This window comes from Myotis myotis, unplaced genomic scaffold (genome assembly GCF_014108235.1).
Source record: "Myotis myotis isolate mMyoMyo1 unplaced genomic scaffold, mMyoMyo1.p scaffold_m19_p_17, whole genome shotgun sequence".
Lineage (NCBI taxonomy): Eukaryota > Metazoa > Chordata > Mammalia > Chiroptera > Vespertilionidae > Myotis > Myotis myotis.
This window is the reverse complement of record NW_023416321.1, coordinates 11,445,427-11,515,198: the sequence shown is the minus strand read 5'-3', so window position 1 is coordinate 11,515,198 and position 69,772 is coordinate 11,445,427. Positions and strand designations below refer to the sequence as shown.

The window sequence follows — 69,772 nt, the reverse complement described above, 5'->3', positions numbered from 1 at the left end:
TGTGCCGCTCCCAGTCCCTGACCTGAGTTGCCTCGCCCACTCCTTTCCCAAGGTATCTCCAGCCCACGTCCCAGGGCGCCTCCTCCAGGCAGGCGGCGGGAGTTCTGAAGCAAGAGGAGGCAGCCCTCTCTGCTCCTTGTCAGCATGCCCGTCCCTCTCACAGCCTGGATTGGCACCTTGTCCTGGGCTCTCCTGGGGGACAGCCTCTTGCTCCCAGCTGTCACACAGCCCAAACCCCATCAGCCTCTCCCTTGCAGCTAACGTTTTGTTCTAGCAGCCACGGACTCAGTGTTCCCCGAGGTCTGTCCATACCTTGCTAGCTGGCTCCCTGCCACTCGTGTGGGGCCCACACAGTTCAGTTCTGCTGTTACCAAGGTAGCCCCTTTCCAGCCCTGCCCCCCTGCAGAGGTACGTGTCTCCTGAGAAAGATCTGAGTAGCCCCGTGCCCGCACCCCTGCATCCCAAAGGGCTCTTCCTTTTTAGAATCAAAACTCCTGATGTCTGGCCCCTCCCCCAGGCACCAGACATTGAGGTCCCATCCCTGCCTCACGTGTGCCCACGCCCTGCCCGTGGACACCTTCCCTCCACACGGTCCGGGAGACCACAGCGCATCTCGGTTCCCCTGATGGGCTCTGGGACCACGCAACCTGGGTCCTGATGCTGGCTCTTCCCAGCTATAGCTGAGGGACCTTGGGCCAATCCCAGGACCTCTTAGAGCCTGGGGTTCCTACCTGTAAGGTGGGGAGAAGAGCCACATCTACCACCTCAGTTTGAGGAAAGTGCTTGCTCAGCATATGGCCTGGCTCCTGCCAACAACTGGGAGCCATAGAGACTCCTCTTCCAATGTCACCTCCTGGGCTGAGGGCTGGGCAGGCCTGAGCTGCGCCTTTATTGACATTCCTTCCGTATTCACTTAAACCCTGTACTCTGCCCTTGAACTTCTGCAGTTTACAGGTGTTCTCCTGAACACCAAAAGGCTCTGCTTCTCACAGCCAAGATGGGACAGCCTGACCGCAAGCCAAGGATGCCTGTGGGTGGGCTTCTTGGGACCACTGGGCCATGGTACCCATGTCCTGCCCATGTTCTCATGGCAGGGATGTGGACAGGCACGGTAGGACAGAGCTGGCTGGTCCTGTCATCTGCAGAAACAGGTGGAGACCCCCCAGGAACACATCCATGCAGCTCAGTTGGGAACAGCCTCCCCTTGACCCAGGCGTGGGTTTTGGGTAAGAGAGCAGGTGGTTGCAGCCTCGGTGGGGACTTGATGGAGACCACCTGAACACGTCCCACCGTGGGCTCCTCACAGGTGCTGCTGCCTCCGTCTGAAACCTCTCCCAGACATATGTGTGCGTGTGTGTGCACGTGCCCACCCAGAGCCTGGGCTTAACAAAATGACGACTCTGGCCTTCCACTTTTACCTTAAAAGCCGGTGTAGGCTCTGACCTGCTTTCCCTTGACCTGTCCCAGGGTGTTAATACTCTCCCGACCCCTTAGGAAGGTGGTGAGCACCGTGAGGAAGACGGCAGGCTGAGGGTACCAGGCCTACCCGCTCTACCCACCTGTATAGCTCCTTCAGTTCCCATCAAGGTCGTCAGCCTCCTGTTCCTTCTTCTCGCAATTCCTCCCACACGGGCCCTCGCAAGTCACCAGCTCTTCTTATAAAACAGTGGTTCTCAACTTTGGCTGCACATTAGAATCACCTGGGAATCTTTTTTAAAAATCCTGATTTCTGGGCCTCATCCTCCAGAAATTCTGTTTCTTTGTTATGGGGTGGGGTCACAACATTAGTAACAAAGAAACAGAATTCCCGGAGGATGAGGCCCAGAAATCAGGATTTTGAAAAGATTCCCAGGTGATTCTAATGTGCAGCCAAGGTTGAGAACCACTGTTATAAAACCTCAGGAACTTTCTATGCACAAAGCAACAGAGAGGCCGCCAAAGGAAGACAGACGGATCTGACTACACCAGCATGTAAAACCTGTGAAGTTGAAAGAAACAATAAACAAAGTTAGAGGCAAACTAGAACCCAGGGAAAGTATTTGCCACGAATATGAGGGATAACAGGTAGCATGTTCAGCAAATATTTACTGAGGCCATGCCGTTCTCTGGGGACTGGGGAAGGGAGCCGAAGGCTGCAGAAGCAGTTGATCAGGTCGTCTCGTGTGCACATGCGCACCACGGAAACGCGAGGCGAATGTGTCTGTTTCCATCAAGGTCGCCAGAAGAACCCCAGCGGGGAACAGAGCTTGGAACACGCGAGGAGGCAAAGCAAGGAGGTGAGGGTGGGGGCGTCAGCAGCAGCCAGAGCACCAGGGACCACAGACCTAAGAGCCTGGAGGAGCCACGGATGGATTTTAAGTAGGGGCAGGGACAACAGGGTTAAATTTGCCTTTTGCCGAGCTCACCCTGGCTGGCAAATGGGTGAGTGGCTGAGAGGAGGGTAAGGAGAGATGTGAGGAGACCTGATAGGTCTATTGTATGAGGTCAGGCGAGAGACGGCAATGGTGTAGAGCAGGGAGCGACCCTGTCTGCTGGTGACCGCACCTGGTCAACAGGTTGACGGTGATGCTGTGAGAGACACTGAGCCAGAATCATCCATCTAAGCCACTCCAAGATCCTGACCCTCAGAAACAGTGTGAAATAACAAAGATTTGTTTCTTAAAACTGTCGAGTCTGGGGATAATTGGTAATGCAGCCGTAGATAGCTGATATACCCATGACTACTGTTTGGCTCAATTTTTTTCATTAGCAAATATTCATTGAGCAACTGTTATTTCAAAAAAGAGATCGTCCATAGAATCTTAAGTAAAAAGCAAAGGCCACAAGAGGGTATGGAGAAGACAACCTGATTTTTGTGTAAAAACATGCACATAGAAAATGTTTAGAAAGATATTTAGACACCACAATGTCTATTGCTTTCTGCTCTACACTTTCCTGAATTGCTTTTCAGTAAGCAATGTAGGAGCATTCTTTTTTAAAAAATACATTTTTATTGATTTCAGAGAGGAAGGGAGAGATAGAGAAACATCATCCATGAGAGAGGCTGCCTCCTGCACGCCCCCTAGTGGGGATTGAGCCTGTGACCCAGGCATGTGCCCTTGCCCAGAATCAAACCTGGGACCCTTCAGTCTGCAGACTGGTGCTCTATCCTCTGAGCCAAACCGGCCAGGGCACATGTAGAAGCTTTCTACGCAGTGTCGCAGTGTCGTGGTTTGCATTTGGGGAAGTACTGGGAAAGCACTTTAATGAGCCCTCCTAGGAAAGTTGGAAGCTGGAGGGCAGTGTGTTTAAAATCAGTGTTTCACAAGCTCAGACACACATACCCATTGCCTGGGGATCTGTTAAACTGCGGGGCCCCATTCAGCAGGTTTTGGGGGGCAGGGGGCCTGAGATTCTGCATTTTCCCAACAAGCTCCCAGGTGACACTGAGGCTGCTGGTCCAAGGCCTGCACGCTGAGTAGCTCCAATGCAACCCTGGGTTTAGAGCTCAGGGCTCAGGGTTCAAATCCTGCCGCTGTCCCTAAGGTATAGTTCAGCTTTGGGGAAAGTGCATACTACTTGGTCTTGGTTTCCTCTTCTTTTTTTTTTTTAAATCCTTGCCTGGGGAGGAAAGAGAGAGAGAAACATCGATGTGAGAGAGACACAAAAATTGCTGCCTCCCGCACTCGCCCAGAAGACTGGGGCTGGGGAACCTGGAACCGAGGTACGTGCCCTTGGTCTGGAATCGCACCCTTGACCCTTCAGGCTCTAATCACTGAGCAAAACTGGCCAAGACTTGGTTTCCTCTTTTGTAGAAGGAGGTGAGATCAGATCTGTCGTGGTCAGAACTCCCTCTTCTGACACTGAGCCCTCTCGGCGGGGGGGTGGTGGTGGTGGGGGTGGGAGTGTGGGGGGCTGAAATGGGCAAGCCACACCTCCTGCCTCTTCAGGGGAGGCGCACTGCTGGCCTCTGGGGAGTAGGGAGTAGCCCCGGGTCTCTTAGTCAGCCGGGGCAGGCTGAGTCCCTGCGTCCACCCATCCATGGTCTCTGGCCCCTCCGCGTCCCTGCAGACCCTCTTCTCTCCAGACGATGGCAGCAGAGGACAAGGAGTCCCAGAGGGTGGCCTCCTGCCAACTGAGGGTGTCAAGTGGGCATTTGTAAATGTTTTCGTATGTCCTTTCAAATGGTGACAAGACGAACTGTGCCAGTTCAAATTCACACGGTTTTATTTGCTTACGATTTAGGCTCCAACTCCCCCCGCCTCCCCCTACCCCCAAGATTTTCTACAAAGTGAAAGAATTTGGGATTAAAAACAGAAAGAACTATGCGGAGATCTTACTGGTACCTGAGCTGAACCACAAGTCTTTTACTTTAATAAAATAAAATAAAAAATATATATATTTAAAATATGTTTCTTGATTTCAAGCACTCTTGAAATTAAACTCATGATTCTCATGGCTTATTCTTAGCATTCCAAGGGCCCCCCAATGCTTTCTCCTGCAACTGAGACTCTGAAAAGCTACCCTGGGGATTCTAGATGTTTCCCAGGTAAAGGAGAGTCAAGGAATGGGCCCACCCAGGTGTGAGTAATAGATACATGGAGACTAGATTTGATGTCAGAACGCTGTGGATGTGCTAAGGTACAGATCTCGGAGTCTGTGCCATTAGCAGAACACATGTCCTGCTAATTTTGGGTCTGGGTCATAGAGTAACCATACACCTGGGTCAGGCTCATGTTTTGGAGATGGGGGCACTTTTTTTGCTATTTGAAAACTTTTGTAAGATTTCTGAATTGCATTTTTTTTTTTTTTTTTTTTTTTTGGTCCAGAATCAGGCAGGCAATTACTCTTCAGTTTAGAAAAAGCATCATGAAGAAGGTGTCTGTTTGTGGAAAGCAAGACCTCAGAGGCATGGAAAGTGATAGATAAAAGGAATTAAGATGCTCTTCAGAGTGGGCTGTAGACTGGAGTTTGGGGTTCCTTGGGGAACACAAGGAGAGGAAGAGGAACCCAGCTGCAGGCCGGGCCCAGGCAAACACCAGGTGAGGTAGGGGTATTGAGGCAGAAGGCTGCAGTCCTGTGGTGAGGGATGATTGCCACACACCGTGTATGTGTGAGATGGAACCCTCTGGACAGGTTCTGCAGAAGGTGGGGCTTGGGACTACTTAGAAGTTGCCAGTACCGTTGGACTGTGGGAGGCCCTGAAGGTACCAGAGGAGAATGAGCTGGGCGATGTCAGCAATTATAATTTCTTTTGGGTCCCTCAGGTTCCTGGATGGTTGCCAAGGGATTCTGCCTGTCCTGGGTAAAGATATGCCGTGTCTTGCCCGGCTGGCGTGGCTCAGTGGTTGTGTGTCAACCTATGAACCAGGAGGTCACGGTTCGATTCCCGGTCAGGGCACATGCCTGGGTTGCAGGCTTGATCCCCAGTCGGGGGTGTGCAGGAGGCAGCTGATCAATGATTCTCTCTCATCATTGATGTTTCTATCTCTCTCTCTCTCCCTTCCTCTCTGAAATCAATATAATTATATATTTTAAAAAGATACGCCATGTCCTGGGGCTCAGCAAACCCCTTGACCCCCGTCTACTTCTTCCTGAAAGTTGTCACAATTGCCTCACGGAGCCGTAAAACCTGCTTTTACTGAGGCGGGTCACTGGGATCTAACCGTCATTCTGGAGACAAGTTCTCGCTTGGCCACAGATACCATCTTGCCACACATTTCCAGTTCAGGCTGTTGAGTCATCTTATTCAGCAGTAACCGCTCCTTTACCCTCATATGTCACGTGACGCAGGAGGAACCCAAACTCCTGCAGACCTGCCAGGGCCCACCTCCCCTCTCTGTTATGCCAAACCTCCTGGCAAAGTCAGAAACACACAACTTCGTCACCCGTGCCTGGGAGGAAGGATGCAGGGAGGAGGACTGTGTCCGGGGTCGGGGGAGAGGCCAGGAGGGGATAGTCAGGCAGCACCCTTCACTGCACAATATGCAGGATGGGCACCTGGGCTCCCCTTCAAACCATCTGGTTTGATATTGAAGGTCAGGGTGTGGCCTCAGGAGGCTGGGGACCCAGAGGCAGCTGACACCTGGGTGGGTCTCTGATCTCCCTTTCGCCTTGGATAGGAGGCTATGTATAGCCTCCTTTAATCCGAATTCTTCATGAGAGTTTCGCAAAGAGGGGACGACCTCCTTTGACCCTGTCTTCCTTGTGTGAGAGATCAGCCACAGAGCGTGGTGTCCTTTTCGTGTTCACCTCTCACAAGCCTGACTTAGTTCTCCTCACTCTCCATTTCCTGTGCCAACATCCCAGGTCTCCAGTTATTCTTCTGATGGTCTTCTATTTTTATCCTTCCCCTTTGTTTTGTAGATGGGAGCGGGTAGGGAGGTATTTCCCTCCAGCTGAGGGCTGTGGCTGACAGGCCTGGGAAATGTCGCAGGGCACAGCAGTAGCAGCAGCTGTGCAGGAACACGCGTGAGCTTCCATTGGGAATTTGAGATTTCATTCTAGCCTAGCCACTCCCCAACCTTGCGGCCTGAGGGAAACCATAGTCTTTCTCAGAATCTGTTTCTCCATCTGTAAAGTAAGGGAGTTGGTCTAGTACGTTCCTCTGGGCTCTTCTGATGACAAATGACAAGAAACCAACGCACACGAGCTCGAGCAAAATGGAAGATGTGTTAGCTTTTGGTTGCCACTGAAGGGTGGTGGGGTAGTCAGGCTCTGAGAAGGCAGCTGGGCCTCGGGAACAAATGGAGTCTGGCATTTGACAGTCATCAGGACTTTCTGTCTCCTCTCTCCACTTACCCTGGAATGTTGGCGTCTTTCTTTCTCACTCGTCCAGGTGTCTTCATGGAGTGGCTAGCATGGGCCCCAGTGGCTCCAGGCTCTCCATCTAACAGCCATGTTACCTGAACAATCTATAGATTAGATAGACTCACTGAGTTCCATATCCAAAATTCTCACGGTAGGGCTCTGATTGGCTCACATTGGATCAGGGCCCGCCCCTGAACCAGTCAGCAGTGGCCAGAGAGACAGAGCCTCTTTGTGAAAAACAGCTGCTCCCCAGTCTCACAGTCTTTATGTGAATGGGGGATGAGGACGGGTAGAGACACTTTCAAGGAAATCCAGGAAGCTGGGCATATGGGGGAAAAAAAAGTGTGGTATAACAAATTGAGTTTGATTGTTGGTGTAAGTTCTGCTATTGCTGTATGAAATGGTCTCCTTAAGCCTCTGATCAAAGGTCTTAATATCCTTTGTTCTGAGAAAATGTTGGCAGAAAACTAAAGCAAGTTTTAAAATAAATTACTGGTCAGATCTCAGCTAACACAATTGAGTCTTCTCAAATGAATACAATGAAAATATAACCTTGCTGAGAGGATTGTGGGGAGATGATGGAGCACCAAGCACCATGAACCTGTCTCCCCACCTAACAGCAATTGAACCGTCCAGATCTGTCGGATGTCAATATTTCGGAATTCTGGATCCTATTAAAGGCTTGCAACGCTCAGGGGAAGGCTTGCGCAGTAAATTGCAGTCCATTTCAGCTCTCAGCACAGTAGCAGCCACCCATCCCCCACCCTCCGCCAGGTGGCAAGCAGCTGTGCATGTTCCTGGAGCAGCGTGCACACAGCTCGCTAGCACCGCGGTGAGAAAAAGGACTGTCATCCAAATATCAGGGGTCCGTGCTCCGCCTGCTGGCTGCTGCTTCTGAGCTCAGAGGAGTAGACCAAGAGGAGGGGAGCCATTTTTGTGGCCCTCTTCCTCCCCCTGCTCCCACTGAAGTGACATGCAGGGTATTTAAAGGGCCAGTACTCTTCCCCCCCTCATAATTTTTCTTTTTCTTTTTTTCCCTTTTGAGAGCCAGAAATTAAAGGCTAGGCCATTCAAAACAACTGCATACACAGAGAAAACGAGAAAGCAACCACACATGCCTAGGAAAGACACAGATTCAGAAAAGACCTGAGAAGACCTTAGGTTTACACCTTAGTCTGATCCTCAGCCCAGAGACAATAATAACAGCGAAACAAAAGAAAACAAAAAGTAGCCAATCCTGGGGAAGAGGAGAATCAGATTTTTAGAGTTACCACATTATTAGATTCAAGTGTCCAGTTCCCAACAAAAAAATCTCAAGGCATACACAGAAATAAGAAAGTACGGCCCATTCCAAGGCAGGGTGGGGTTAATAAACCAACAGAAACTGTTTGTGAAAAATACCTGATGGCAGATCTACTAGACAAAGATTTAAAAACAATTGTCTTACAGATGCTCAAAGAATTAAAGGCAGACGTGGAGAAAGTCAAGAAAATGAGGAATGAATATACTGAAAATACCGATAAAGAGACAGAAAACCTAAAAAGAAACCAAAAAGAAATTCTGGAGCTGAAAACTACAATAATTAAATAAAGAAATTTACTAAAGGGAGTTGAAAACAGATTTGAGCAGGCAGAAGAAAGCATCAGTAAACAAAGAATCAGTAGGGCAATAGAACCTACCAAGTCTTAGGAACAGAAAGAAAAAGGTTGAAGAAAAGCGAATGGAGCTTAAGAGACCTATGGAACACCACCAAGTGGACTAACAGATGCACTATGGGAGCCCCATAAGGAGACAAGAGAGAAAGGGACAGAAAGAATATTTGAAGAAATACTGACTGAAAATTCCCCAATGTAATGAAATACACAAATATAAGTATCCAAGAAGCTCAATGGACTCCAAGATGTCAAAAAAGTCCTAAACCTGGCCACATGTATAATCAAACATTCAAAAGACAAAGACGAAATCCTTAGAGCAGCAAGAGAGAAGTGACTTGATACAAGGGATCCTCAACAAGAGTCAGCAGATCTCATCAGAAACGTTGGAGGCCAGAAGGCAGTGGGCTGATATACTCAAAGTGCTCAGAGAAAAATCTTGTATCTGGCAAAACTGTCCTTTGAAGAAATTAAGACATTCCCAGACGAACCAAAGCTGAGGGAGTTCATTACCATTAGATCTGCCCTGCAAAAATGCTCAAGGCGTCCTCCAGGGTGAAAGGAGAGGACACTAGACAGTAATTCAAGGCCATATAAAAGAATGAAGATCCTAATAAAGTTAAATACACGGGAAATTATAGAAGCTACTATTATGGTAACAATGGTTTTACTACACTTTTTGTTTTCTACATGATTTAAGAGACTAATACATTAAAATATTATTAGTCTAAAAGCACATATTATTGTAACTTTGGTTTATAACACCACATTTTGTGTTCTACATAATTTGAGACGAATGCATTTAAATGGATTATTGTCTTATATATACAATGTATAGAGATATGATTTTGTGACATGAACAACCAAAGGTGGAGACAAAGCTGTAAAAAAAAAAACAACAACCACAGAGTGTAGCCCTGGCCTGTGTGGCTCAGTGGTAGGAGCACTGGCCCATACACCAAAGGGTCATGAGTTCGATTCCTGGTCAAGGGCACATACTTGGGTTGCAGGTTCAATCCCTGGCCCTGGTCAGGGTGTGTGAGGGAGGCAATTGATTGATGTCTCTCTCCCATTCTCTCTCTTTCTCCCCCTTCTCCCCCTCCCTTCCACTCTCTCTAAAAATCAATGGAAAAAATACCCTCGGGTGAGGATTAACAACAACAACAAAAAAAAACAATATTGCAGGAAATGAGGGACAAAAATGCTATAAGGCATATAGAAAACAAATAGCAAAATGACAGAAGCAAGTCCCTCCTTAATAGTAATAACTTTAAATGTAAATGGATTCATCAAAAGATAGATATTGGCAGAAAGGATAAAAAAACATGATGTAATTACATGCTGTCTACAAGAGATTCAAAGGCACAAATAGATTAAAAGTGAAAGTATAGAGAAGATATTATATGCAAATAGTTACCAAGAAAGAGCAAAGGTGGCTACACTAATATCAGGGGGAAAAGACTTTAAATCAAAATAGGTTACAGGAGACAAAGAAGAACATTATATATTAATAAAAGGGTCAGTACAGCAAGAAGATATAGCTAAAACATGGAGTCTACCCAAGTGTACAGATGAATGGATAAGCAATAGGTGATATACACGTACAATAGACTATTATTCAGCCTTAAGAAAGAAGGGAATTCTGACAAATGCTACAACATGGACGAAACTTGAGGACAAAAAGATCTTATGCTAAGTAAAATAAGCCAGACCCCAAAGACAAATACTGTATGTGTCCATTTATATGAGGTACTTAGAGACAGGAAGTAGAATGGGGGTGTGTGTTCCAGGATCAGGGGCAGGGGTGGGGGAGTGGGGGTGAGGGAGAGAGAGAGAATGGAGAGCTGTTACTAATGGGTACCGTTCTACAAGATGAAGAGTTACGGAGATGGATGGGGGTGATGGTTGCACAACATCACGAGTACATTTGCTACCACGGAGCTGTACACGTAACAATGGCGAAGATGGCGAATTTGATGTGATGTATATTTTACCACAATAAAACATTTGGGACAATAAAACAACAACAAAACAACCAACTGCACGAAGAAGCTGGGTAGGCGATAAGTGGTGGAAAAATTAGACCAACTTGTACACTTCTGTTCAGAAGTCGACAAACTATGGCTCCTGAGCCAAATCCAGCCAGTGGCCTGTTTCTGTACAGAAAGTTTCCATTTTGCCAAAAAGTATAAATATATAATCCTGCCCCACGGAGGGCCATCTAGATGACCAGGAAACTCTCATTGCGGAAGCCAAGGTCCTCTCCCTCTTGGCTCTGCGTCTGCGTGATCAGGGCCCACACACCTGGCTACGAGCCTCCCGGCGGTCAGGTGTGAAGGAAGGAGAAGAGCCCTCTGACCTGGCCCTCGCCACAGCAGCAGGAAGTGTGCAAATTACAGCCCTCGCTACCCAAACGACTCCAGTTCAAGCAAACCACAAACCAGGCAAGGCAATACTACACTGTGCTTTGTATTGGGCCCTGGGCACAAACTGAACTGAAAAGTGCTCTATTTTAGGCACATAAAAAGCCCTTGAACCTGGACGCAGGAAACTGGTTTTTAAAGATCTTTTTGTTTTGAAGGAATTATAGACTGACAGGAAATTGCAAAGGCCGTGCGGAGGTCCCAAGTTCCCTTTGCCCTGTTTCTCTTAAATGTTGCCTCTTACGCAGTGCCCAGTAGGTACATTAGGTAAGATGCAACGATGGCAAGAAACAATATCAAAATCAGGAAGTTGACTTTGGTACAATGTGGGTGTCTACTTCTATGTCTTTTTGATCACCCCGTGTCCATTGGTGTCACCTCCACTGCACTCAGGATATAGACTGCTACTCTAGTCACACGCCCTCCCTTCCCCACATCAGCCCTAACCCCTGGCACCCACTGACAGGCTCTCCTTCTCCATCATCTTGACGAGCCTGAGTTTTAAATCCCACTTCTGACCCTGCCAGCTTTGTGACCTTAGATGAGTCGCTTCTCTTTTCTGGACTTGACCATCTCATCCACAAGACAAAGCGTTCCTCTCGAAATTCCACAGGATGATAGGGTCTCAAATTCCACCAGGATTAGAGGAGGAAAAACCAGTTTCATGGTGAAATGAACTAGAGCGATGCTGCTTTAAATCAGGGCAAGGTGGCTCCTTTCCTGTGACTCCTCAGCCCTTTAAGATGGATCTTCCCCTGGGAGATGTGTATGCAGCATTTTCCAGACTTCCCTGAACACAGAATGCCACTCCCCCCTTTCAGAAGTATCTTCCAGAATATTCGAAGATATGCTGTTGTTTGAGATATGCTGTTTCCGAGAATCTCTGAGGGACCTTCCAGATGAGAATATCTCTGTAGTGGATTGAACTGTGTCCTCCCCACCACCACCACCAACACCACCAAAGATGTGTCCACCAGAACCTCAGAATGTGACCTTATTTGGAATAAGGGCCTTTGTAGATGTACTTGAAGTAAGGATCTGCAGGTGAGACCTTCCTGGATTAGGGTGAGCCCTCAATCCAATGAAGAGTGTCCTTAGAACACGCAGAAACACGGAGAAAAAGGCTGTGTGAAGGCGGAGGCAGAGAACAGAGGGCAGCCACGAGCCAAGGAACACGGAGGACCGCTTGGCAGCCCTCAGAAGCCACGAGAAGGCATGGAATGGAATGTCCCTCCAGCCTCCGGAAGGCACCAACCCTGTCAACACCTTGATTCTGACTCCTGGCCTCCAGGGGGTGAGAAAATAACTTCTGTGGTTTTAAGTCAGCCAGCTTGTGGCTCTTTGTTCAGCCCTAGGAAACGAAGACACCCACCCTCGTTAAGGATCTTGGGGATTTTGAAACAGGGAGGGGTCTCCTTTAAGTCTTCTGAGCCACAGAGCTCCTTTCATCCTCAGGGCCTTTGCTGGGAGCACTGTTCTCCCCGTCCTTTCCTGTCTGTGTACTTCTCTTGCTGCTGGAACTAGTTCCATGTCACAGTCTCCTTAGAAAGACCATGTCTGACCACCCAACCTAAAGCAGTCCCCCGGCCCCACCATAGTTCTCTAACATGATATGCCCATTTTATCTTCCCAGCCCTTAGACCTGAGGGTGCCCACAGATTCACTTGTGGGATTGTTTGACTGGCATCTGTTTTCCGTGGGAGCAGGAATAGTCTGTTTTGTGGGCCTCTTTTCCCAGGCCCTGGAATAATGCCTGACATGGGAGAGGTGCTCACCAAGTATTCAGTGGGGGGGAAAAAAGAAAGGGTGGAAGGAAGGAAGGAAGGAAGGAAGGAAGGAAGGAAGGAAGGAAGGAAGGGAGGAAGGGGGGGAAGGAGGGAGAGAGAGAGAGAGAGAGAGAGAGAGAGAGAGAGAGAGAGAGAGAGAGAGAGAGAGAGAGAGAGAGAGAGAGAGAGAGAGAGAGAAAGAGCACAATAACTCCTTCTGGTCGAGGGCCTGGCATCCACAGGTGGCACCGAGGGTTGTTTGCAGGCCCCAAGAAACTCCTTTCCTGGGCATTTCTCTTGCAGGAACTTTTGGGCTTTCAAGGTGGCCTCGGCCATTGTGGCCGCTGGGAGTGAGTCAATAAAGAGGCATTGTCCTTGACTCTGAACCCAACAGTGAACATGGAAAACCCCATCCCTGAGGAGGGTGGGTCCAGAGAGAGAAAACAGACTGTGAGCAGGTAAGCACGTAAGTGAATAAGGCGATTTGCGGGCCGGGACATGCTGTGAAGAAAATAAAACAGCATCGTGTCATAGAGGGGCTGGAGGGGCTGCTTCGTGCAGGGGGTCAGGGTGGGCTTCTTTGAGGAGGTGACAGCTGGGGGGGCCGGGAGGTTTCCAACCATAAAAGCCATCAAAGGCCCAGAGCCAGACTGACTTGAGACAGCCAAGGCTCAGAGAGCAGGCCACTGGGGCTGGCATGCAGTGAGAAGGGAGGAGGCGAGAGTCAGGGGTTTGGGGTTTATTCTGAGTGCAATGGGCAACCATCACAGGCCTTTGAGTAGGAGAATGACATGTATGATTTATGCTCCAGAGAAACCTCCCTGGCTGCAGTATGTAGGATGAACTGCAGGGGGCAGCATGGGGACAGGAAATCAGGGGGGATGTCATTAGGGTTGCCTGGGCTAGAGAGCTTCCGGGCGACTTGGTCTAGGGCTGTCATTGTGAAATGGTGAAATGTGGACACGAGTCTATTTTGGAGGCAGGATGAGGAGGTGAGGAAAAGAGAGAAATTAGAATAAGTGTTTTGGCCTGAACGAACTGGCTGGCTGGTGGTGCCATTTATTTATGATGTGACAACTTGGGAAGGCCTGGATTTGGGGTGGGGTGGAGGGAAATTAGAACCTAGTGCTGGCTGTGAAATGCTCGTGAGGCATCCAAGTGGAGGTGATAGGTGGTTAAATATAAGTTAAATATACAAGTCTGGAGATCAGGGGAGAAGTCTTGGCCAGAGATACAGGTTTGAGATGGTCTATGAAGCCACAGCACTGGGTGAGACCCACTGCAGGAGTGAATGAAGACCAAGAGGAGAGCTGCCATTTAGAGGTGGTGGAGGAGGAGGGGAGAGGAAAGGAGCCTGAGAAGGAGCAGCCTTGAGTAGGAGGGAAACCAGGAAGTCCACCAGAGAAAGTTTCTCAGGAAAGGAGACAGGGGCCAAGTATGTCAAAGGCCGATGACAGATAGTAAACGAGGCTAGAGAGTCGAGCTTTGGCTTCAGCAGGATGTAGGTCACTGATGATGTGAACAAGAGCCAGTTCACGTAGCGATGGAGACAAAGAGCTGACTGGAGCCGGATGGAGTAAGAATGGGGAGGAGGAAGTGGAACGCACGCACAGAGGCAATGAGAGTGTCAGGGAAGGCTTCTCGAAGAGGAGTGATGAGGCATCTTCATGTCGGGGGACAATAAAAGTCCAGTAAATGAGGGGGAAATGGCTGATGTGGGAGCCCCCGCAGGAGTGAGGTCTTCAGAAGGACCGAGGAGGGTGGAATCCAGTGGGCAGTGTGGGATTTGGCTTCCACTGTAACCAGAGGTTGGGGGGAGGGGCAGTGGTTCTCTCTTGATTACATCCATTATTTTTCTCTGACTTACGTGGTGCCATCACCAGCTGAAGTTGAGGCCGGGACTGTGGGAGACCCAGGAGAGTGGAAGGCATGACTTGGTCTCTCAAGAGGGAGAAAGGAAAGCATCTATGGCCTGGAGAAGTTGGGGGGCCGCTTGACTTTCACCATTTTGATTTTGAAGTGAGTCCAATTGCCCAGGTGTGCTGGCTCTTGAGCAAAAGTTGATTCCAACCAGAGTTTGGGGTTTTGCCAGGTGAGTACGATGGATGAAGTGAAATTCCGGGTGGTGATTCCCAGGTTGGATCAAGGCCTCCAAGCTGGATAAGGAAGGCACTGAGGACATGGCTGATGGGGCTGCGGGGCTAAGGCCAGTGGCTTGGAGGTCTCCGTGGGCTCAGGGAATTGCTGGCAGGGGGCTAATTCAGCACCTGGACTGGAAGCATGGGAGCTGTTCAGGGTGTGGGAGGTTTGTGGTTATCGGGGTGACTAGATCAGGTGTATCCATCGGAGGGTGTGGCTGAGGTGGAGCGGAGGAAAGGCTGTAGAGTCAAAGAGGTTCTCTGAACTCTCTTCCCTCCCCACTTGGGAAACACCCTATCTGAGCTGGAAGGGGGAAACCTCTGCATTGTACAAACAGGGCAACTGAGACGAGGAGGTGCTGAGGGCAGAAATGAACATGTCGGAGCCGGAGTTCTGAAACTCAGGCCCCTGATGAGGTTAGATTCTTGTCATCTTCCTCCCAACTTCCCACCACGCAGAGCTCCGTTTTCTTTCTCTGACCCTGGAGCACAAGGTCCTCCCCCATCACCCCAGCATGCCCCCTGCGCACAGCTTTTCCTGCACTCCCCAGTCCTCTGGGGAGTCCCCTGCAGAAGTTCAAGTCCACAGGCCCAAGGACCACCTTTTTGGTGTCAACCAAGCTGTGTGTATCTTTACAAATGTCTGATGGCAGATCTTCACATTTGTTCATTCACTCACTCAGGTGATCATTCATTCATTCATTCATTCATTCAAGTGAATCCATCTTTTTTTAAAAAATGTTTTTTTAAACTGATTTCAGAGAGGAAGAGGAGACATAGAAACATCAATGATGAGTGTATTCTCAGCTGCCTCCTGCACGCCCCCTACTAGAGATCAAGCCTGAAACGCGGGCACGTGTCCTGACCTGGAATTGTGACCTCCTGATTCATAGGATGACATTCAGCCACTGAGCCCCACCGGCTGGCCAGGCGAAGTGATTCCATCTTTTATTATTCATTCATTGAGTTTGAACTGTTAAACCAAGCAAAAGGAATGACATCCTCAGTCATTGTGAAATTGCCTATCCACCCACCCAACCAGCCAGACATCCTATATATACTGTGTGCCGGTCAGCCCATAGGTTTCACAGGGGCATCACAGGCCCTCACATGTCTGGTGGTGTCCAGGCTTCCCCATGTCCATTGTGTATCTAGTCCCTGGGTCCCACATACGTCAGGTGTGCATCACATGTCTGAGTTCTTCTAGTCTCTTCCTCATAGCAGGGCTGATAATACATGAATTACTGTCGATCAAAGTTCACAAGGTGAGCCTTTATTAACTTCCAAAGCTGATTCCATGAAAGAAATCTTTCTTTAAATTTGTAAAAGCCATCTTGCTCATGATAAAAATACAGACAATGACAAAGCATACAAAGTAAAAAACTCCCTTACAACTGTGCTCCCGCTGAGGCCGTGGCAAGCAGGAACTCTCGGCCAGACAGCCTGTTCCCGGCCTTGTGGGGGCTGGCTGTGCCATGCCCCCTGCCCCCCACCCCCTGCCCCAAGGCTGGGTAAGGCTAGGTCCTGGCCAGCACACCAGGGCCAGTTCCACCTTGGGTCCTCCCAGGAGCTTGGCCAGCGCTGCCGCCTGCCCTCTGCCTGGGGAGGGAGGCCAGCATTCCTGGGCTGCAAGGTCAGCGCACAGAGGAGGAGCCCAGCCCTGCCTGAGCCCTGAGACACGGGCATGCTCTCTCTCACGCTGCCTGCGCCATGCTAGGCTCTCAACTCCATGCTCTGCTACAGACTCCCTGGGACTCAGGCCCCAGCCAGACCCCGTGCTGCCATGCTTTCCTCTTAAGGGTTAAGCGCACAGATGGGACTGGAAGAAAAGGGTAGGTCTGCCCTCCAGGAGATTCCAGGGTGGGGCTGATCTCAGGGAGGCCCAGCCCTACAGAGGGCCAGCCTCCTTGCTCCCCTCCCCCATGGGAGAGTCAGGGAGTGCAGCTCTGTCTCCCCAGGACACAGTGGGAGGATGGGGTGTGGAAGCACACACTAGTCACTCCCACCCCCTCCCAGCAGCCTGTCCAGGCTCTTGAGTACCCAGAGACCTCAAGGAACTGGAAGTCAAAGCATCTGTAAAGATCCTCTCCCGGAGGGTGGCCCACAGATGTACTGTCTTCCCAGGCTTATTGTCAAGGTGATCCCTGAAGACTTATCTTGGTGGGATTTGGGGCGCAGAATGGCACCCCCTAACCCCCCAGTTTCCCAGCAGAGTCTGGGCTCACCGGCACACATAGCCAGAGGCAGATTAGCAGCAGCAGCAACGCGCTAATTTAGTGAGTACATGTGGGGGGTAGGGTGGGATAGAATGGGGCCTGCTCTATTCTGGTAGAACTGGAGATGGTTCAGCGCGCGCACACGGTCGGATCTCCACGGTACGGAACCTTCACATCTCAGAGCCGCTGTCCGGTTGAGAAGCGGGGCGCTCTCCACCCCTCAGAGCAGCCCAACCTACTGCCAGTCCCCTCCACCCGCTGACACTTTCCTCTTGGCAGCCTCTTACTTGGGTTGGGGGGGCTGGCTGGACACTGTTGCTCCAGCCCAGCCTTTGGGACAAGAGAGACAGCTGGGGTGGGACAGGGGCAGGAGAAGCAATAAGTTAAATCCAGCGAGGTAGCAGGCTGGGCGGGCGCGTTCCGGGGGCCCCAGGCGTCTCTGGCTTGATCCAGGAGGTGTCGGGAAAGAGGTGGCCGAGGCAGGATTCCAGGCAGGAGGTGGTTCAGAAGGCTGGGTTGTCAATGCCCCTGGGGACCCCAGAATGTTCTTCAGGCCTGGGGCTGTAGGGAGGGGGCGGCTCCATGGGGGGCAGGCCCAGGTCTGGCTTCAGAATAATCTGCAGGGAAAGGAGGGGACACAGAGACGTCTTAGGGCCTGGCACTGGCATCGCCACCCGCGGGTACCCGGGAAAGGGGTGACCCAACACTGCTGCAGGACGCTCGCCGGGGTAAGGAGGCCTCCACCTCACTGCTGCTCTAAACACGGGGACAGTAGGGAGAGGCAGGAGGCCCAGGGGCAGGACAGGGATTAGGATAGACACCCACCTCACTGTAGGAGGGTGGGGGCTCAGGGATGGGCACCCCGGTGACCCTCTCTGTGGGGATGATGGTGGGCCGCTCTGGGGGCCTCATGGGATCCATCCGGGGGTCCGGCTCCTGCTCTTGGCAGCTGCGGCAGAAGCGCTTAGCCAGGCCGCAGATGCACACAATGGGCATCAAGGTCAGGAAGATGATGATGAAGATCCTGGGTGAGGAACCACCACCATCACCCTGAGCCTCCCGCCATCCCCGCCGCACCTCCCTCCCTCCCCTGACCTATACCCGCCCCCAGGCCAGGAAGGCCCTTCTGTCCTGTGTGGTCCAGGCCCCTCAGAGGGCTGTGCCCAGAGGTGCTGGCCTTGGGCTCACCTAAAGGGACCGGAGAAGAGGTCATACTCCTGGCGGCAGCAGGTGTTCCCGCAGCACCTGAATCCTTCAGGGCAGGAGCTTCTTGTGGGGGCAGAGAGAGGCCGTTACCAAGGTGGGGAGGCAGTAGCATCACAGTCTCCCCAAAACGCACCCATACACTCAGGACACGCACCATGCCCCTTGTGGGGCGAGGGCAGGGGCCCCCTCTGGGCTTAGTGGGAGGAACCTGGGGCCGGGATCAGAACCTGGGTCCAGGGGCATCGTCCTGCTGGCCTTGTGCACTTGGGCCAAGTCATGCTCCTTCTGGGCCTCCCTTTCCTCCTCTACCAAATGGGTGTAGTGAGTGTCCTAGCATTTCTATACAAAGGCCGCAGTTTGCCCCCACTCCCAGGGTCCCCTCAGAGAGGAGAGGGCCTGAGACTGTAGTAAGAGGGAGGGGGTTGGGACTGTGGGAGACCCAGGAGGGTGGAAGGCATGTGGGCTTCAGAAGGCCCACAGTGTGAAGCTCCCCCTGGCGTGGCTGGTGGGGAGCGGGAAGGGCAGAGTCCCCTTCCCTGGGTAGGGTGTGTGGGGATGGCTTCTGGCTGGAAGGGGAGAGGGTGAGGGTGATGGATGTGCTGCTCCCTCCCATGAAGGCAGGCAGGACAGGTTTGGGGTGTCTCCTCCCCAGTTTGGAAATTATAGCCCAAACCCCAGACTTACAAGGGGCCACATCTGGCTGCAGCCTGTGGAAGAAAAGAGGCAGAAGTTAAGAGGGGTCATAAACTCAGATGCTGCCCAGGCACCGGACAGCCAGCAGGTCCCCAGAGGATCAGCATCTTTCCCCCAAGCCTGCTCTCCACCTTACTCCGCCATGCCCCCAGATCAATGATGGGAGCCCTGGCTGCCCGCTGGAGGCCCCAGCTCTCCTTCCTCTCCTTCCCCTCCCCCACCATACTCGCTGCTCCCCAAGTCTGTAAGCTCAGGCCCTCTTACATCTACAGTCCAGGATGCTAAACTCTCCTGCTGCCCACGAGAGGCACTCCCCACACTGCGGGCAAGTTTCTATCCACAAAAATCTGATCACCCGCAACCTTGCTGTCGGGAGTTCCCTGAGCCCTGAGCCCTGACCCCCAGCCACCAGCCTGAGCCGCCCTCTCCCCTCTTGCACACACACCCACTGGGAGTTCCCTGCACACACCCGGCTGCTTTACACCAACAGGCAGGGGCAGGCCCTCTTCCCCAGGCCGTCATGGTCTGCTGAACCCCGTCCCTGCCTCAGATCCCTGGCTGGCAGGGCTCTCCACTCTTTGAAGCCGCCCGACCCTCCTCTCTGGGACCAGCCCCTCTCTCCCCAGCTCTTCTGCACTAGTTCTGCGGGCTGTCCCGGGTGTCTGTTCAGAATGTCATCCCATTAATAGCAATGCCGTGTATTGCTTGGAACGTTCTTCCCCCAGGTATCTGCAAGGCTGGCTCCAGCACCTTCCTTTCTGACCATCTTACTTAAAATGACATCACCTGCGCCAAAGCAGTCCCGGTCCCTCGCTGTGCTTAATGTTTCCGCATAGCGCTCGTCAACATGTAACATACCATGTATTCCCTTTATCTTGTTAATTGTGTGTTTCCTGGGTAGAGCATAAACTCCACAGGGCAGAGATTTCGGTCTCTTTCATTACTGTTGAAAATCCAACAATATTGGCAGAAGGAAAGAGCATTCATTGATTACCTGGTTTCACTTCTTCCCAGCCATTCCCAGACTAGGTTTGGGGAGGAATGCAGCGATGGGAACATAGTAAGGAATGGGAGGTTATGTCACCCCTGCCTCCTGGGGACAAACAACCAGGACTCAAGAATAAGAAGTGAAGTCCGGCCAGCATAGCTCAGTGGTTGAGCGTGGATCTGTGAACCAGGAGGTCTTGGTTCAATTCCTGGTCAGGCACATGCCTGGGTTTGGGCCTCGATCCCCAGTGTGGGGCATGCAGGAGGCAGCCGATCAATGATTCTCTCTCATCATTGATGTTTTTCTCTCTCTCCCTCTCCCTTCCTCTCTGAAATCAATAAATATATATATATTTAAATATATTTTATTAATTTTTTACAGAGAGGAAGGGAGAGAGATAGAGAGTTAGAAACATCGATGAGAGAGAAACATCGATCAGCTGCCTCCTGCACATCCCCCACTGGGGATATGCCCGCAACCCAGGTACATGCCCTTGACCGGAATCGAACCTGGGACCCTTCAGTCCGCAGGCCAACGCTCTATCCACTGAGCCAAACCGGTTTCGGCAAAAATATATATTTTTTTTAAAAGAATAAGAAGTTAACTTGGTGAGACCATCCTATCTTCATACCTTTTCTTGAAATATTCCAGTAACATTACAATTGCTAATGACAACAACAGTAAAGCTAAGAATACCACTGACAGCCAATGGTAGTTGCGCTGATTCCCCCTTTGGGTTCAGTTCCATGTGAGTACCAGCTTCTCACAAGCCTTGGACAGTGGGGACTGGAGCAGCAATGAATCCCTGGGGCAAGTGGGCCCAGGGAGGGGGAGGACCACACAGCACAGAGGGGCCACGGCAGAGTTGGGGCAAGACCAAGGGGTCCACACACTCAGTGGCAGCCCCTTCCCCTTCAGATCCCAGCCCCTATCCCTCCTCCCTCTGCTGGCCCCCAGCTAAGCAGAACAGATATGAACAGCTTAGTAAGTCTTCCCTGAGTTACTGTTTGGGAGGGGTAGGAGAACTTCTCTCAGATTTCTCTTCCCCATACACCAAGGGGCGGTCTTGTCTGAGGTGGTCCAGAGCCTGAGTTCTATCAAGCGTCAGGATGACCTTGGGGAACCTCAGCTTACAGTCATGTGCTGCATAAGCACGTTTGGTCTACGATAGACCACACAGACAACAGTGGTCCCATCTATCTATCTACATAAAACCCTAATATGCAAATCGACCGAATGGTGGAATGACCTGAGGAACGACCGGACACTATGATACGCACTGACCACCAGGGGACAGACACTCAACGCAGGAGCTGCTCCCAGCCCACAGGCCCCGACTGGTGGTGGCAGGTGGTGCCAGGCCAGCCAAGGTGGGTGCAAGTGGGGCCCCTTGATTGCCCCGCAGGTTGCCTCACAGAGGGAGGTGACTGGTGGCGGTGGGGGACAGGGCCAGCGAGTGGGCAGTGCCAGGCCAGCCAAGGCAGGTGCAAGCAGGGGCCCTGATCGCCCCACAGATCAGCCCTGCTTGCTGGCCAGGCCTAGGGACCCTACCTGTGCACGAATTTCGTGCACCAGGCCTCTAGTAAGATTATAATGGAGCTGAAAATTCCTATTGCCTAGTGATGCCATAGCCAGCAGAGCCACTTCCAGTCCTGAAAGCTCCATTCATGGTTAGTGCCCCATACAGGTGTAGCATTTTTAAAATGGTTTATACTGTATTTTGACTGTACCTTTTCTATGTTTAGAAGCACAGACCCTTACACTGTGTTACAGTTGCCTATAGGATTCAATACCGTAACATGCTGTGCAGGCTTTAGAGCCATAGGATACCATACAGCCTGAGTAGGCTATACCCATTGTCGGCAAACCGCGGCTCGCGAGCCACATGTGGCTCTTTGGCCCCTTGATTGTGGCTCTTCCACAAAATACCACGTGCGGGCGCGCACGTACAGTGCGATTGAAACTTCGTGGACCATGCACAGAAGTCGGTATTTTGTGGAAGAGCCACAATCAAGGGGCCAAAGAGCCACATGTGGCTCGCGAGCATGTGGCTCGCGAGCCGCGGTTTGCCGAGCCACAGTCTGCCAACCACTGGGCTATACCATCTAGGTTTGTGTAGGTGCACTCGATGAGGCTCCCGCAACAAAATCACCTAACAACGCACTTCTGAGCACTACAGCCGTTGTTAATCAGAGCAGGACTTCACACTGTACTTACGGATGAGTTGGGGACATTAGCAGCACCTGCCCCCTGAAGATGTTGGGAGGAACCCACAAGAGGATGCCCAGCCTAGCGACGGCACGAGGAGTGCCAGGGCTTCGGGGGGCAAAGCAGCCCCGACAGTCAGCGCGGCCGTGTGAATGTGCCCTGTTCTGGGAAGCCAGCCTGGCACTCCCCTTGGATCTTAAACAGCAGTTAGAAACCTGTCTTCTAGACTCCCATCGCAGAGCTGGGCAGCACTTCCCATCACTGGGGGTGTGAGAGGAGGGCGTGCCTGCCCACTGGCAGAATCACAGATTTCCGAGTCAGCCTTGGGTCAGGCAGCCAGATCCAACCCCCCCAGGGGGCTGGGCTTCCACCCCCACTCGCAGAAAGGGACTAAGGAGCCCGCGCTCCCCTAGGGCACAAGCAAACAAACAGCCCAGAGAAGGCCGGGACTTCCCCAAGGTCACCCAGCACCAGAGGAACAGAGCGGGGGAGACCGGCTAGCCCGGCGTCCGGACCTCAGTTCCAGACAGTTCCCGCTCTCTGACGCACCGAGGAGCGGGAAGGACTATTCCAGGCTAAGGTGCGGGTCAAAGTCCCCGCTCACACAGAGGCGCCAGGTGCCAGGTGTCAGATGGTGGTGGGCGAGGGTCCCCCAAGGCGAAGGAACCCCGGCCTTTTCGGGGCTTCCCTCGGCTGCCCCCACCTGCACCTCCCCAGCAAAATGAGAAAGGAAGTGGCTCGAGGCGTGTGGTCACGAGGAAACCCTAACAATGGGAGGTGGTGACCCTGCTCCAGCAGCGGCCCCGGACCCCCACAGGCGGACCCCGACAGTTCTAAAGCTTTACCTCCCGATGGCTCACCTGTTGGAGGCCGGCCAGCAGGCCGAGCAGCAAGGAGGGTAAGAGGCGGAGGACCCAGGCGTCCGACATCCTGGCGTTGGGGCCACTGAGCTTCCGTGTGTCAGGGCAGGAGGGGAGGAGGGGAGGGGAGGAGAGGCGGGGAGGCGGGGAGGCGGGGAGGCGGGGCGGGGCGGGGCGGGGCGGGGCCGCGACCTCTCCCATGTCTCCACCTATGGGGTCCCGCCTCGGGTGCGCCGCGAGAGGCCGGCCTTGGGGCGGGGTGGAGGCGGGAAGGAGAGCGGAGAGGTCCGGGTTGGCTTTGGGGAATTGGGAAGTAGACGAGGTTAATTGAGAAAAATTGTGGGGTCAGTTCCAGACTGCTAAGCTACCCCTCCCATCTCCCACCACTGCCCCACCCCGAAGTGGCCCCCAGGCTGAAGGGGGGTGCGGCGCCGGGCAGGGGGCGAAAAGATGCTGGGGGGCCCCTGGCAGTCCCCGCACACCTGGCCTCCTGCGGGGCAGAGCTGGAGGGGAAAGGAGCTTCTGGAGTGGATTCAGGGTATTGCATGGGGGAAAGTGTCGCCCCCACCCCCATTTTTCTTTCTTTCTTTCTCTTTCTCTTTCTCTTTCTTTTTCTTTTTTCTTTTTTCTTTTTTTTTTTGCCAAGAAGGGAGGAAGAGGCGGCCCGGCTGACTGCTGGGGCAGGAGGACGAGGAGCACAGCCCTGGGACAGCCGTGTCCCCCCACCTCCCTACGTGCACTTCCTCCTTCTGACCACAGGGGCCAGGAAGGCCCCCGAGTTTGGAGATTTGCCACGGGGTCCGAAATGGGGCTGAGCGGCGGCCCGGGAGCTTCGGCGCAGGTGAACTGGTCCGCCCGGATTCCTGGGGAGACCCCGCGCGGGCGGTCCCAGCCCCGAGGGGCGGGATTCCCACGGCTCCCACCCTCCGCGGCCACGCCCCGGCCCTCGAGGCGTCCTGTGCTTCCCGGGTCCGGCCGGCAGGTGGCAGCATCGCCCAACCCGGGATTTCCCGGGAGCGCGGGACGCTGGGCTGGGACCTGGGACTTGGGGCTGGGTCTCCCACACTCCCCCCCAAACCTCCACCCCCCCCTCACCCCTCGGGAGCTGGCTGATGGGCCGGGTGGGGTGCCGTCTCGGGGGTGATAGGCGCAGGATGAGAGCCAGACGCCCACACACGGATGAGACCTGTGGAAACAGCGGGAGCTGGAGAGGTGAAGCCCGGACCCCTGGGGAGAGGGCGCCATGGACATGGTGGGTGGGGTGCTGCTCTGGGCCTGGGGAAAGGGGAGGGTCCGGGACACGCTCAGTCCTGCAGTTGTGAGCCGTCTCCTGCTGGGTCTCAAATCTGATTCTGCCCCTGGAAGCGATGCCCAGGTTCGTGTGAAGGACAGCCGGCCCCCTTTTCTCGTCCTCGCACCACTGTCCTTTATCTCTGTTTCTCATCTCTCCCAGTCCTGTTATCTCTGCTCAGTGTTTACGCTTCTTGTCTGCTCCCCATTCCTCCCAGTCCCTCTTCCTGTTTTAGTCTCCACCCGGTTTCTCTCCATTTCTCTGTGTCCCCTGTTTCCCATGTGTTTCTCCTTTCTTCCTTATTCTGTCTCAGATGAGGAGTCTAGTTTTCTCTCTCCGTTTCCATTGACTTCCTGTGTCTCTATATGTGTTTTTTCTCACCAACTTTTTGGTCTCTCTCTGCCAGTATATCTTTCCCTGGTGTCTCTCTGTCTTCTCTGTCTCTCTCTCTCTCTCTCTCTCTCTCTCCCTCTCCCTCTCCCTCCTCTTTCCCTGTCTCTCTTTCTCATCATCTCTTGTCCCTTTTTGGCCCCTAAGGACAGAATCTTCTAGTCTCCTGGTCTAAGTGGAATCAGGGTCTGGCCCTACAGAATGACTTCTCTGTTCTTTCTTGGAGACGCTGAGCTTGCAGAAGGGAGTGTACATGGGGTGGAGGCACCTCTTCCCTCATGCCCCCGCAGTTGGCTCTGTACCCAGCCTGCCCCTCTGCTGAGGGGGGCCTAGTCCAGAGTGCCCATCCTGCTGTCTCCTTGGTGAAGTCATTGCCAACTTGGACTTCTAAGGCCTTCCCACCCTGCCCTGGCCTCACTGCATCAGCACTCAAGGTTGGGTGAGGGGGTATCTCCATCACACCTGCTGCCACTCTGCCCAGGCCCAGAGCCCTACCGAGGCGTGGCCCTTAGAGGAGGGGAAGGTAGGTGAGTTTAGGGGAGGATGATACCCTGGGGAGTGAAATGGGGGTGCTGAAGAGGGCATGGAGGAGTTTGTGGGGTAGACGTGGGCGGCTGGGAGGGCTGAGGAAAAGGGACCAGGCAGGCACCAGTGCCCTGGGGATGGGCAGGAGGAGGGCTGGCATCATTCCCTCTGGCTCTCTGGCATCCACCTGACACAGGTCTAGGGTTGCCAGACAAAATACAGGGCACCCAGTTATATTTGAATGTCACATAAAGAATGGATATTTTCAGCATGCATATGCCCTGTGCAAAAGTTGGGATATATTTACACTAAAATTTATTTGTTGTTTATTTAAAATTCATATTTAACTAGGTGTTCTGTGTTTTTATTTGTTAGATCTGGCAACGCTACCCACATCCCTGAAATGTCATAGAGCAGGCACCTGAGAAGAGCTGCTCCAGCCGCTGGCTCACATCTCCGCAGTGGGAAAGTAAGGCCCATGGGGAGGGGGCCAGAGGGCCTCTGGACCCTGCCTCTGGGTCCCCAGCTTTTTCATGACACAGAACGGCCCTTCTATGCTCCTTCCTGCAAATAGGGAGAGGAAGGGCCTGAGGTGGGTGGTCTCAGCCCAGGCGAGAACACTAACCCTTGTTGTCAGCATCCACCATGGCTCCCAGGGCCCCAGCATTCTTAATGGGTGAGGTCGGGTGGGGGCGGGGGCACAGTGGGACCCCAGACAGAGCAGACAGGAGGCTGTTCTTGTGTAGAGGCAGGAGGGTCGTGGACAGAGCCGGCATCTTCTGTTCAAGGCTTAATCTGGCAGTGGGAGGGGAGTGGGTGCAAGCGTGCACATGTGTGCTCAAGGCGTGCAAGGGGCAGCGAGGCCCAGAGACCTCATGCAGTCAGTGGGTCCCTCTAGATTCCACACCAATTCCGTCCGGGATTTCCCAAGAGCACAAAGTCCAAATGTCTTCATACACGCTCGCCACCACCCTGGCCCTTTCACTAAAGAACGAGCTGATTGTGCCTCCTGCAAGGGCCCAGCTGGAAGGGCCTGGGAGGTCAGCTAGTCCACCAAAGGAACCAACTGGAGCTCAGAGGGGTGAGGAGGCCAAGTCACATGGGACACTGGGGCTGAGTCAGGACCAGAACCACACGGGTCTCAAGACCCTACACTCAGAGGCAGCCTCAGGAGGCAGCTGCTGCCCCGGACGGAAGAATCCTGCCTGGGGACCTGGTGAAGCCTGACTGAGCCCAGCCCAGGCCCTGGGTGACGGGGAGGAGCCAGGCCAAGTTCTGTTCCTCTCTGCCTGCTCCCCACCGTACTGTGGTGGATACTCATATCCATAATGGCTTATGGCTGTGGGCTGGGATCTTTCTTTTCGAAGCCCACAGAACATTCTGCTCTAGCCCAGCTCTGCCTGCAGGGACGGTGTTCTGTTGTGTTGCTAAGTGTGCCAGTTACTATGGGGTGCTGTGTGACCTTAGTCAAGAAACTTAACGTCTCTAAACTCATCTGTGAACGATGGTGGGGGGGTGGATCACATAGGGTCATAATAAGGATGAAATAAGCCCCTCGGTGTCTGGAATACAGCAATGGGAAATAAATGTTAGTTTAATAACGACATGCACTAAATGTTCTATTGCTGGCAAAAGAAAGAGGCCCACAGCTCCCTGTCTTCATTTCACATAGAGGCAGAGTGAGGCCACAAGGAATTAAGGGTTTGCTTCCTCCTGAGAACGGCTCTCCCCAGAATGCTGGCTCCCTATCGCCCTCTGCTGTCCATCCCGTGTTCTGCATCCGACAAGGGCCAGGTCAGACAGGGCTGGTGACCTACTTCAGAGGGTGTTGGTATTGCCCACTCCTCCTAGGAGGCCACAGGAGGCCGGATGTGACAGTGGTGCTGGGACCAGACATTTGATAAATTTCCTCTATTTCTGGTTTGTCCCCCCCTTCTCCTCCCCCACTGCCTGGGTTGGCCTCATGGTGGGTACCCGCCTGTCCCTCAGGCTGAGCACTCAGGGGGACTGGGACTCTGCTTGTCACGGGTGTGCCTATTGTCACTGCCCCCAGGCAGTGTGGCTCCCCAGGGCCATCACAAGCATCTTCCTAAGGCCTCCAGCCTAGGCTCCCCATTGCCTACTCTCTTGCTCCCTAATTTCCAGAGACTCCCCGACTTCTGCCTGAACAAAGTCCCATCTCAGGGAGGCCCAGCCCCGACCTGGCCTGGCAGTGTGCTCCTCTGCCCTGCCCGCATGTCCTCCAGCCACACACCTGACCCTTTCCTGCTCCCCTCTTTCCTGAGCTTGGGGGACTTCCACCCCCCCCCCCCAGAACACAAGTCCCCAGACCCCTCCCTGAAACCTAACAAATTCTCACCCCATCTTCAAAGCTCAGCTCTAATACCCCCTCCTCCCAAAAGCCTTCCAGGACCTGGATCTTCCTGCAAGAAATGACTCTTCCCTCCCTGCTCACCCCCACCCAGGCCTTCTCTCTCTCCCTAGATGTGTGCACGTCCTGCTGTTCCCACCCGGCTGCGGGGGCTGGCCCGGCTCTGATTCAGCGCTCATTTCCCCACGGTGCTTTGTTCCGAGTAAACACTGGCTCTGTTGTCACTGAGCTGAAGCTGGTTGGGGACCTCCTGAGGTCAGGGGCCAGATCTCTCCAGGGAATGAATTTAGGGAATGAATTCCTGAAGTCTTCGGTGGGGAGCTGTGAGCTGGGGGGGGGGGGGGGGGTCATTCCTGACTGACTGAGCTCCCCAGCTGCACTGGCTGTGTGGTTTGGGGAATCCACCTCTTCTGCCTGCTGCCCCTCCCAGCTGTACACCACCCCCTTGGTGAGTCAAATGGCTCCCTAGGGATCCAGCAGCACCTACGGGGTGAGCAGCAAGGAATGCTTGGCCCGCTGTCCGCCTTCCAGGAGGGGCAGGATGCGTGTTGGGCTGCCAATAGGAATTCTTGGGCATGGGATCAGGGTCCGAATCTCCCTCCCAGAATCCCTCTGGAAACTGAAGTCCGCTGCCCCTCACTCATTCTTGGGGTGATGGGTGGGAGGGTGGCGCGTTGACCCCAGGCCTGAGCCGCCCACCTGTGGGCCAGGAGGGCGGAGGGAGGCATGCCACCTGCCAATTAGCGGTGCAGGGAGCTTGTTATCCTTATGAGCGGGTGGAGGAGCTGGACTAGTGCTCACCTTCCGAGGCTTAGCGGAGACAAAAGCGGCTTTGGGGAGCCATTATCCTTCCCGAGTGTAGGTTTCCGGCGTCGTGGCCAGCGGTGGAGAGGGAGGCACCCCCCAGGGCCGGGTGGGGAGAGGGAGGGGAGGGGAGGCTCCTGAGGGAGGTTGGGGTGGCAGAGGGAAGAGAGGACCCAGGCGGGACGGGCTGAGCCAGGACCAGGTTAAGGTCTTGAGAGTCCCCCAGCCCTGGTGGCCTCTCTCCGAGACTCCTGCTCCCCAGGGCTTCCCAGCGTTCCCCCTCCCCCCCCCCCCCCCCCCCCCGCCTGCAGCCCCACTCCCACCCTCACTGTTGACTCTTAGATGGGACCCTGTAGCCCGAGAGAAGAAAAGGCTTGAGGATCCCCTAGGGCCCCCACTTTCTAGCTCTGCTCTTGTTCCGCCCCTTGAAAGAAGGCTCGACTGCCCCCCCACACCCCCCCGGGGGTCCCTCCGTCTCCGATCCAAATGTTTCAGGGGGATGGTGGCTAGACTTCAGAAGAACTTCCCAGGCCCAGCGAAGCTGCGAGTTCCGGCAGCCAGTGGACAGAGTAGCCCCTCTGTGGGGGGCCATCCTCAGGGGAGGGTCTGGGGGCGCAGAGCGCCGGGTGGGGAAGATGCAGCTCGGACACCCCGGAAGCGGATCGCTTCTCGGGGACCTGGGCGGCCGGCGCAGAGCGGAGGGCGGGGGAGGGCCGGCAGGGATCGGTTCTTCCGCAAACCTTGGCTCACAGCAGCTGGCCCCCCGCCGAGGACAGGCTGCGCTTCAGCTGGGCGCACGCACGCCGCACGCCGGTGTGGGCGTGTGCAGTGTGCCCCGCCCGTGTGCAGACAGGGGCACGCGTGCGTGCACACGCCCCGCTCCCGTGCCGATGTGGCGGCCCCGGCCCCGCCCCCGCCCCCGGCCGCCTTATCTTCCCGCCCGGAGGGAGCTGGGCTCGCGGATCCCCTCACCCCAGTGGCCCTGTTAGCACCTCCTCCTTCCCTTGTTCGCGCTTCGCAGCCCCTCTTCCTCCTCGGCCCCTGCCGTCCCCGGAGAGAGGCCCCGTGGCTGGCAGCCCAGTTCTCCTCTTCCGACTCCACTTCAGCTTCTATTTTCCAAAGCTTCGGGCGCCCCCTCCCCTCCCACCCCTTCCTCGCGCCCCTACAGTTTGGCGCCCACCCCTCCTCCAGGTGGGGCACAGGGTGAGCGCCCCCCTCAGGCCCTCCTGCCTAGAGGGTGGGAGGGGTGAGCGTGGGAGGGAGCCCTGCACTAGGGGCCCCAGCCACGTCCTGGGGCAGCTGTGCCACCCTCAGCAGGGAAGGGGTGGGAGAGGGACGGTAGAGCAGTAGAGCATCCTCTTTGCCCCTCCCCTCCCCCCTCCCCATCCTGAGCTTGGGCTGCTGATGGGGACAGGGTGGTCCCTTGCTCGGAGCCGGGCTGTCAGGCCGCCAGGACTGCAGGTTTCCTCTGCCGAAGGGCCCCTTCCCCGCCGGCTTTGATGTGTCTGCGAGGTTAGAGGAGGATGTTTGGCTTCGGGGCCAGATGCCAGGATAAACTCCCTCCGCCTGCCGGGCCAAACCACTGCCTCCTCAGCGCCTGGCTCACCTCCTTCCCGGGCCCCAGGCCGGGCCTGGCTTCCCCCAAGGCCGGCCCTGCCCTGCCACCCAGGGGGGTGGGCACCGCGTGGCGTGGTGGCATTTGCTGCTACTGGGGAGAGACCCTGAGGCTGGCGGGTGTCCTGTGGCGTCACCGTCACCGGGGTGCCTGCTAGGTGACCAAGGGCCTGGCCCAGGTGCGAGTTGAGGGACCAGACCCCAGCTGTCAGTAGAGGTGGGGGTGCGATGGGGTTTGGAGGAGGGGCGTCCACGTGGAGTTGTCTGCATAGCTTCAGCTCTTCCAGATGTGCAGCGGCTCCAGATGTGGGGATGACTCAGCCTGGAATGGAGGTGGGGGGCGGGAATCCAGGTCCACGGAGGGGGACAGAGAGCAGGGGGAAGTGAGGTCCTGAGCAACTGCTAGGGGCTGCTCCCCTTCCCCTGCAGCCCCAGCCCCTGGGGCCTGCGGGCGGAGGAGTGGTAGCTGCCAGCAGCTGCCCGGGATGCGCAGCCTTCAAGGTTCCCACCGTGAGCAGATGGGGAGAGGAGAGGATGAGGCCTCCGGGCCAGGGGCCCAGAGGCAGGCGAGAGGGGCAGAAGGCAGGGGGCAGCGAGTGGAAAGAGGGGCTGGCAGAGGAGGGGGGGAAGGGTAGAGACGGGAGGAGCAGCGTGTGTGACCTCACTGTGGAGTGTGGGTTACATGGGGGGAAGGGGGAGCTGGGGAGAGCGTGGTGTGTCTGACACGTGTAAGAAGACGATGTGCATGTTGGGTGTGGCGGCTGAGGGTCTGGTCTCCATGGTCTGGATGACAGAGGAAGAAGGTGGGGGCAGCCTCTCTACAGTGATTGGCTGGGGGGGGGGGGCTTGATGCTCTCTTAAGTGAAGACACGTGTGTGTCTTTGGGGGCTGGAAGCGAGTCCCTTGGACCTGGGGGCATCCAGGCCAGGCCAGGGCGCCAAAGGCTTGGGGTCCCCCCTCTCCTCCAGCCTCCCTGCTTTCTTTGGGGGAGGCTCTCAGAATCCTTAGAGCTGTGGTTTCTCCCTGTGGGCCTCGGCTGGTGTGAGTTTTCTCCTGCAGGGCAGCTAAGGGGGCCCTAAAATTTGGGGAGCAGTGCCCTGTGGGCTGCAGTGCCAGGACCAGTGGCAGCTGGGCTGGATGCCCCTCCATGCACCCCCCCTCCCCCAGCTCCATAGAGCCTCTGTCCTGGCGTCCTCTTTGGCCTCCAGGTGGGTCTGCTGGCTGGGCCTCTGGCCGCTCCCTGGAGAGCCCCACCTGTGCCAGCCACCCATGCCAGGGTAAACAGGGCACTAAGTGTCTGGGCTGCTGCCCGCCGCGAGCTGGGCACTGCTTCTCCACAGAGGCTGGGCTCCCGCCTGTGGCTTGGGTTGTCTCCTCCAGCTAAATGACAGGTCTGATGCCCAGGCCCTATAAACAGTGTTTTCTGGGCAGGTGGGGGTCATGGGGACCCAGCGAGCAGACAGATAATCAAGTTTAATCAGGAGACGATGTGTCACCCCCGCTAAGGGGGGCTGTTGTGACTCGCACCCCCACCCCATGCTGCGGGGCCCTTGACCGCCTCAGGCAGCATAGGAATCCTCTGTTCCCCATGCCCACCCAGCACACACACACACACACACACACACACACACACTCACACTCACACTCACACACACCAGGTGCGGGGCACAGTTCTTGGTACCCACTTCACGTGTGAGTGCAAATATGCCCCCTCAGTGGTGGCTGGGACCAGGTCCTATTCCCTCTTTTTACTGTGGGTGGAGCCCAGAGAGGCTGAGCCCCAGCCCGAATCACCAGCATGAAAGATGAACTTGGATGTGTACATGGTCCTCCAGACACTGCAGTACCACCGCCCACACACCGCCCGTCCCTGGCCATCTCCATCCCTCCTCCTGGGACTAAAGCCTGGAGGCTAACCCCATTCCTAGGCTCTCCCAGCCCCTCCACTCCTTCCCTCCCCTCTCCTCCTCTGGGCTGAGTCCAAGTGCGGGGGGGGGGGGGGGCACTTATTTCTCTGGATTCACCACTTCCCCCCGACACACACACTCATATAGGGCAGCCAAGCAGGAGGAGGACCCCCACCCCCCATGAGGGGCAGGTTATGGCCTTGCCTCTGGGGAGTGAGCAGGCGCCAGGGCAGGGGTGGAGCACTCAGGAGTGTCTCCCTCCTGGGCAGGCTGGGGGCCCTTCACCCACATTCCCAGAGGGGAGGGCGGAGGGCAGGGAGGGGGCCCAGGAGCCAGTGGGCAGTGGACAGGCATCCAGGTTCATGGGTGCCACGCGGTAGAGATGAGAGATGCCAGGCCCGGGGCCCCGGAAGTACCCCCTCTTCCTCCTCTTCCTCTCCTTCCCTCGGTCACGGTCATGCTCCATCCCCCGCATGTCTGTCTTTGTCCACATTTGCGTTTCTCTGTGGGCGTACGTCTCTCTGCCTCCCACTCTTTTTTCTCTTGCCTCTCCCCTCTCCGCCCCTTTTACTTCCTGAGGGGAGCAGCCCCTCTGTGGGAGCCAGGCTCCCAGAGTGGACGATGGCTTGGTCCAGGGAGGTCCTTGGCTTAAGCCCATGGTCTCACAATAGCCATGTCCAGCCCCCTGCTCTGTGCCAGGGTCCAAGAGACAGAGACGCCAGCTCTTCTTGGGTGCTGTGCGGGGTGCCCTGCGTTCAGAACTGCTCCCCTCAGCAGCTGGGGGTGAAGGCTCGCTCTCAATATCCCTCTCTCTCAATTAATCTCACCCCCTCTTTTTCTTCTCAATTATCTCACCCCTCTCTCTCCTTTCTTTCTCATCTCTCTCAATCCTTCTTTTTCCTTCTCCTTCTCTCTCCCTCTTCCTCCCTCACCCCCTTCTCTGGGAGGGCAGCACCCCAGAAGGCCGGAGTCCGGGCTGCTTTCCTGGGGGACCAGATGCCCACTGTGCTCCGGACAGTCCAGATCTCTGCTGTGCCTGAGAGTAATTGTTAGCATTGCCCCAAAGCAACCTGATTTAGACTCTAAATTCCTGGAGAGCCTCCCAGCCTCCCCAACCCCTTACAACTCCCAGGAGGGCCGTGTAGCCAGCCTGGGCCTCGCCCAAGGACACCAGGGCCAGACAGCAAAGAGGGGAGCTGTATAAATAGCCCATTTGGGGCGCCCTCCCCCCCCCCAACACCCGGCATTGGGTAGGGCGGGTCTGTTTGCTGGAGAGGGAGGAAGGAGAGCTGTGGTCACCCCCAGGCAGCATGTAATTTAGGATTTATTTTGGGGCACTCTCTATAGCGCTGGGTGGGGCGAGGGTAATTTAAGGGTTTAATGGGGTGGGGGGATGGATGGACAGGGGAGAGGGAGGCCCTCCCACTCGGGCCTGCCTGGGAAGGTGGGTCCCTTCCAAGATCCCTGCTCCCCTCGGTCCCTGGGTACCTCCTTGGAGGCCCTCCCAGGCCCCTCCAGACCTGCCTTCTCCAGCAGCAGACGGGGTTTGCAGTCTCCTCCACGGCCTGGGCTCCAGGTGGTGGGTCCCAGCTGCACGGGGAGCCGCTGGTGGTTGAGAGACGTAATGATGGGTGGGGGTGGGGGGACAATGGGCAGCATGTGGGCAGAGATGACCCTGCCGGAGGGTCCCTGGGCTGGGAAGCAGCCACTCCTGGAGCTTGCTAGACGCTCTGCTCTTGCTCCCAGATGCCCCATGCTCCGCCCTTGCCCGGAGGTGCAGGGCCCTCCGTCTGATGGAGGAGACCCAGGCTCTGGCCTCAGGAGGCCTCGGTCTGAGGGGGAGACGGGACACAGGCTCCGCTCTCACATGGCCAGTCATTATTTCCTTCGCCACCCCCATCATGATCTTAATTTTTAGTCTGTTTGCGACTTTAGAGTCTGTGTCTCTTCCGGGAGCTGGGGCTCCGCTCTGTCTCTTACAGCATCTCAGCACCTGAGAGCACAGACTAGGAGCTCGATCAGTAGTTCCCAAATGAATGAGTGAGGACGCAGCGCTAGATCCCACAGCCCCTGGTCAAGAGGCAGCCGGGCACAAAGTCTGAAGTCTTCCTGCTCGCGTTCCAGGCCACATGGTCTGACCCCTTTCCTCGCAGCCTTCTGCCCCCGCTGTGGCCCCACTCTGAGGCCACCGGCCACCCTGAGCTATTGACCGCTGCACAAATGTTGGGCCCCCTTGTCCACTTCCATCCCTTTCTCACCACACTCCCTCCACCTGCGATTCCTTCTGTTCCCATCGCCTCTTGACCAAATCCTGCTGGTCATTCGAGGTCCCGTGCAGTCACCTCTTCCGTGAAGCCTGCTCGAATCCCTCTGCCAGATGCAAACGCCCTCCCCTCTCACTCTGCAACTGGGTTGTTGTTTCACTCTTCTTTAAACCAGAAGCCCCTGGGGTCAGGCTTGCCTGAGCTGTCCTGGAGCCTGGCACCCCAGGGGTACTCAATCAGAGGGTGCTGAGTTACCCAGGGGACAGGTGGTGGTGTGAACTCTGGGTGATGCTATGGTGAGGGGTGTATGTGATGCAGGGCTGGGCCACCCAGGGGACAGGTGGTGGTGTGAACTCTGGGTGATGCTCTGGTGAGGGGTGTATGTGATGCAGGGCTGGGTCACCCAGGGGACAGGTGGTGGTGTGAACTCTGGGTGATGCTCTGGTGAGGGGTGTATGTGATGCAGGGCTGGGCCACCCAGGGGACAGGTGGTGGTGTGAACTCTGGGTGATGCTCTGGTGAGGGGTGTATGTGATGCAGGGCTGGTGGTGCAAGGAGGTGATTTCAGGAGCCAGGAAGAGCGACCAGCACCTGAGTGGGGTGAGGGTGGCATGAAGTTTTCCTTAGAAACATTGACCCTTTGGGTCAGAGAGGAGGGGAGAGTGAGGGTGCATTGGGGTGGGGAGGCTGGGGGTGGGGGCAGGCAGAGGGGGGAGACAGGCAGAGGGGGATAGAGAGTGGGCAAGGCTGGGGGTCAGAGAGAAGGGAAGACTGGGGATCAGAGGAGGCAAGGAGCTCCTCGGACCCACGTGTCCCTTCTCATCCCACAGCACACAGCCCGCCTCGCCTCCTTTAAGAGCCTCTTGCCTCGGGGGCTTCGAGGCCCCTCCCTGCCCCGGTTTCCCTGCTGCCTCTCTGGCCACCCCTTCTCCAGCTCCTTTGCAAGCTCTGTTTCTTCATCGTCCCTCAGGTCAGACCTGGCTCCTTTCCTCTCCGCTTTCTCCAGGGGACCGCCACCCATCTGGCCACCTGGTGAGTCTGGCCCCTTGGATGGCGTACGGTGTGTTGAAGTCACCGCGTTCAACAGCCAGAGTTCAAACCAGAAACCCGGGCCAGCGCTTACCCCTCTGCCAACCGGTCACCAAGTCCCGGGACTCCTGCCTCTTACGTCTCTGTGCGCCTCTTCCCGCGCCGCTGCCCGAGGTCTGGGCCTGGTGTCCACCACCTCCCACCTGGACCTCTGTGGCAGCTTCCTCGTGGCCATCCCGCCTGCATGCTGATCACGTTCCAATCCATCCTCCACACTCCCCCAGAAATCTTCCCAGAGCAACGCTGGGTCATGTCCTCCCACTGCCTGTACCCCCGGGGCTCCTTCTCAGCACCCACCCCCTGCCAGCCCTGCACCTGGCAGGTGCGGTTCCTCGGCCCGGCCCACAGCGCTCTTCCTCAGGCTCCTCTTCGTCCTCACTGACTCTGCGAAGGCTTTCCCCATGGTCTTCCCTCCGGGCAGGTCAGGAGTTTCCTTCCGGGGGCTGCTGACACCTTAATTTCCCCATCACAGGGCTTCGCTCTTTACCCAGACACAGCTTCCCTTCACAAGGCCCGGCACCAACAGGGGAGGCGCCCAGGAATCATGTGTGGATGGAGATTTACAGAGCAAGAAGGAAGAAGACCTATGGCTTCACCCCAGAGCGGGGCCTCTGGGGCAGTGGCGTGGGGAGGTTCCAGGGCCTGGAACGGAGCAGGAGACCTTGGTTAGGGTTCTGGCCTGGGGCTCAGGGTTGAGGCTGCCCCGTCTGTACTGCTTACCCTGTGGGCGTTCACCTCCCCAGGAGACACATAGAATCAGCAGAGGAATCCAGCCCCAGGCCCCGGGGTCCCAGGATGAGCCCAGCTGCCCACTGGCACCCACAGCATCTTCAGTGGCAGCCTGGGATCCAGACAAACTGGCCACAGCCAGAGATGACCAGCATCCCTCCGAAGTTCAGGGCCAGGCCCAGGAGGAGGACGCTCCCTGGCATCTGTGGACGGCCTCAGTGGACATCTTCTTTACAAACTTGTTTTCTACCTAAACAGTTCCTAGGCAGCCCCGGCTGGGTGGCTCAGTGGTTGGAGCATCGTCCTGTGCACCAAAAGAGCTGCTGGTTCGATTACCATTCAGGGTGAGAATGGGAGACAACTGATGGATCTCTCTCTCTCTCTCTCTGTCCCCCTCCCTTCCTTACTCTCTCTCTAATATCAATAAACATATTCTCCGGTGAAGATTGTTGTTTAATTCATAGGCATTTTACTTCTTACTCCATACTACGTCCTTGTATGTTTTAACATCAAACTAATGCTTTAAACCACTTACCTCTGGGAGAAGAGAAAAGGACATTCTGGGAGACGAGGCGGATAATCGGGGCGGAGCTATTCTTGCCTGCTTCCTGGCTTTGGGAAGAGTGTAGGACCAGGAGCTACAGGCTCAGGTCCCAGGCCCCGCTCTGCCCACACGGATATGGCCGCGTCGTCCACAAAACGGGCCTTGCGCTGGTGGTGCTTTGGCTTAAGACAGTGGCCACCATGAAATGGAGCCGTGGGTGTGCAGACTGAATGCTTCACACATGGAGCCCTGGGTGCCAGGCTGGATGCCTGGGAGCCTGGGACTGCGGGGGGGCGGGGGGGGGCAGCAGGGAGCAGCGGGGGGGCGGGCCTGGTGCCCCTGCCTGGCCCCCATCTGGCTTCCCAGGAGTGGGCTGGGGGTCCCGGCAGCGGCCACCCCCATCCCAGGCTGGAGGAAAGGGTGAGCTCACCCTCTGGCCCGGGGAGAGCGAGCGGGTAGGAGAATAATTAAAATGCCAGAGGTTAGGAGGTGAAGTTACAATGGAAAGAATGAAGGCGCAGCATCGCTGCCGCCGCTCGCGGCTGCGTCTCCCACCCCACTCCGGCTGCCAAGCCCACATTTGATTTTTATTTCGGGAGCCGCCAGCACAGCACTTGGGAGGGAGCGGAGAACCTCCCTCCAGCTCCCCTGCCACGTCTGGGGCTGGGGCCCTGCGCGGGGGAGGGGGCTCCTGGGACCCAGAGGAAGAGCCTCGAGGCCCCAGCCCAGGGCCCCACCCGGCCCTCCTCAGGGATCAGGCTCCAGGGAAGGAGGGCATGGGGGGCAAGAGTGGCATTGGGAGGCAAGGAACGGAGACCCCCAAAGAAGGAAGGCTATTCCTTCCTGTCCCATGAGCCTTTGCCCTTTTGCTTCGCTCTTTTGAAGGTGAGAGAGAGAAAACTCATCAGCTTCAGCTTGGCCCCTGGCTCCACGCTGGGGACTTCCACTGTCTATAGGGGTGCATAGCGTGGAAGGGTTCCAACTCTGATCTTGTTCCTCCCGACTGGCTCTGTGGCCCTGGGGGAGCTACTATCCCTCTCTGAACATGGGCTTCCTCTATGAAATGGGAGGGTAGGTAAGACAAGCATGTTCCAATTGGGCCCTGCCTTCCCCAGACCACCCTTTCCTGGGCACCTCCCTGCTCTGCCCCATCAAGGACCGGGGAGGGGGGGCAGCTGCTGGCCTGTCCCCTGAAGAGCATTGAGCCCCCTCTTCCTGCAGCCGGGAACTGCCGGGCCAGCTCACATTTTCCTGCTCTCAGCTTTCCCCACGGCCCGGCCCGTAATGCACTCCAGATGGTTTCCCCATCGCAGCAGAGGCAGCAGATTCCAGAGGGAAAGTGGTTGGGCTCCTCTCTGGGCTCCTCTTTCCACCGGCTGGAGAGGGGCCGGGGCAGGGACTGGGGCTGCTGGAAAGATGGAGGGAGGGTGGGTGGAGGGGAGGTCTCCTCAGGCCCCCAGGGCCAAGTGAGAGAGACGGGAGAGAGACAGGGTCCGTGCTGAGGTGGGGCGTGCCCCTCCTCGTGGATTCCTGCAAGGCTCTTGCCCCCCAGGAGCCGCTCAGGGGGCTCGGGGCAAAGGAGGGAGGCGCTCAGGGTCCATTGCTGGGAAAGAACACCGTCCAATGAGCCAGACACAACTGGGTTCCAGTTCTGCCTCTGCCACTTCTGCTCGGCGACCTTTGACTTTTTGGAGCCTTAGTTTCTCCGTCTGTGAAGCGGGGATGGTGGTTGTGACCCCGGGAACCTACAGAAAGACTTCCAGCATCTGCAGGTTTTCGGGAAGCGCCCCGAGCTTGCCTGGGGACCCCTAAGCACAGTCCTCCCCCCCTCCCCCCAGGAGGAAGCCCTCTCCCAGTCGCACTCAGATCTCTCCTACAGCAGCTCCCCCCGCAGTTTCCTCCGGGAGCCCAAGGGGACTCTGGGAGCCTGTTTTGGGGACAAGCCCGGGAAGGGGGTGCTATGAGCCTGAGGCTGAGCCCAAGCCAGTGCTTGCTTCCTCCCAGGCCCCAGGCCCCAGCCCCAAGCTCAGCCTCTGGACCTTGCCCTGGGCCTGGAGAGCCACGTAGAAGCTGAGGGGGCTGGGAAGGGGGGCAGTCTTTCCCGGCCAGGCTGCCAGGCCCCGCCTGCCCGCCCCGCGACTCCCCTGCCAGGATGGCCTCCCAGCCACGCTCACCCTCTCCGCCTCAGCTGTACCAGGGGGAGCGCTTCGATTTTTCCACCAGAAGAGCCAAGAGCAAAATGAGTAACAAATTCAGCCTGGGGCTGCCGTCCCCCTGCCTGCCCCCACGTTAATGGAGGGGAGGGCAGGGTGAGCCTTCAGCCCCTTCCCTGCCACTCCCACCCTCACCCAGGACCCCCGGCTGCTTCAGGGCCCCAGGGGCAAAAGGCTTCGCTGGGGAGGGGAGGGGAGGACCCCACTTGCCATACTCACTGAGAGGCAGAAAGGCTGGGGCTCACCCTCGATGTTCCCCGCCCCCAGCCCAGAGAAGACGTAGCAAAGAGGCCACTTCCTCACTGCCCCATCTGCGGCTGAGTCCCTCGTCAGAGGGGCGGGGACAGTCATTGCTCTCAGGTGCTCCTGTCTAGACAAGGAAATGGGACCTCTGAGCCCCCTCCCACGTATGAAGCCCCCTCTCCCTCCCCAGCCGCCTTCTGCTCATGGAGCTCCCTCCCCCCACGGCCCCCCTCCCCCCCTGCAGCCCACTCACTGCTTCCCACTCTCTCCCCATGGCTCTCCCCTCCGTGGGCTGCCCTCTCTGCTGAGACCTCATCTCCAGCCGTTCCAGGAAACAGCAGCCCCGCGGAGAGGCAGGCAGTGTCCCACCGTGTCCTCTCCTCACCCTGAGAGACGGGGCCCATTCCTGTCCAAAGCCCCCCTCCCAGGCACAGGGGGCCCCCACCTGCCCTAGCCCCCACCTGCCCTGGCCCCCACCTTGTTCTCCCGGTGCGGCCCACACCTCCCACTTGACGGTTTCCTTCCCATCTGCCCACAAACACACGCTAGTGTCTCTCACCACCCTACACCCCTGAACCCTCAAATCACCTTCCTGGCTCTCGCCTCCCTTTCCCAGCGGCACTTCTCAGAAGGGCTGTCTCAGCCGCCATTCATTCCTCAACCTGCTCCAATCTGGCTTACAGCTGAGACCCTGCAAAGGGCCACACCCAGGAATGAGGGAAAACTGGACCAGACCAGCGTCACTGCATCGAGACCATTTACCTGCACTGTGGCTGTGGGCGGAAATGAAACGCTCCGTGGAAAAGACCATGTCCCCAGAGCCTCTACAACCTGCCACACACCACGTTCCCCTTTCAATACAAAAAACTGCCAGGCAGCTCTCCTCTTCCTCCTCCCCCTCCTCCTCCTCCTCCTCCTCCTTCTTTTTCTCTTTCCTTCTGTTCTTTTTAAGAACAGTTCAGTACAGAAGTGGGGGAAGAAAGGCAGTTGCCTATCACCTGGTTTGGGGGCTCAAGTGAAGTAAGGAGTGTGTCTTCAATGTGGGGGGGGGGGCATCAGAGAGAAGAGAGAGAGAGAGAGAGAGAGAGAGAGAGAGAGAGAGAGAGAGAGCTCAATCACGTAGGCAGATGGCCTTGGCCAGAATGTTGGTGCTCAAGCAGAGAAGGGAGGGCATCCAAGTAGGAGAACAGCCCAGAACAGGAGCTCGGACCCTGAGAGTGAAGGGGACGTGTGACCAGGGCAGTGGCCAAGCACCAGGAGATGGAGTCCATGAAGGATGAGCAGGGCACCTCTAAAGGGCTGTGGCGGGGCACCCAGAAGGTGTGAGATGTCAGAGTCTGTTGAGGTGAGGAGCACATCCATGTAGGGGAGGAGGTGGCGGGGGCAGCATGAGGCAGGGAGCAGTGGCAATGGGGCATCGGTTACCCACAGTGGGATGGTCCCAATACGTAAATTTGTTGAGGGAATGAACTAGGTTTCTTACTGTTGGCAAAGGATGTTATAAATATGGAAAGGCGGAACATTAGAATGAGCCCTGAGTCTGAGAAACGGTCGTAGCTCAGAGGAGCCTGAGGACACATGATGACCACATATAATGTGGCATCCTGCATGGGGCCCTGATGGGACCCTGGATGGGACCCTGGATGGGACCCTGATGGGACCCTGGATGGGACCCTGGATGGGACCCTGATGGGACCCTGATGGGACCCTGGGTGGGACCCTGGATGGGACCCTGGATGGGACCCTGATGGGACCCTGGATGGGACCCTGGGTGGGATCCTGGATGGGACCCTGGGTGGGACCCTGGATGGGACCCTGGATGGGACCCTGGGTGGGATCCTGGATGGGACCCTGGGTGGGACCCTGGATGGGACCCTGATGGGACCCTGGGTGGGACCCTGGATGGGACCCTGATGGGACCCTGATGGGACCCTGGATGGGACCCTGGGTGGGACCCTGATGGGACCCTGATGGGACCCTGGATGGGACCCTGGGTGGGACCCTGGATGGGACCCTGGGTGGGACCCTGAATGGGATCCTGGATGGGACCCTGGATGGGACCCTGATGGGACCCTGGATGGGACCCTGATGGGACCCTGGATGGGACCCTGATGGGACCCTGATGGGACCCTGGATGGGACCCTGGGTGGGACCCTGGATGGGACCCTGGGTGGGACCCTGGATGGGACCCTGATGGGACCCTGGATGGGACCCTGGATGGGACCCTGGATGGGATCCTGGATGGGACCCTGGGTGGGATCCTGGATGGGACCCTGGATGGGACCCTGATGGGACCCTGGATGGGACCCTGGATGGGATCCTGGATGGGATCCTGGATGGGACCCTGGATGGGACCCTGGATGGGACCCTGGATGGGGCCCTGGATGGGATCCTGGATGGGATCCTGGTTGGGATCCTGGATGGGATCCTGGGTGGGATCCTGGAACAGAAAAAGAACACTCGGTAAAAACAAAGGAAATCTCCCAGGTGTCCACTGACGGGTAAATGGATAAACTAAATATGGTGCACACATACAACGGGATATCATTTGTCCTTAAAAAGGAAGAACATGTTGACACGTGCTACAATACAAATGGACCTTGAGGACAGTATGCTAAGTGAAATAAACCAGTCATAAAAGGCACATAAGTACTGTGTGATTCCACACAGATGGAGTAAAGTAGTCACGTCCTTAGAAACAGAAAGTAGAGTGGTGGTTATGAGAGCCTGGCGGGGGGTAGGGGTGCAGGGGGGCAGAAATGGGGAGTTGTTTAATGGATATAAAGTTTCAGTTTTGCAAGATGAAAATCTGTATATTGGTTGCGCAACGATGGGAATGTATTTACCACTAGCAAACGGAACACTTAAAAATGGTTAAGAGTAATTTTATGTTATGTGTCTTTTCTCACAATTTTTAAAAAGCTAAGGAAATCTGAATAAAGTATGGACTTTAGTTGAGAATAATATGTCTTACCGGTTAATTAATTGTGACCAATGAACCATTATCATGTAAGATGTTAATAATAGGAAAACTGAGCCCAGGATATATGGAAAGTCTGTGCTGTCTTCACATAGGCTGACCCTTGCCCTAAAGCAACCACTAAAAATATTTAAAAGAAGTATAGATATTGGACATTAATAGATATAAAAGTAATATTTTTAAACAGTCAGTTAATTCAAAAGAAGGCAGATAAAAAGAAATAAAAACACACGGGACTAATGGAAAACAAATAGAAAGATAGTATTTAAATCCAACCATACTGATAATTACATCTAATGTAAATGATCTATATACTCAAAGAAAGAGATTATCAGACTGGACTTTTAAAAAGACAAGACCCAACTATATGCTATTTTTTTTTAATATAGCTTTATTGATTTCAGAGAGGAAGGGAGAGGGAAAGAGAGATAGAAACATCACTGATGAGAGAGAATCACTGATCAGCTGCCTCCTGCACATCCCCGACTGGGGATCAAGCCTGCAACCTGGGCATGTGCCCTTGACCAGAATCAAACTTGGGACCCTTCAGTCTACAGGCTAATGCTCTATCCACTGAGCCAAACCAGCTAGGGCAATATATGCTATCTTTAAGACATAAGAATGACATATAATATTTCTGCAGAAATGATGGAAAATGGATACTTGTGAAGTTCACAGTCCAGAGGCAAAGGCTCATCAAAAGACTGAGACCTAATCCTAGGACTATAGAAGGCTTCCCCTCCCCCCACCTACCACCACACTACTACAGGCCTATGTGCAGCAGGTCCTTTTACCAAGTATATCTTGTGTGGCTATCAAGAAACAAATTCCAAGACATACTAAAAGGCAGGAAACACGGTTTGAAGAGACAGAGCAAGCATCAGAACCAGACTCAGATATGGCAGGGGTGCTGAAATGATCAGGCCCAGAATTTGAAACAACTGTGATTAATATGCTGTGATCGCTAATTTTTTGACGTGTCAACTTGACCAGGATAGGGGATGCCCCAGAGAGCTGGTAAACCATTATTGTGGAAGAGATGAGTATTGGATTCAGTAGACTGAGTACAGAATATTTGCCCTCAACCAAGATAGGCAGGTATTGTCCAATCTGTTAAGGGCCAGAAGAAAACAAAAAGGGAGAAGGAAGGGCAAATTCCACCTGTTTCCTCTTGAGCTGGGATATCCATCTTCTCTTGCCCTTGGACCTTGGAGCTCCTGGTCCTTGGGCCTCTGGATTTCAGAACTTGCACCAGTGCCCCCCACCCACCCCACCCCCCAGTTCTTAGGACTTTGGCCTTGGACTGGGAGTTATACCATTGGCTCCCCTGGTTCTTAGACTTGAATTGAATTATACCACTGGTTTTCCTGTTTTCCAGCATGCAATATACAAATGATGTATTATAGAATTGTACACTTGAAACCTATATCATTTTATTAACCAATGTCCCCCAATCAATTCAATAAAAATTTTTTAAAAAGAAATCAATAAAATTGAAAATATACAATCAATAAAGAAATTCAATAAAACCCAAAGCTGATTCTTCGAAAAGATCAAGCAATAAGCTTTTAGCTAGACTAAGAAAAAGAAAAAAGAGAAGATACAAATTACTAGCATAAATGAAAGGGGGGCATCGCTACAAATCTCATGTACATTAAGAGGATAATAAAGGAAAATGATGAATAACTCTATGCCCACAAACTTGGTCACCTACCTGAAATGGACCGATTCCTTGAAAGCACCATCTGCCAAAACTCCCACAAGGAAAAATAGACTATTTGTATAGGCCTATACCTATTAAAGGGATTGGATTGATAATTTGTAACCTTCCCAACCAGAAAGCACCTACTGGCGAACTGAACCAGGAATTGAAGAAATTATACCCATTCTAGGCAATCAACCTCTTCCAGACGATAGAAGCAGAGGGAATACTTTCTGTCTCATTCTATGAGGCCAACATTACCCGAACAGCAAAACCATGCCGGAAGCCGGTCCATCCTTGCTGCTTGACACAGTCGCTGCAGGAAAGAAACATCTGCGAAGCATATGTTTCAAGGGACCTGGCGTATATAGCATACTGTTCTTATGTTTGCTCCCCTTAGCGCTGTGTGTTTTAACCAAGGTCACCTCTCCAAGAAAGGTTGTTTCCCCAGGTAGGAATTTTTCCCTGAAGTCAGGGAGGGGATGCCTCTCCTAGAAAGGTTGTTTCCCCAGGTAGGAATTTTTCCCTGAAGTCAGGGAGGGGATGCCTCTCCTAGAAAGGTTGTTTCCCCAGGTAGGAATTTTTCCCTGAAGTCAGGGAGGGGATGAAACTCCTTAACTAAGTGCCAGGCGGGTAGTTAATCACTACAAACAATCATGCTTAAGCTACATAATCTTTACTCCCTGGAATGGAGATAAGAAACGCCCTAACCTTTGTAATAGAAATTGACAGGATTAAAATCAACTGGTATAAATACGGATGTAACAAAACAATAAACAGCAGAACTTCGCTGGAGATCCAGACCAGAACTTGGCTGGAGATCCTGGCTAGAGATCCTGGCTAGGCTGCTGATCAACTGAACTCCGTCTCCGTGTCATTCCTTCTTCGCCGACTCCATCCACACCTTTGGGGACCCCTGGACCTGCTGGGGTTGGACCCCGGCAAAACCAGACAGTCAAGGAAACTGTAGCCAGCGGTTCTCAACCTGTGGGTCGCGACCCCCTTGGCGGTGGAACGACCCTTTCACAGGGGTCGCCTAAGACCATCCCGCATATCAGATATTTACATGACGATTCATAACAGTAGCAACATTACAGTTCTGAAGTAGCAACGAAAATAATTTTATGGTTGGGTCACAACATGAGGAGCTGTGTTTAAAGGGCCAGAAGGTTGAGAACCACTGCTGTAGACCAATATCTCTCATGTACATACATGCAAAAATTCTCAACAAAATATTAGCAAATCAAACCCAACAATGTATAAAGAGAATTGTAGGTACAGAGGCGACCTCCACTCTGTGCGGGGTGGGAGGGGTGGGGGGTGGGGGGGTTGCTAGGGTCCCGCACGCCCTCTGCGCCTGCGCCTGGGCCTGGGGTGGGGCTGCGGGTGCTGCTCTCTGGAATCGCACGCAAGTAGCGGGGCAACCGTCACCGTCCCTCCAAGGCGTGTTGCCACCGGGATGGCTTCGGCCTGTGGGTCCTCAGCCTTGGCCGGCTCCGGAGCATCCCCGCCTGGCCCGGGAGTCCAAGCGGCCGGGGCCGAGGAGGAGGAGGAGGAGGAGCAGGAGGTGGTACGAGTCCGAGTCCAGAAATGTGCGGGCTTCTTGCCACCCGAGCGCCGCTCTTTCGCGGTTGACCCCCAGATCACCCCCCTCGAGGTGCTGCAGCACATCCTCGCCCGAGCGTTTGACCTGAGCGGGAAGCACTTTGACCTCCGCTACCGGGGCCGGGATGGGCTGGGGCAGGAGGTCTACCTCCCGCTCCGGTCGGACCGGGACCTCAGCACGGCCTTCGCCGCGGCCTCCAAACCTTTCCTGCAGCTGCGGCTGGACCTGTGGCCGGCGGAGGCCCGCCCGCTGCTGGAAGACGGGGACCTCTTCGGCCCCCAGGAGGCCGCCGGCCCCGACGTGCCGCTGCCGGAGCAACGGGCGCCCCCGGCGGCGGCTGCCCTGCCCTTCACGCAGGGCCTCCTCGCCCAGGTGGGCCGCACCTGGTCCAGGGTCCAGCAGGTGCTGAGCTGGTCCCCCGGGAAGGAGGCCAAGCCCTTCTGCCCCCCGCTGAGCGAGGCCGAGTTCCACGCGTACCTGCACCCCGACGGCCGGCTCTCGCGCCCGGCGCAGCTGCGCCTGCGCATCTACCAGGGCGGGGTGGCGCCCTCCCTGCGCGGGGTGGTGTGGCAGCACCTGCTGAACGTGCTGCCGGCCCGCCTGACCGCCCGCCAGCGGGCCGCCTACGTGAGCAGCAAGAGCCGGGAGTACGAGCGGCTCAAGAGCGAGTGGGCGCAGCGCGCCAGCCCCGAGGACCTGGAGCGCATCCGCGGCGCCGTCCTCCGGGACGTGCGGCGCACCGACCGGGCGCACCCCTACTACGCGGGGCCCGAGGACGGCCCGCACCTGCGAGCCCTGCACGACCTGCTCACCACCTACGCCGTCACCCACCCGCAGGTGTCCTACCGCCAGGGCATGAGCGACCTGGCCTCGCCCCTCCTGGCGGCGCTGGACCACGAAGGCCAGGCCTTCCTCTGCTTCTGCGCCATCATGCGGCGCCTGGCCCCCAACTTCCACCCGGACGGACGGCTGGGCCATGGCCGTCAAGTTCGCCCACCTCCAGCTGCTGCTGCGGCACGTGGACCCCGACTTCTACCGGTACCTGCGGGAGGCGGGGGCCCACAACCTCCTCTTCTGCTACCGCTGGCTGCTGCTCGAGCTCAAGCGGGAGTTCGCCTTTGAGGATGCCCTGCGCATGCTCGAGGTCACCTGGAGCTCGCTGCCTCCAGATCCTCCCGAACGGGAGGTCGAACTCGTCGGGTCCCCCAGCCACGGGGCCGACACTGGCTCCAGGAGCTGCGGGGAGCAGCCCCTGCGACAGGGGCACAGGCCCAGGCCTGCCGGTGGGAGAGGCGGTGCTTTTGAAGAGGCTGTTGACCCCTTGGCCCTGACCAGCCAGGAGCCTGGTGGTGGGGGGCAGCTCCCGGGACCAGCCAGTCTGGATGACCTCCAGCAACTCAGGGACAGCAGCCGCCCCAGGAGGGACCCTCTCGCCCAGCTTTTCCATCCCACTGTCCTCATCAGCTCCAAGTCCCTCTCCAAGCCCTTGCTGAACTCCTCAGACGCACTCCTCTGCTCCCCTTCCCTCCCTGGCTCCCCATCCTCCTCGTCTCAGCGGTCCTCCCTGGAGGCCTCTCCTGCTGGTGCCGTGGCTGCAGGATCCCTTTTGATGCCAGAAGTGGGCTCCCCACAAGACCCTGGGAAGTCCCTGCCACCACCCCAGGAGCTTGGCCAGGGGAACCCGTTCATGCTCTTTCTCTGCCTCGCCATCCTGTTAGAGCACCGGGGTCAAATCATGAGGAACGGGCTGGATTACCACGAGGTGGCCATGCACTTTGACCGCCTTGTGGGGAAGCACCCGCTGGGGCGTGTCCTACACCGGGCCAAGGCCCTCTTTGCTGATTACCTGCAGTCCTACCTGTGAGACTCAGCTGAGCTCACAGCCTCATCTTGACCAGGCTCCCTCCAGCCCGCCCCCAGCCCCTCAAGATCCCCACTCTCGGCCAGAGGGCTTCCACCCGAGGCCCAACCTCCCTGCCTGCCAACCCTAGACCTCTCTCTGCAGGTCTGAGTATGGGGCTCTGCTTCAGCACTGTCCCACTGAGGCTACTGGCCTCTCTTCTATTTTTGTTACGTTGTTTTTAACACCTGTGCTTTGCACACATGGAAAAATAAAAATAAAGAAGTATACACCACGACCAAGTGGGATGTATCCCAGTTATGCAAGGCTGGTTCAACATTCGTAAGTCAGTTCATGTAACCCATCACATCAACAGGCTGAAGAATAAAAATCACATGATCATATCAGTAGATACAGAAAGAGCACTTGACAAAACCCAGCACCTGTTTATGAGCAATACTCTTAGAAAACTAGGAACAGAGGGGAAGTTTCTTTCTCAGCAATTGATAGAAAAGGAGACAAAACCCAGTAAGCATCTAGAGAAGTTAAACCAGTATGACCAACACACAGCCATCGACTTCAGAGCACACATTCTTTTCATGTGCATAGAACAATTTCCAAAATTGACCTTAGACTGGATCATAAAGCAAGTCTTGAGAAAGGTCAAAGAATGAAAATCATACAGAGTATGGTCTCTGACAACCATATAATCAGGCTAGCAACCAGTAACAAAGGATAACTTGACTTTTTTTTTTTAATGTTTCCACATTAAGCAATGCACTTCCAAAGAGTTCATTGTTTGAAGAAGAACTCTTGCTGGATATCAAAAATACTTTTGAATGGATGATGCTGAAATATTATTAAAACGTTGGGATGTAGCTAAAGCAGTGCTTAGGGAGAAACTCATAAACATATGTACATGCGTTAGAAAAGAAGAAAAGCTAAAAATCACAGAGGGTAGCAAAATAAACATCGTAGCAAAACAAACCCAATAAAATAGAATGATCAGGAAGGAAAGAAAAGGCACCAACTGCCAACACCCGGAACAAAAAGGAGGTCGTCACTATCCTACAGACAATTAAGATATTATGAGAATATTATCATGACTCTATGCCAGCAATTTTCAACCAGTGTGCCGTAAGAATTTTTAAAACCTGCAGTACCTGACGACTCAGGGGCACTAACCTCTTCTCCCTTAGATTGTCAAATTGAAAAAATGACAGTAGCCAACACAACAGCAGCCATCTGGTATACCTATTTTTTGTCAGATCGGCAAAAAGTATATTTTTGGCGTGCCACAGAACTTTAGTGGTTAACTATGTGCGACATGAGATGAAAAAGATTGAAAATCCCTGCTCTATGCCAATAAATTTGAAAATTTTGATGAAACTTGTAAATTCTTTGAAAAACACAACTTAGCAATCTCACAGAAGACAATATAGAGAATAGTCTCGTATCGATTAGAAAAATTTGTAATTAAACATCTTCCCACAAAGAGCATTTCAAGTCCAGGTCGTTCACCAGTGAGTTCTTCTGAACATCAAAGGAAGAAACAACCCCAGTTTTACATAAACTCTCATAGAGAAGAGAACACTTCCCAACTTTTTGGAGGAGGGCAGCATAACCTCGATATTAAAACCAAAGCAAGACATTACAAGAAAGGATAATTACAGAATAATTTCTGAAAAAATCATAGATATACATTCTAAACAAAAGAGCAATCAAATCCAGCGGTATATAATGCCTCTTGACAAATTTGAGTTTGTTCCAGGAATGTGAGTTTGGCTCCACATGTGAAAACCAGTTGTGTAATCCCCCAGATTGAAAGTATACAGGATAGCAATAGATGTGAAAGAAGCATTTGATAAAAATTCAACATTTATTCATGATAAAATTCTTGGCAAACTACAAGTAAAAGGAAATTTTCTTAACTCGGTAATATCACACACAAACAGCTACAGCAAATATCGCACTTAATGGTAAAGTATTGAAAGTTATCCCCTTGAGACTGGAACAAATGAGGATGTCCACCACCACCACTTCTATGTAATATTGTATGGGAGGTCCTCGCCAGTGCAATAAGGCAAGAAAAAATAAAAAGAGGTAAGACTTGAAAAGGAAAAAAAAACAACACAAAAAACAATGGTTATTCATCAGTGGTATCACTATGTAAGTTGGAAAATTTTTAAAAATCTACAGATATGGTATAAGATTAAATAAATTCCATTGTATCTCTTTAAGATGACAATAAGCAATTAGAAAATAAAAATATTTCATCAATAATAGTATTTTTTAAATTAAAATACTTAGGAATAAATCTGACAGAATGTGTTTATGTTCCACATAGAAAACTACAGAATGTTACTGAGAGGAAAAGAAGGCTTTAAAAAATTTTTTTAATCCTCACAGAGGATTAAATAGTAATATCCTTGTGGGCAGGAGGGGAATGAACTTTGACTCACACTACCCAGAAAAATTAGTCCTGGGTGGATCATTAATCCAAACGCGAAGAACAATACAAATATGTCTTCGAAATTCTGAAGAAAAATTATTTGTCACCTAGAATTCTAAAACCAGTAAAATTATCAGTTAAGTATAAGAGTAGACTAAAGACCTTTTCACATGTTCAAAGTTTCAGAAATTATATCCCCTTTGCACACCTTCTCCAGAACCTGTGGGAGGGTGTGTTCCTCAAAAATGAGAGAATGAGAAAGAGGAAGACACAGATTCAGGAAACGAGGGGTTCAGGTGTAGGAGAGAGGTAAGAGGAACCCGAAGGAGGGTGGTGGAAGGAGACTCCAGCAGGAGAGCTGTTCCTGGGGGCTGGAGAGCAAAGGGATTGTGGTGGATCAAAAGTCTGCAGAACAGCCCTAGCCGGTTTGGCTCAGTGGATAGAGCATCGGCCTGGGGACTGAAGGGTCCCAGGTGCGATTCTGGTCAGGGGTGTACCTCGGTTGCAGGCTCCTCCTCAGCCCTGGCCCTGGTTGGCTTATGCAGGAGGCAACCAATTGGTGTGTTTCTCTCACATCAATATTTCTCTCTGTCTTTCCCTCTCTCTTCCACTCTCTCTAAAAATCAATGGAAAAATATCCTCGGGTGAGGATTTTAAAAAACCCACGAAGTCTGCAGAGGGGACCGCTTCAAGAGGAGGAAACTGACGGAATACCAAATGTGTCGGAACGGGAACACTGGGCTTGAAGCAGTGCTCATTACAAGGGAAAACAAATGAACCTCAGCAAAGCAAGAGAAATGCAAACTCCAGGAGAACAAAGACCAAGAGTGACCCTAGTGCCCCACTCAGCTCAGACACGAATAACAAGGGCCCAGGTGTGCTGGGTAAACGCTGACTATTGGCCCAACCACAGCGACATGTAACCACCTTGGGAAGGTGATGAGAGTGGAAGTGCGACTGAGTGTGGTGGAGGTGAGGAGTTAAAAAGAGTGAACTCCTTATCTTCCATACTCGGAAGGCAAAAGAGAATCCCCAAAACTGAAAAATTAAGAATTGGCAACAAAAGGTTGTTATTTAGAGATATAGAGAATTTCTCTTTAAAAAGTCAGCTGATTGAGTTGAAAATCACTGTCTCTGGGGAGCAGGAAATAAGTAGGAAGGGCTATAGGACTGCCTTACATATGTTTCTCCTTACATATCTTGTAAAGTTTTGCCTCTTAAACCGTGTACATATACACCTTTGGTAAAACTTTAAATGACCTCTAAAGCCAAATGTGGACAGTACAAGGGGAAAAAAATCTTCTAGAAGAAAATGATGAAGGGTAGTAAAAGAAAAAAAATCCATTCTTTTAGAATTAGGCAAAGAATCCCTGAACAGCATACACAGCTAATCGAAAGAAACGTTTTATTTCAGTAAAATCAAAAGACATCAGTAAGTGAAAAGGCAAGCCACAGAGTGAAAGATATTACCAATGGCAAATGACTCGTAGAGCATGTACTAAGATTATCCTACAAAATAACAGAAAAAGACAGAACAATATTTTAAATGGGCAAAAGGTAGTATTTTTTTCATAAAAGAAGATAGATAAACAGCTAATAAATACATGAAACACTGTGCAACATGGTTATCAGAGAAATGCAAATTAAGACCACAATGAAATACCACCACTACACATTCAGAATGACTAAAATTTTAAAAACCAGCAATAGTGTTGACAAGGATGTGGCCACTGGAATTTTTATACTGTTGGGTGGAGAGCAAATCTGTACAACCACTTTGGAAAAAACTCTGGCAATATCTGCTAAAGCACATCAACAACAGAGGTGCCCATATAGGTGCACCAAAAGGGTATTGCAAGTCTGGTAGACACCATATCAATAAAAATATCAATGTTGCCCTGGCTGGTTTGGCTCAGTGGATAGAGCGTCGGCCTGCGGACTGAAGGGTCCCAGGTTCGATTCCGGTCAAGGGCATGTACCTTGGTTGTGGGCACATCCCCAGTGGGAGGTGTGCAGGAGGCGGCTGATCGATGTTTCTCTCTCATCGATGTTTCTAACTCTCTATTCCTCTCCCTTCCTCTCTGTAAAAAATCAATAAAATATATATATATATATATATATATATATATATATATCTCAATGTTAATGTATTCAGTAACGGGACAAATTGAAATCATGCATCACCTGGTATGATCCAGTGAGAACACAGCAGCACTTCTGTGACTTTTCTCTCCAAGATACATAGCTTAAATCTAATAATGAGGCAACATCAGACAAACTAAAACGGGGGGGGGGGGGTGCGCCTACAAAATCACTTGCTTAGAATCTTCAAAATTTACAAAGCCACGATCAAAGGAAAGATTGAGGAGCCATTCCACATTAAAAGGGACGAAAGAAGTATGGAAACTGAATGCAATGCATCATACCGGATTGGGTCTTTTTTCCACAAAGCATGTTATTGGGACAAATGGCAAACATGAATACATTATAGTAATATAGCTTATAATTTATTTTGTTAATCCTCATTCAAGGATATGCTTTCACTGACTGAGAGAGAAAGAGAGAGAGAAACATAGATGTGAGAGAAACATTATCAGTTGCCTCCTGGATGCCTCCTGAGCAGGGATTGAACCCACACACAGCCTAGGTATGCGCCCTGACCAGGAATTGAACCTGCAACCTTTGGTGACGGGATGGTACGATGCTTTAACCAACTCAGCCACCCGGCCAGGGCTCTAGCTATCATTTCTATGGTGGTTTTGTGGTTATTTAGGAGAAGGTCATCGTAGGCTTTACATACTAAAGTATTCAGGGGTGATGGGACGTCATGTTGGCAAGTTACTCTCAAATGCTTACTCCACTATTCTTGGAACTTTTCTGTAAATTTGAAATTATTTCCAAATAATAATAATTAAAAAAAAATAGCGACAACAAGCTTAGAACTATCATGGGTATGGAAAAAGTAGGTGTGTGTCTATACGCCGGCAGCCAAGGGATGGAATGTTTTTGGATATCTATTATTTCTGCTTTCCCTCGCATTCATTCCTCCTCCCAGAAACAGCATCCAGATTTTATTTTGGGGAACGGCCCCTCCCCCACTCTTGGTCCATGTGTCACTAGCGTGGGCATGCGCCCAGGTCAACTAGCATATTCCATCCGCCTGGCCACCGTCACTGGTTTAGGGAAGGGCTCCATTCAGCCCGATATAGGTCAACACTGGGTTTGTGTGTTTTTTTTAAAACTATTGTGAAAGAGGCTCTGTTTTTCTCCTGGGGTTGCTTAGTTTTTAGAAAATAAACCTGGAACTGCCTGGGACCACCACATGGAGCCAGGCTGTCCAAAGGGGGGGAAAAAAAGCATTTCAGAGAAAAGCAAAAAATCAGAAAGAAACTGAGTGTTCGTGGTATCACTTTAGCCCATAGATCCGGCTGTCCTTGGACTTTTTGGCTAAATAAGCCAAATATATTTAATTTTCTGCTTAAGCCACTTTGAGTTAGTCTGTTGGCACTTGCAACTGAAAGAATTATGACTAATGTTAGGAAATTCCTAATTCAGCTGGGCTGGAGTTCAAGGCGGGGTGAGGAGGGGGAGGAGGGAGCTGTGGCTGACAGCCAGGCATGGCCGGGCCTCTGAGCCTTAGGATTCAGTGGGAGTCTGGGGGCACCCAGGGCCACCTGAAGGTGCTCCTGAAAAAGTGGTGAGTGCAGGTGGCAGGGAGACAATGTCCAAACAGAAGGCCTTGAGCGACTCTGGACAAAGCTTGGGCTTGGGTTTATCCCCAGTCAACTCCACTTCATAACAGCTTGCTGCCCAGCCCAGAGCCCAGTGGCCACGCCCTTGGCACGGCGCTGACCAGAGACGCCCGCAGGCTCGGTTCTGAGCCTCACGTCCAACTCCATGGTCACCGTGCCTTGTATTTCCTCACACCGCCTGTTTACAAACCACCCTGTCTCCGGTTTGTGCCATTGAGCATCAGGACAGCCCTATGAGGAGGCAGGGCCGGGAGGATTCCCATTTTACAGATGCGGACAGTAAGGCTGAGAGAGGTAAAGCGACTTGTCCAAAGTTGCACAGCTGTGTAGTGGCAGAGCCAGGAGTGGGGAAGGAGGCTCCCCTCACCGAGTGCAGGGCTCTTTCTAGAGCTGCCTGTGCTTTAGAATTCCTGAAACCTGGCGAGGTACGGGGGTGCGGTGAAAGACAGATCTCTCCTTTGGATTTTGGGACCGCCTTTGAGTGAGCGGGCAGGGGGCCAGGCTTTCCTGGCACATGAGCCCCCAGGAGAGGGGTGTGGGGTGGGAATAGTCGGAGGTCAGGATGCTGACCGGGGCAGGAGAGGGGAGCTTCACAGAAGAACACAGTTCCTGGACCAGGACCCAGACCCAAGGGACAACCCCCTGCCAGGCACTGGGCAGGGCCCTGCGGAGTCGGGAATTGAGAAAAGATTAGGTTGGACCCCATATCCAAGGAGCCCACTGTTTAGTGGAAGAGACACATCGAGGAAAACAGTACATTAACACCACCCATAAGATGAATGATGGTTATATGTGACCTGATATAGTGCATGCTTACTTATGCCAGGCACTGTTCCATGCACTTAAGTTCTCACAACAACCCTCTGAAGGGAATCTAGTATTGTCCCCATTTCAGAGATGAGGAAACTGAGGCACGAAAAAGGGAAGGTGCCTACGTCACACAGCAGAGGAAAGGAGAGGCTGGCATTTGAAGTCTAAGCCCGGAGCCCAAGCCCTCAAGAGCTGCACTCCACTGCTCCTGCCAGACTCACTGGCCGTCAGCTACAGGTCAGGCACCGTGCGAGGGGCCAGGATGAACGTGACAGATGAGCCCCAATCCGCCAGGAAGGCTGGGTCGGAGGACGGGATCGGAGAGTACAAGCAGCCAAGCAGAGCGTGGGCTCTAGGAGGGGAAGTGCAGGTCCTGTGGGCGAACCCTGATGGGGTGGTCAGGGGCGGCTCCCTGCAGAAGTGGTACCCAAGGTGAGCCTCGGGGATGAGGCCTCGGAGACACAGGAGAGCGGGCTGGGACAGTAGGTGGAGCGGAGGATGTTCTGGTCAGAGGAGGGGCAGCCAGCACCAAGACCTCAAAGCCGGTTAGAACCTGTGCCCAGAAGCCCTGGAGGGTGGGCACAGTAAGGGTGCCGTGGGAGCCTCCGGCAGCAGTGGGGGCACGAGTAGAGTGCCTGGGAGGGAGCCGGCAGGAGGTGGGGGTGGCGTTAAAGTGGGGTGTCTGTTTCAGACAGTACAGGCCAGACCCAGGGAGGCCTGGGGTCAGGCAGGAAGAGCCCCTGTATTTACAGACACAGGAGAATGAGTGCCGGGGGACAGGACTGGCCTTGAAGTGTGTGCGGAGGAGGGAGGGGGGCAGGAGAGGCAGGGGTGTGCGTGACAGGAATCATCTAGGCGGAGAATTCAAATCAGGGATCATCCTGGCCCTGGTGGGGGCCCCAAAGCTCACGGGGAGGGGGCCAGCTTCGTAACCAGGCCCAGGAAGGGAGTTCGGGGACCCAGCAGGCCCCCAAGGGCCCATGGGCCACATCTGCACTGGCCCCAGTGCAGCGCCCTGCAAATCCGGAGCAACGAGTGGGAGGCATGGGCGCCAGGGAAGCAAGGCCTTGGGGCAGCTGGAGGCTCAAGTCCTCCCCAGACGAGGCGGAGGACGGAGCAAGCAGGTGTTCTCAAGACCACTGGCCTTTGGAAAAGGGGGCGGACAGGAGCAAGGAGGGGCGGGGAGAGAAGTAGGGAGGCTGGTGCCGAGATCCTCAGAGGAGGCCGGGCAAAGCCAAAAAGAGAGCAGCTCAGATCCGAACTCAGGGATCCAGAGATTTTAGAGGGGGGACTCAGAGCCCAAAGGGACGGCCGTTGGTGGGGTTAAAAGCTGGCTCTTGACTGTCAGGCCTCAGGTGGTTGCCGCTCCCTAGCAGTGTGACAGTGGGCAAGCTCCTTACCCTCTCTGAACCTCAGTTTTCTCATCTGTAAAGTGGATCTAATTAATGATCAGTATAGCTCACAGGGCTGTGCTGAAGCTGGAGGCAATGTAAGCTGGCGGTGGATGCGGGGGGGGCGGGGGGGGTGTCTGTCACTCATTAAGTCCGTAGCCATTATCCATAGTTTAGGCCAGGGGTCCTCAAACTACGGCCCGCGGGCCACATGCAAATACAAATATTGTATTTGTTCCCGTTTTGTTTTTTCACTTCAAAATAAGATATGTGCAGTGTGCATAGGAATTTGTTCATAGTTTTTTTTTAAAACTATAGTCCGGCCCTCCAACGGTCTGAGGACAGTGAACTGGCCCCCTGTTTAAAAAGTTTGAGGACCCCTGGTTTAGGCTGTTTTTCAGACATTCAAGTGTGGGGGGAAGAGCCTTTCTGGGGACATAGAAAGGCTTGGGTTTTTGTCTTAGCCCTTCCCCCACCGCCTTGGGAGAAGTCCCTGGACTTCGGCTGCTAGCCGTTTAATGGGAACGTGAATGCCTCCACAGTAGACTTGGAGTGGAGCAGATGGGACATTGTGAGCAGAAGTTTGTGACTCACTGGGAGAGGCTGCGATGAGGGTCAGTCCAGCTGGCAGGCGGGCCTGGGCCAGACAAGCAGGGCTGTAGGACCTTTGGGGCCTCTCTGGATTCCCTCTAGGGATTTCTTTATCGGCTGTGGAATGTGGCCATCCCAGGCAGAGGGGAGCATGTTCTCCACACTCTTAGCATCAAAAAACCCCTCAGCCCCGACCGGTTTGGCTCAGTGGATAGAGCGTCAGCCTGTGGACTCAAGGGTCCCGGGTTCGATTCCAGCCAAGGGCATGTACCCTGGTTGCGGGCACATACCCAGCAGGGAGTGTGCAGGAGGCAGCTGATCGATGTTTCTCTCTCATCCATGTTTCTAACTCTCTATCCCTCTCCCTTCCTCTCTGTAAAAAATCAATAAAATCTATATTTTAAAAAAATCCCTCAATGGGCATTGAGTGCGCACACCGACCACCACGGCTGAGCACATTCAGAAAGAACATCGTCTTTCTAAAAGAATAAAAATGCACCTTTGCAAAAGTAATATGAAGGATATTCGTTTCACATCGTGAGAGGGGTGATACCCTCTGGAAAGTGCCACCAGTGTACCGATGCCCCGTGTGACAGTAAGGAGCCATAGGAGTTTTCACATCCTGTCTGTTTCTTTTCTTACTCCCTATTTGTACTAAATTAGAAAATCCTAAACCACAATTACAGGTCATTAGAAATGGCAGCAAATGTTTGGTGGCTCTTTCAGAGGGTTGTGGATTCAGACCAAAGAAGCATCCAGAAATCACAGCTGTTTCTATTTTCCGCTCTCGCAGACACTAGGTCAACAGGGATGGAGCTTCCAAAAGTCACAAGGCTGAGTATTTCACCTGGAGAGAGAGAGTGACTGACGGAGCCATAATCCTCTCTTTGGTTGAAGGACCTCGGAAAGAATTCTTTACGTTCTGATGTAATATCTGGATGTGGTTTTTAAATCATCTTCGTAATATGTCGCTGATGCCCTTCTCTTGCTCAGAAACAAAAATCACCAAGGGTTGAGATGGAATCAAATTCTCAGAATGGAGGAGTCACACCACAGTTTGGTCTTAAGAATTTCTGCTAATTGGATAGTAAACAGTGAACATTGTAATAGTTTGTCAATGTTTGGGCAATAGAAATGTTGAACATATGGCCATCAGAGCAGGTTACTTAAGACCTTAGAAGTGGTCTTGAGTGGCATGATCAATAATGACATGAAAAAATGTCATCATTCTTTTCAAAATGCCTTGTGGGAACCTTTTCCCTCCATAGCTAGTAGAATAGCTGGAAAAATGGACTTGAACTTGCTGCCTCTGTCTTTGCATAGGATGCTGAAAAGAAGTACACTCAGTGAGTGAAACAGGATTGGAGTGACACTTTTCACTATGTCCTTCAACTCCATAGTGGGTAGGATTTAGGTTTGACCATTCATTACAGAGATCCAAAATAACAGTGGATCAATGTACAGCGGGTCCTTGACTTACGAGTTTAATTCGTTCCGTGACGGAGCTCGTAACTCAAATTATTCGTATGTCAAATCAATTTTCACCATTCCAATGACACGTGATGCTGGGCTGATGTTGTGGCGTTCACTGTGACGTTCGCTGCGCCAACTAGCGGTGGGGTATCTGAAGCTGGCTCGTAACCCAAATTTTAGGTCGCAACTCAAAGCAAAAAATCGGCCGAGAGACGGCTCATATCTCAAAAAACTCGTTAGTTGGGACACTCGTAAGTCAAGGCCCCACTGTATTTCTCTTCCATCCAAATAACCCAGAGACAGGTGGTCCAGGGGTAGAAAGGTGGTTCTTCTTCATTAGTTTGTCCAGCGATCCAGAATCCTTCTTTCTTCTTGTTCTGCTACCCTTAGGTCTTGCCCTCATCAGTGTGCTCCACAGTGGCTGTCTACAACACGAGGTTCCAAGCAGTAGTTGGAGGAAAATGGGGTGGAAAAACATACCCACTCCCTATAAGGACCTGTAGTCATACTTCAGCTCACATCCCATTGGCCAGAACATTGTCACATGACCACACCTAGCTGAAAGGGAGTAGGGGAGAGGTCTTTTTATCCTAAGTGGTCATGCATCCAACTAAAATTTGGGAATATTATTTACTCTGAGAGAGAAGGGGAGAAGGGATCTTGGGGACAGCAGCTGGCATTGCCAAAATGCTGGGGAAAGAGCAGAAAACAGACAGAAGCTGGCTTTGAGGCACAACTTCTTTCATCCTTGGTAAGGGGTGCCCTTCCTGGTGCTCCCTCGGCAGCGATTGCCAAGCCATCTTTTCACTTCATACCATGATTCACAAAATAATCACTTCAGCACAGAATCTTTTTTTCCTGAATCTTGGGCTCTTGGTGATAACACTGAGAGTTACTGAACCCTTGTCTCTGATATATGAACCACGCATAGGCTAATGTGTTTGGGCTCTGCACGTCGTTGATTTAAACCAACTTTGCACACGTGGGCCCACATGAATTTTTGAAAAGAGAGCTGAGATCAAACCATTTCTTCAAGTCATTGATTATGCCCCTGGAGACCAGTTCTAGAGCATACACAGCTTGCTCAGACGGCAATATGGTCAATACTTGTGATAGTCCGAACCTAATCTTAGGGAAGCAAAATTTCACAATTTTTAACGAGGAGTACAAGATAGCAGGATTGGTTAAAACCCGACTATCTTCCCATGGATACTATGTGATGCCCCGCCCTGTCATTCGATAAAGGAAATTTGCCAGAAGTTGGTTCTGTATTCTCACCGATAGAAATGTGTCATTAAGAAGCTATTTCACAAGCTTCTCTGATAGTGTTACGCATATCTGTGTTTTACTAAGAGGAATGCAACTTCAATGCTTGCCTGAGTAGCTTGGTTTTTGTCCCTGCCTCTAGTGGGGTGGGGCGGGGGCTGGGGAGAGGGATCTATCAATTTTGTCCTGGAAAGCTTGTTTTACTCTTGTTCTGGAAAAGAAAAAACTCTAATGGTTTACCAGAAAGGTCACTGTGCTGTGTTTGAAAACGATGTGAAAGTCTTGATGGCTGTATGCCACTATTTGACAAAGTTTCATAACAAACACACACTGGGGATTAGGATGGGATGGGTAGCCAGTCCAATGAAGTCCAGTGCTGGATATTCAGTATCGGACTCATTATTTAGACTTTTCTAGCTCAGCTGTTCCTGTGAAATCATCGCACATGTTCCAGTTTTTAGAGAGGTACATTTTTAGACTAGATTCCTGCTCGCTAATTGCTTTTATAACACTGCTCTCAGTTGTAGTATTTGGGTTACTATTTTCATCGCTCTTTTCTGAGCCATTTTTTTGAACCATTAACTTCATAGTTGAGTTGAGGATATTACACATCACAAAAGCAATCACCAAAAACCCATAAATGATTTGAAAATATATCGCCCGACACAAACTGCCAAGGTAGATCAACCAAATTCGATCCTGTAGCACATGCACAGTGCTGAAGAATGAGACAGTTATCAAGAACATAATGGGGCCCTAGCCGGTTTGGTTCAGTGGATAGAGCGTTGGCCTGCGGACTGAAGGGTCCCGGGTTTGATTCTGGCCAAGGGCACATGCCTGGGTTGCGGGTTCAATACCCAGTAGGGGGCGTGCAGGAGGCAGCCAATCAATGATTCCCTCTAATCATTGATATTTCTATCTCTCTCCCTCTCCCTTCCTCTCTGAAATCAATAAAGAAATATATATATATTTTTAAAAAGAACATAATGGGATGGCGGTGAAAATCTTAATTTTGCATGTCAAGTGTATGGGTAAAATCATTCCATCCTTTTTCCTTGGAAACTGCCAGCACCTGTGTATCACTTGTAGACCTTGAGGGACCTCCGCAATGGTCTACGAACCACACTTTGGGAAACTTTTTATAGCCATTAAGTCTCCTCTCTGAGTCATGAGATGGAGGGTGGGGATGTGTGTGTTGTTACTATGATCTCTGGCCCCATCTAGCTGGAAGCACATGTTCTTGGCTGATATGTTAAGTGGAAGGAGCATTGATGGCCACATATGGGGACATTCAAGAGAGATCTAGGCCATGTAATCACCAGACACCCAGACAGTTCAGTTAGAAGGAGAGGAGACTCACAGAAACATGGTGGGTCTGTCAGAACCAGCTCATGGTAGGCAGCTGCAGCCACATGGTCACCTGATGTCCCTGGTTGCTAGGCACTCTACCTCTACCAAGGCCCTGCAGCACACAGGAAACTGTTTTTCAAACAATGTATAATCCTCCAATGCAGATGGCCTTTCTCCAAAACCCTAGGGAACTAGATTGGTTGGGGAGTGAATGAAGGATTGGGCAGAGGGAGGCCTTCAACTGCAAAGGCTTCATCTACCCCACTAGTAGCTCTAGAGCTGAGATGGCCCTTCAGAGTTTTTCCCCCTTGAGACAAGGGGTCAGGGCTTTAAAAATATGATAGATAGATAGATAGATAGATAGATAGATAGATAGATAGATAGATAGATAAATATAGATACCTATATATATAAAAGCCTAAGTGACCGAACAACTGAACAACCGGTCAATCGGTCACTATGATGCACACTGACCACGAGGGGGCAGACATTCAATGCAGGAGCTGCCCCCTGGTGGTCAGTGTGCTCCCATAGCCAACCTTCCATAGCCAACCAACCTCCTGTGGTCCCTCCCTGCTGGCCAGCTGGCCCAGATCATCCCTGATTGCCGGCCAGGCTGAGGAACCTCACCAGTGCACAATTCATGCACTGGGCCTCTAGTATAGATATAGAGATATAGAGATATATATTGTAGTTTTCAATATACAGGTCTTTTATTTATTAAATATATTTTTATTGATTTCAGAGAGGAAGGGGAGAGAGAGAGAGAGAAACATCAATGATGAGAGAGAATCATTGATCGGCTGCCTCCTGAATGCCCCACACATGAGGGGATCAAGCCCACAACCCAGGCATATGCCCTGACCGGGAATCGAACCATGACCTCCTGGATCATAGGTCGATGCTCAACCACTGAGCCATGCCAGCCGGGCAAGGGGTCAGAGCTTTTGTACCCTCACATCAACCAGTCATAGGATGACTGCCTCTGAGGAGGAGCCTGACCTCTGGCAAAGTAGCTCCCTTTGGCTGACAGTGATACCTGGAGAGGGATAGGGAGCCCATGGGCTGCCACGTTTCTGTCAGCTGGGAAAGGGGGTGTCAGTCCCGTAGGGTGTCCCTGGGCAGCACACCCAGGTGAGCCTACAACAGAGACTGGGGAGGGGCAGCTGTCAAAGGCCTTTCCAGCATCAGAGCTTCCTCAGAAACGCTGATGGGCCTGTCACTGGGAATATGTGAGACGGGGTCTATCGCTACCTGTCCAGGGCGTTATAGGAAAAGAACCATGCACTGAGCAGAGCTGGGCCTCAGTCAGTGGTTTTCAAACTGGGTTCCATGACCCCCTAGGGGTTTCTTAGAGTCCTCGGGGTGGGGAGCAGGGAGATCCATATTCAGGCTCCCCCCACAGCCTTTCCCGTTGCTGCTGGGGCCCCGGAAACCCTACTTTGGTCTCTGCTCATATCCCAGGACTCAGCACAGGGTTTCATTTGAGGAAAGGCTTTCCCTGCTGAGAAATAACACAGGGAAATTCTACAGGATACGTAACCACGCGTCCTCAAAACTATGAAGGTTGTGAAAAACAAGCAAACACTGAAAAACTATCACGAACAGAGGAGACCAACGAGACACGATGAGCAAAGGCAATGTGATACCCCAGATGGGGTCCTGGAACAGAGACGTCACATTAGTAGAACATCTGGTGAAGCCTGAATGCAGCCCGGAGTCAGTTCGTGCTAATGTACCGATGTTGCCTTCTTAGTTTTGGCAAATGTACCATGATGATGTCGGATGTTAACATTAGGGGAATTGGATGAGGGGCATGTAGGGACTTTCTAGACTTTCTAGACTCACTTTGCAACTTTTCTGTAACTCTCAAATCATTCCAAAGAAAAGGGTTATTTTTTCTAAATAGCATTCGGAGACCATCAGACCAATGAACTCTAAATACCTCCAGAAATGAGAAAGACAGGTGAGGAGGCCGTGCTTGGGTTTGGGTAGGATTGGGATGCCAGAGGACTGGTGATTGGGCAGAATTCCCCACCCACAGATTTTTCTACAGATGGTTGTACATTAATATCCCTGTCTTCCTGATCTCCAGCTGCCCCAGGGAAGGAAGGACCCATCTGGGAGGGGAGGAGACTGACGCTGGGCTCACAAGAGTGGGGTGGACATTAAAGTTTGAGTGGTCTTTGGAGGGAGATATGGAGGGTGGGGAGCGCTTTAGTCCCTTCATCCCTGCTAAATATTTCCCAAGGCAGAGCCTGAGCTGCAGACCAGGAGACTCTGGAGGAAGGAGACACAGGCCCTGCCCCCAGTCTGATGGAGGAAACCCAGGTTCTACCTTTCAGGAACCCCAGTCTGGGGGGGAGGGGAGAGACACAGTCCCTGTCCTCGGGGAGCTCAGTCTGAATGAGGAGGCATCATCCTTATCCTTGGGAGCTCCCTGTCTGATGGGAGGGACACGGCTTCTTCCCCCAGTCTGAAGGGGGAGGCAGGACACATCTCAGACCTGCAGCCTAGGCTGACCCTCAGATATTACAATTCAGGGGCAGAAAGAGCCTGGGAGGAAGGTTTGCAGAGGAGAGAACTGTGATCCTTTGTAAAGAGGAGGCCGGTGCGAAGGATCCTAAGACAGAGCTGACGTCCACTCTGATGGTGGGTGACCAAGCCTCTGATCCATCATCCATCCCCACAGGGGATGATCGCCTCTGGCATGCAGTGAAGGGACAGGGAAAGACAGGAGACAGACGGATACACAGAGAGACAGAAATGGAGAAAGGGAATCGGCCAGAGATGCCAGAAGATCTGAGATGAAGAGAGACAGAATAGATGTGAGCCTAGGACCAGAATGGAGGCAGAAGTAGAGAGACGGCCCCACCCCAGCCCCTGCTCCAGCCCTGGCCCCCAGCTGTCCTGCCCTATTTGCATCTCCCTGCCTCTGTGTTCCCATTCAGGCTTTGGCACCACTTCAGTGTTTTCCCTCACTAGGTGTCGAACGCAAACCCGAGCCAAGATCCACATGTCCTAGCTGGCTGGAGAGGAGGCTCTATGGGAAGGAGGGAGAGTGAGTGTGGGCACAGCCCCATCTATTGTGTGGTGCTGGGTAGGGGCAGGTGGAGGAGGCAGGGAGGACCTGTGCCTTGTTCACCTCTGTGTGCGTAGGAACTGGCACAGTGCTGGGCACAGCAGGGCGTTCGGTAGTGGTTTCAGACTGAGTAGTACCCAGTCAGATTAGAGAAAGGGCTATAGCATAGTAGTGAGAGGCAGGGTTCAAATCTCAGCTCTGCTACTTCCTAGCTGTGTGACCTTGAGCAAGTTACTTAACCTCTCTGAGCCCCAGTTTCCTCACCTGTAAAATGAGGACAGGACGTTTACAGAACCTACATCATAGGATTGTTGTATCCGTTCAGGGCGCTAATGCATCTACGGCCCTTAGGTCAGAGCCTGGCACCCAGAAAACACCAAGAAACAGCCTGCGTCATGCAGGTGCATCCTGGGTGTCACTTTCCTTTGTCTGTTACATTCCTGTGTGCTCAGTGGGGATGGGTCGTGTGCAGGGCTGCTTCTGGGCTGGATGATGAAGAGGATGGCAGGTAGTATCGTGCAATAAGAAGAATGATGGCTCTGTGGCCAGGCCAGGCAGGCCCAGGATCTAGTCACAGTTTCACCACTTCCTGGCTGGGGGGGTCCCCAGCACAGGGCTTCTCCTCACCTGCAGAATAAGACCTTCCTGGGGTGATTGCCAGTGAGGAGGAGCGAGTGCCATTTGACACAGGACTGAGGGCTGAATCTTCCCAGTTACACGTGGTCTGTTGTACGTGGCTATGTGTGGCTAGTGGTTGCGTGGATTTGTAATTAGGGAGCACACAGGGCAACGAGAAGAAGCCTGGGCTGGCTGTCGAGTTCTCTCGGCTCTAGGAAGGGGTTCTTAGATGATGCCTTGGCCCTTCTGAGTCTCAGGTTCCCCCCCTCCCCCCCCCCCCCCCCGCCGTAACATAAAGGGATTAAAACTGATCCCCCGGGGCTGTTGTGAGGATTAGAGGAGATGACGTGTGTGGTGCTGTCAGCTCACAAAAGTTCCTCTACAGATGGGAGGAAGGCAGCACTTTCGAAGGGCCTCCCAGCTGCAGTGGCGACGCCTGTGGTCAGTTTCCTGCCACGTGACACTGCGCACCTTCCCATCTGTGCACACAGATGGAGTGGCATGTTTGTGTCACAGTTGCTTCTTCAGATTAGGCAGGAGGGCATCCCTTGGCATCCAACCTGGGTCTCTTGGACCTGTCGAGAGTAGCGGTTAAGCCTCTGGGCTCTGGAGCCAGGCTGCCTGGGTTTGAATCCCAGCTCAGCCACTTCCTAGCTGTGTGACTTCAAGCAACTGACCTAACCTCTCTGGGCCTCTCTTTCCTCTTCTGAAATCGGAGACAATCACAGCACGCACCTCAGAGGGCTTTGTGCTACAACACAGCCTGGTACAGATGTTTGTGGTTATTCCTGAGTCAGGCTGGGTCTGAGGGGTGAGCGCTGCTGCCCAGTTCCCACGCCTCTTCTGGCCAACAGATAGCTCATCCCCTGGAACAGTCCTTTCTGAGCTCTGACCAGATTCCCTTAGGTGGAGTTCCTAGAAGGGTGCAGCCTGGGGCAACGCAGCCAGAGCAAGCTGCTAACATCATCATGCAGAACAGGAGGCCCCGGGATGCCCACAGCACAGAGGTTTTTGAATGTTCACGAAGTTCAGGAAAGAGAAGTGAGGGGGATCGCCTGCAGGTCCCCAGCTGGATGGAGAAGAGCAAGCCTTTCTCTGCTCTATTCCTTCTCCCCGTCTCACATCCCTCCCACCCAGAACCTCAGCAAGAGCCAAGTGACCTGAGAGGGGGTGGGAGTGGTCCTCGCAGGGTCAGATGTCTGGCCCCACTGAAGCTCACCTCCCACACCCCACTCTGCCTTCTTGCCTTTGCCCTGCTGGTGACCTCAGGAGGAGGACAGACAAAGGAGAGGTGAAGGGGAGGAGGTGCGATAGGAATGAGAAAAGAAATGGGGCGGCGGCTGCACCCAAAGCAAGCAAGGGGCCACGTGCACGCGCAAATGTATGTGAAAGCGTGTGCGCTCGCGCGTGTGAAGGGGTGTGTGTGAGACGGTATGTGAGTCGGTGGGTGTGAGTGTGTGTGTATAAGTGCCTGCATGTCTGTCTGTCTGTCTGACTGGGAAGACACAGAAGTACAGACCAGCCCCATTGGGAGGGACTTCTGCCCAGACCCCATTTTGCAGGTGAGGAGACAGGATCTGTAATAGCATCTGAGATGGCCAACGTCACCAGGCCAGTCGGGTACTAGATCCTTGGTTTCTAGACAACAAATCCAGGGCTGAGGAGCAGGAACTTGGGGAAGAAGGGGACAATGGGGCATTGGGGAGGAGGGCATTGGGGACTTTCCCCAACTCCTGCCCTTCCCCTCAGCCTCCCCTCCATCCTCGGCTGTTTCTTCTGGCTGGAGGAGGAGGTGGAGGAGGGAGAAAAGGAGGAGGAGGAACAGGGCTGCCCAGGAGGAGAGGCAGAGAGGAGGGGGGGATGGAGGCAGCCTCCCAGGGTGCAGGAGCCTGTGGGAAAGGTCCAGGCCCCAGCCTCCCCCTTTCCTGCAAACGTGGACTCCCCACCCAGTCAGGACGTGTCACCCTTGGAGTCTGCGGCGAGGCGGTAGCAGTGGCCTCTCTCCAGCTTTCCTGCCAGACCTGGCTTTGAGTGTAGGGAGGGCCCTTCAGAAAGAGGCTGGGGCCGGTTTCCAGCTTGGCCACGCTGAGCCCTAAAACAGAGGGAGGAGGAGCCTGAGTCCACCCAAGTTCTGGCTCCTCGGCCTCCCGCCCCCACCCGCCCCTCCTCAGCTTCCCCATCTAGGACAGGAAAACCGGCCAGAAACTCTGTCTCTTGAGTCTGGGGGAGTTTTCTGAGTCCCCTCCTCACTGCCCTGGGGGAGCAGGGCCTCACTGGTCTCACACCCGGCTTCCCTCCCCCTCCTCCAGGGCCCCTGCCTGGGAGGGGCGCCCTTGCCCTTGGCTTGGGGGAGGAGGGGAGAGAGGGTCCACAGCCTCTGGAGGGAAGCAGCAGCCAGAGCAGAGTTCCCGATGACTCACAAGCCTGGAACGCCTTGAGAGCAGAGGCGCGGGGACAGCCCCCTGTTCAGCTGGGGCAGCCGGAGAGAGGACCCAGGGCCTGGGGGGCAGGGAGGCCAGGGGATGGCGGAAGGTCAAGAGGCAGAGCTAAGGAGAGGCTCTGGCCTGGGGGCAGGATGGAAGGGAGGGTCATAGAGATGCCCAGGGGAGGGGGATGATGTGCTTCCCCCTTTCCATCCCAAAGCAGCCAGTGAAGCCTCGCCCGCGCCCCCCCTTCCAATCCCCCACCCTCACCCCCACACACACCTCCAGGGAGCTCCCTTCCCTGAGAACTGCTTGAGAAGAGGAAGATGCCCTGTCCCGACCCCTTCCGGGCCTGAGAATAACACTCTCCTACCCCGAAGAGCAGGGGGGTGGCTGGCATGACCTCCCAAGAGCCCCCCTTGGTTTTGCCCATTCCAACTTGCTTCACGGCCATGTTCCTCCCAGGACCCCACTCCATTCCCTTTATCGGGCTCATCATTAGAAGGGGAAACAGACCTAGAGTGGGTTCAGGGAACACAGCTGCTCCCCCAAGTCTATCTGATCTGGCAGGGCTCTGGGCTCAGGGCACCCATGTCCTGTCTACTCTTCCTTGCCAAGCAGTGGATGCAGCTAAAGCCCGGTCTACGTGGCAGGCAGAGGGGGGCCTGCAAGGGAGGGGAGCTGGGAATGAGGTCAGCGGGTTGGATGGGCCAGGCCATGGCTGTGAAGGCATCTGGACTGCAGCAGTCTAGAAGGTAGGGGCCTCTGGGTGGCCACTCCCAGCCCCAACCCGCCATCCACCCGCCCACCATGGCCTCTTTCCCAGCTCCTGCTCCTCCCTCCGTGAAGCCCACACTCCGCCCAGGCCAGATGGTTCACATCAAGCCTCTACCATGTGGCAGTTCTACTCTGCCCACCAGGCTCCCTTCCCCCTCTGGCCACATGGCTCAGCTGAGAGTTGAGAGCAGCTCTCACCACATCCCCATAGGCCTGGACTGGTATTCTCTGGGGTCCCCGTGTCATGTGGAGCCCCCAACTCCAGTTGCTCTCCTAACCTCTCTAGCTCCTCAGCCCCCACCGCTCAGGATCTTGAAATGAGGCAAAGATTTTACCTCTGACCCCTCAATCTCAAATGTGTAACTTTAAGTAGGATACTTCCCTTCTCCAAGCCTTCGTTTTCTCCTCTGTGCAAGTTGGGGAGGGCAGGGAAGAATGAACTCAATGTTTCCTCCCAGAACATCTATTGTTCTATGATATTCCACCTTAAGACTGTAAGGCTCCAAAATCTAGTAGAAGTTGAAACCCAACTTTGGAGGGGTCATCTGGTCTACCTCTTTGCCTGCTCCCATGCCATGTTTTCTTGTTGATCTGAGATCCACAAATCCCACCCACTTTCCTTGCATCATCCTTTCCCCTTCAGGGCCACAGCCTTCTAACTTGAGTTCTGCTGTCACCAAGGTGTAGGTTCTCTGGGCAAGTCCTTGGCAAAAGGCTCACAGCCATACCCTGCTCAAAAGCAGTTATTGGCTCTCTATGGCCACGAAATTAAATATAAATTCCTCTCCTAGAATTCCAAGTCTCTAAGTTGTCCCCAGTCTACCTGTCCAGCCTTATCTTCCATGTTTCCTCTGCCTAAGGCCTTCTGTCTTTCCCTCCCCCTTCACCTCAAGAATGTGTGTGTGTGTGTGTGTGTGTGTGTGTGTCTTCCCAGGCTTAGCATGCCTTTCCTCCCACCTTCCCATTCCAACCCTACATTCAAACCCTGACACTGGCCCTCCTGGGCCCAACTCAAAAGCAACCTCCTCCATAAAACCTACCTCATCTCTCATTGCCATTCTCATCGCTCTTTGTAGCTCCCCGAGGCTTCCATTTACTGAAAATGACACAGGCCAGCAAGTGGCCTTACTACTGCTGCCCCGTTTCACAGATTGGAAAAATGAGGTTCAGGGAGATGAAGCAACTTACCCAAAGTCACACAGCCAGTGCTGCCTCGAGTGAGAGACATTTTTGTGTTTCTTTTATTTCCCTTCCTGACTCTCCACTCTCTGAGGGCAGAGTACTCTTCAGCACAGGCTGACCCCAGGAAGTCTGTAGTAACCATCCACTCAATAGAGTTGACTAGAGTGTCTGCAATAGACACTGAACTTGGGTCTTCTTTCCCTAACAGGGTCCTTGCTGAGCCTCTTCTCTTCCAGAGTACCACATCTCCTGTCTCTCAGGTCAGAAGACCAGGAACCATCTGTGCTCCCCACCACCACACTCCAAGTCCAATCCAACCCCAGCGCCTGTCAATTCTGCCTCCCATAGAATCCATCCTCTTCTCTGTTTCCATTTCCTTCAGCCTGGTCCAGGCTCTCATCAGCTCTCCCCTGGGCACCGGCAGCAGCCACCTTCCTCCACAGCCTTCCTTCAGCATCTACTCCACCAAGTGACCATTACGATCCTTTCAAAGCAGATGTGATTGAGACCCGCTCTGCTTCAGACACCTTATGGGGCCCAAAGCCCTCAGGACAAAGACTAACATCCCTAGTGGGCTTCTGGGGCCTGCCTGGCCTTTGCTTCCTGTGCTCCAGCCACACTGGCCTTCTCTGGAATTCGTAGGCATCTAGAACTTGTCATGCTCCCTCCTGCCCCAGAGCCTTTGCAAATGTGGTACCATCATGCCCACCTCAATCCCCTACCCTGTCATCTACCCCTTACCTAAGTTATCTCTAGTCATGTCAACCTATTTGGGGTGCCTTACTGGGTCCCCAGGTCTAAGGTAGACTCCCTGGAGTGCTTGCCACTCAGAGCTTTGCGTTCCTTTCCTGTATAAACTTTACAGTTGCAATTACACATTCGTATATGTAATTTCATTCATGCCCGTCTCTACCAGACATAAGCTCCATGAAGGCAGACACTGAATGCAAAGTAATTGTTTCATGAATAATTCTGGATCCTTTCTGTATCCAGATCATACTATGTCCAAAGGGATGCTCGGCCCAGGGCTGGTGCAAAACAGCAGGGTGGGGTCCCCCGCTCGAGCCCAGAATTCCAGGTTTGCTGGAGGAAGGACTGGTAGCCGATGTAGACGTGGAAGACACCAGACATCTGTGGCTGAGGCTTATCTGTGGGGAAAATGGGAGTGGGAGTGAATGACTCTGCCTCATACAGGCTGCCCCATTCACTTATTATTTTTTTTTAATCTAAGCCTGAAGGGAACCTCTCCATCCATATCCTGAACACTTCAACCAGACATTTGGTTGTGACGCAAGCCTCTGACCCGCCCCTCCCAGCTGCGCTCCCTGCTCTCCGCTGTAGGTTGGGCATCAGGAGACAGGGCCCAACGGAGCACCAGAGATGCCAGAAGAGTGGGGGGGGGGGGGGGGGAGTGGGACAACCGGCCAGAGGCAGAGAAGAGAAGGAAAAGGAACGAAAAGAACAAGAAAAGGAAGAAAAAGACCTGAAGAGGGAAAAGGTTAAGGGTGGAGGAGATAAAAGAATAGAAAAAAGGAAAGAATTGGGGAATGGGAT

At 53.5% G+C, this 69,772-nt stretch overlaps 2 protein-coding genes and 1 long non-coding RNA gene across 10 annotated transcripts; 2 read left to right on the top strand and 1 right to left on the bottom strand.

Moving 5' to 3' along the window:
• Positions 1–16,019: 16,019 nt before the first annotated feature.
• On the bottom strand, positions 16,020–23,059 carry TMEM92 (transmembrane protein 92). 4 transcript variants are annotated; one of them, XM_036340571.1, is made up of 6 exons: positions 22,940–23,035; positions 19,742–19,826; positions 18,875–18,897; positions 18,173–18,253; positions 17,810–18,008; positions 16,020–17,601 (listed from the first exon to the last, which is right to left on the bottom strand). In XM_036340571.1, exons 2-6 carry the CDS (start codon positions 19,742–19,744, stop codon positions 17,488–17,490), a joined length of 420 nt encoding a protein of 139 aa, XP_036196464.1. In that variant the 5' UTR covers positions 19,745–19,826; positions 22,940–23,035; the 3' UTR covers positions 16,020–17,487. The 4 variants fall into 4 exon arrangements, with proteins under 4 accessions (XP_036196464.1, XP_036196465.1, XP_036196462.1 ...); XM_036340572.1 differs by having other exon boundaries at positions 18,173–18,250; XM_036340569.1 differs by lacking the exon at positions 19,742–19,826 and having other exon boundaries at positions 22,940–23,059.
• A 158-nt stretch (positions 23,060–23,217) lies between these two features.
• On the top strand, positions 23,218–27,823 carry LOC118672400. 5 transcript variants are annotated; one of them, XR_004973050.1, is made up of 5 exons: positions 23,218–23,283; positions 23,589–23,780; positions 24,087–24,151; positions 24,847–25,147; positions 25,521–27,823. It is a non-coding gene; the product is annotated as an uncharacterized LOC118672400 (long non-coding RNA). The 5 variants fall into 5 exon arrangements; XR_004973048.1 differs by having other exon boundaries at positions 24,087–25,147; XR_004973047.1 differs by having other exon boundaries at positions 23,589–24,151.
• A 17,241-nt stretch (positions 27,824–45,064) lies between these two features.
• LOC118671104 (TBC1 domain family member 25-like) lies at positions 45,065–47,105 on the top strand. Its single transcript, XM_036338795.1, is given in 2 exon segments — positions 45,065–46,183; positions 46,185–47,105. Coding segments are annotated over 2 exon segments (2,040 nt in total).
• Positions 47,106–69,772: the final 22,667 nt, after the last annotated feature.

Excerpts from the sequence above, each read along its gene's own strand:
- TMEM92 (XM_036340569.1), bottom strand. The coding sequence starts at position 23,008 with ATGTCGGACGCCTGGGTCCTCCGCCTCTTACCCTCCTTGCTGCTCGGC. Across the intron at positions 18,254-18,874 it reads GCAGCCAGATGTGGCCCCTT|AAGCTCCTGCCCTGAAGGAT; the intron begins GTAAGTCTGGGG and ends TGCCCCCACAAG. Across the intron at positions 18,009-18,172 it reads CTCTTCTCCGGTCCCTTTAG|GATCTTCATCATCATCTTCC; the intron begins GTGAGCCCAAGG and ends TTCCTCACCCAG.